General features: G+C 41.4%; 1 protein-coding gene across 1 annotated transcript; it reads left to right on the top strand.

The window, feature by feature from the left end:
* The first annotated feature begins 4,723 nt into the window (after positions 1-4,723).
* Positions 4,724-28,890, top strand: LOC110952119 (neurexophilin-1). The gene is made up of 2 exons (XM_022195501.2): positions 4,724-5,313; positions 23,525-28,890. Exons 1-2 carry the CDS (start codon positions 5,257-5,259, stop codon positions 24,296-24,298), a joined length of 831 nt encoding a protein of 276 aa, XP_022051193.1. The 5' UTR covers positions 4,724-5,256; the 3' UTR covers positions 24,299-28,890.
* Positions 28,891-72,089: the final 43,199 nt, after the last annotated feature.

Below are 72,089 nucleotides of genomic sequence, written 5' to 3' on the forward strand. Positions count from 1 at the left end.
TACTGGGGCTAAAAATTAAATCACATAACATTAAATTTGTCATATTTATACGTCATTTGGAGCTTCATTTTTATTTATAAAAGTAAAATGTGTCACAAAATATGTTTTTGCATCTTATTCTTTCCTAACTTTTAGTCTTAAACCGAGTTGTGAAACATTTTATTTTTCTGCATTTTCTACATGAAAAGTCTCTAGTGTGCTACTTAATTTTCTTTTTTGTTCATCATCGACTTCAGTTTCACACAGAGAAAATAAAGAAGACAAAGAGGAAAAGGCAGGCCAAATTCAATTTTCTCGCTTCCTTGCCTTTTTTTCCATAGCAAAGTGAATAAATCTAAGCAGTTTTTTCATACAGATCTCAGCTGCATATGTGATCTTAGATAGGAATCATATCTGATCACTAGTAATGAGCTGGAACAGTCAGAGTGGAATTCAGGTGGTGTTTGGTAAAGACTCATCCAGTAAAAATTCATTTTTTAATACCTTGTTTACAAGTCAATACGATATTTTTATACGCAGGAAGACACATGAGGAGTCTAATAAACAGCTCACACCTTGGCTGAGTATTTCCATCTCAACCTGTAGAGCACTGATAAAAGTCTAAAAAGCACAAATTTAGACTTCTAGAGTTGGATACGTAAAAAAAAAATTAGGAACCAATCCTTTCAACTTGCATGTCTGAACTTTGTGCATCGTCATCCTTCTTCAGAATCATTTTCCAGATTACATATTCACAGCTAAATTCCAGCAATATTACAGCTTACAAATGTGTAGTGCAGAGTAGATTTTACAGTGTTAAAGCAGAGTTGGAGGTGAGCTGGTGTGCTGAGCTGTAGTGAGTGTACAGTCCCATTTAGGCCACTTTAAAGCAGGAAGGGTTTATTTTCATGTTGAAGAAAACTTTTAAATGTGTAACTGATACATAGCAATGAGTTTTCAGAGGTTAAATCAACGACCAGAGACAAACTTTAATGTCTCACTTTGCCTGTTGGCATCATTCAGAGTTGGCACTCTACAGGAAAAATAAACATGGACAAGAGCAACAAACAGCAGCAGCAGAGGTCGACGGAGGCATGAGGATGTTTCCACTTTGTTGTAAAGTAACACTATTATAGAACTAGATTTCAGTGTTGTACAAATCCCATTATTGCTGTTCCTAATGTACACATTTGGCTCAATTCTCTGTTAAATGTGTGCATCTATGGCAGCTCAGCAGTGTTGATGGATACACGACACTTACAAAATTGAATGTTACATGAGCATGAATCAATAAAAGCTCAGATCTGACTGAAAGCATTAAGGCTTATAACACTCTAAACTGTCTGTCACATCACTTTGACAGAAACATTTCTATAGTCAGCAAAGTTTGGAGCCAATATTTCATACTATAGGTACATGAGAGATGTCCAGTGGAAAATTAGGTTTAAAGTTCCTCTTTGGTTATTTATTAAATATCTAAAAGATCGTCTCCAAGTATCCATTTTAAAGTGTTCTGCATGAATATAATTTGTTCAAGCCTGAAAATGACTTTGTTTTAAGTCTACACTGCTGCTTCCTCAAGAATATGCAGATCTTCAGGTGGATTTCCATTGTAGAAATTGCAGGCAGGTACAAAGAGCTGCAAACATTGACAGAACAAATCTGTCATCAGCTTTTTGAGCGGGCAAGATCCGACAACTTCAGCTATGACTTTTACTCCGAGTGCACCTCAGCACCAGCAAATGGTAGCTACTGGATATAACTCCAGTTCTGAGAGCAGGAAACAGAAACATTTAGGTTTGTCTAAAGAGGGAATTTTACATTAGGGAAGACTGACTCCACATTGAAAGGTCAGAGAAATCTTTTTCTTCCTCAAAAAGCTTCTACTGGGACGGAGTCACACAAAGGTTCAGGTCACTGAAACAATCTGCTCAGGATCGGTGTTCTAGCATATAAAAACCACCACATGGATATGCTAACAAGGTGAAACACTTCATTTTCACTGGAGGGGGTCTTTAAGATTTCACACAAAAACACACTGCTGCCACCTTGTGATCATGTTAAATCCATTTCCTTCCTGATGAAACTAATGCAAAGTGGATTTAAGTGATTGGTTTAAAACATGCATTGTCTACATTAATGTGCACTAACTTGAAATCATCATTTTCTTGCTGTAATATCAATCTTTTCTTCTCATGGAAGAATCTGTGCAATATCAATGTTTCTCTAGATATAGAATAATGCTGTGGAATATCAATGTTTCCCAGATTCAGAGTAACCTTTGCAATATCTGAATTTCTACATATAGAAAAATCTGTACAATACCAGCAGTTCTTTTATACATTTCTGGTCTATTTTTCTGCTGTAATACTGCAAAAGGCTGACCTTTTTTTTTTATCCTAATGGTATATTGATTGAGAGGTGAAACATCTTCAAGAACCAGAAAAGAGGAGTCATTTATACAGACAGAGAAGAGACTAACACGATCTGAATAACTGAAAGTCAGACATGATGCACATCACAGGTGAAAGTCTATCAATACTCAAGGGTCAACGGTGATATCTTCTCTTTTAGTTTAACATGTGTAAAACACATAACATTTAGATTAACTTTTACATAGAAATATTGTGTTATTCTAAACTTTGACTAACATTTCCATTTTTAATGTAAATTATATCAGTTCTGAACATCACTTACAGGCCTCAGGTCGTGGTTAGTGCCTTGCATGGCAGCTTCTGCCATCAGTGTGTGAATGGTTGAATGTGATGTATCGCAAAAGTGCTTTGGATAAAAGCGCTATATAAATACAACCATTTAACTGGTGAAAAGCCTTATTGTTGGGCCACTTGAATTAACAAAATTGGACCTCACTCATGAAAAAACTGCTCCAAAGCACAACTAAGGGTCAAAAAGCCCACAAGAGATCTTCATCAGACAAACAGTGCTTCTTTGAAATGTCATCATACCATTAAAGACAAACCTAAAGCCCAAAATGTCTGCAAACCACCAGAAACAAGTGAGAAAACAGTTCAGTGTGACATTTGGAGGAAGCGACCCTTCGACTGACACCCACAGACTGAATCTCTGCCTCAGTGCTCAGGCTGCAGAGGTGATCACAGACACTAGGAGGCAGCCGATGCTCAACTATGAAGCCTGCAGTCTGGGTCTGTGACATCTCACCAGGCAGTCTGTTGCCTGCAGCTCCACATTCAAACTGAATTATACTGTGAAATAGGATTACGTGTCAAGCAATGCAATGATTGAGCACAATTGTTGGAGTTTGGCAGGAGAGCAGAATAAAAAGGAAATACACAAACACGCATTCCTATTTGTCATGCTGATGTGAGTCGTCTGTGAAACAACATTAAGATAAGTCGATCCTGGGTGTCAAATGATCGGTATCTTAGCATCCACAATGCTTTCCTTCTCTTTCTTTTTTTTTTCAAGTGAGTAAAAAATAGCAGCCGCTTGTCTGGCTTCTCCCCAGAGAGTATACAGACTGAGTTATGGCCCTATAATTATGTGCAGAAGTGAAAGTCTGTGTATAAATGAACGTGCTCCGTTTTAGAAGGAGTTTTATTATGGTTGCTGTTTCTTCAGATTGTGGGCCGGGGAGCAGATCTCCCTTTATAGGCTGCTGTTTTTCTCTTCCCGGAGAGCTCCCCGGTACCCTGAAGAGGCCGGCTCGCATTATACAGAGGCACGTTTGGTCGTTTGAAATAATCTAATAAAAAAATAAATAAAAAGAGGGAGAGAGAGAGAGACAGGGAGCGATCAAGCAACCTCCTAAGTCGATGAGCTCATTCCCACCTTTCATCAGCATCTCCTGCATCATAATGAGCAGCAGATCTGGATGTGAGACTTTAAGAGTTTTTGTTCCCAAAACTCTTTGATGTCTGGCTGGATTGACAGGGCCTCCCTCTTCTCAGGTGAACCTCCTCCAGGCCCTGACCTCCCACCTCCAGGGGTCACATCCCTCGGAGCCAATTAACCCCCCGAACTGAGATCGATTAACCCTTTACAAGCATTATTAGCAGGTGCAGGAGAAACAGGAGACAAAACTATCCGAGACAAAACAACACAGATAGACAAGGCTGTGACCTGGAGAGTGAAAACACTCAGCAGGTCTACTTCTGTTGCTGCCTGTCAGATAGAGGTGAGCCAGCAAAGCTCATCTATGAGTCTAATTAAGCAGAATTGGAGCCGTTGGGTGTCAAGGGACTGGCATAGTGATATCCTGCATTTCAGTCCATTAACCTGCTCCTAATGAACTGCGTGTTATTGGGGAAAGTCTTTATTAATCACACCTCAGTGAGGGGGTGGTGGCCACTGGTTCAATCTACATGTCAATCCGCCTCTGGAGACTGTATGATGTGACCAGATTTTGACAGCTTCCTCATGTGACAGTTGTGCATTTTTGTTGTGACAAAGTGAAATCAGATCCACAATCAATGACTTCCATCCTCCCACGGTGATGGTTATAAGCAGTGACTGGAGATCACTGCCCACAAAAGTTGTCAAAAATATTGCTAAGCAGATGCAAAAGTGAGCAAACAGATGTTCATTGTTGAGTAGCTGCTGGTTATTTATTGTTAGTCTCTTATTTGATTGTATTGAGTGGATGGGATTAGAGGAAGTAGCTGAAATAAGGGAAAGAGGGAGATGCTGGATAGGTGGGGAGATACTGAGATAAGGGAGGGGGGTGAGAGAGGGAGGGAAAAAAAGGGGGGAAGAGAGGAAAGAGAGAGACACAAACACCCGCACAGAGAGGCAGAAAGAGAGAGAGGGGAGTGTTAAAACGTCTGCTCGCTTCCTTCCAGCCTCAGCATCGGCTCGGTTTGTGCAGGAGGCTGCAGCTCCATCCCTCCAGGATCTCCAGCGTCCAGACATGATCACTTCCCACTCCGCCCGCCTCACTCTCAGCTGGGATCTCTTCATTGGGCTCTGCATGGATGATACCAGCCTTCATGGATTTCCCACAGCACAACTAATTTGACTCAAACACGGGATTGGTGAAAAGAGAAAAGACAGAAAAGAAAAGAAAGGAGGCAACACCAGGTGGTTTCCAGCGGTTTTTTTTTTTTTTTAAGGTTTGTGGAAGCAGCTCAGTCTGCCTTGGACATGGGACCGTGCGTCAGCCGAGAGGGATCAGGAAGAGCCTCTTCTTGAAGGAGGAGAAGCCCGTGTTCGGGAGTTTTTTTTCTTTCCTTTTTTCAAATTCAAATTTATTTGCTCGTTCGACCGGGGAGGGGGGAGCTGTGGGTTTTACGCGCCGGAATGATGCGTCCCAACCGCGGCTTCATCCTGCTCCTCCTCAACGGAACCGCTTGTTTGGTAAGAAAAATTAAAGTGTGAATGTTGGGGGGAGGAATAAAGTCACATATCTTGCTCTGAATGACCTCATGTTCCATAGCACATGTGTGCGTCAGGCGCTGCGAAAACTTCCGAACTCGCAGATATGAGGTATGTGTGCACACAGATGAGAAATCAGCAGGTCGTTTCTGTGCAGAGATAATTCTGTGTCGCTGGGTTCTGTTCGCTGCTGCTATTTTTTGCACCTCACCTCTAAAGATTAACAGAATAACTTTCCCTCCGACCCCCCCTGTGCGGCTCCGGTGCTCTCTATTCCCAGGACGCACTCGTTGCTGGAGCGCACCGCGCCGTCGGTGTTCGTCCTCCAGTCTGTGGTACTCTGCGCGTAAATGGAGCCACTTCAGACTTCCTGCCTGTCATTCATTCCGCGTTATTGAATCGCTTCAAGTATATAAAGCAGCACATGAAAGTGATAATTACTTCCTGACAGAATAAACAGAAGGTACACATGTTGCAGGAATCGATTTAACTGCAGGGAGGCGACAAAATAGGCAAAACAAACACTGCAAAAGCGATAGAAATAATTAGTTGTATATGGTTTCTTTCCTAAAGCGTGTGTTAGGATACTAAAGCACTCAAGAAACTGCATGAAAACTGAAGCAAGAAGCCAGTAGCTCACATGTCAGGCTGAAAAAAGAACTCAAGATGTTTTGTCACATTTTTACTGTGGCATTCATTGACTACAAACACTATTCGGGGCCTGTGTTGCATACTGTGGAGATAAATGCTTTTTCATGTCAAAAATCTACAGAATTATAAGATGAGTTTTTTTTTTTACTATGATGACTCTCAACATACCGCTAAATGTGGTAAAAGATAGATTTTATACCATAAGTGAAGGAGTAACTGTGAAATAATCCCATTTTTGTTAACTAATTGTGCAAAGAAGCAAAACAGAAAACATCCAGTGCATAAATCTCCTAAATAAACCCCTACATGTTCCTTAGGATGCCCCTGACCTACAACACCACTATGTGCAAAACACTGAGCTGAATGTGTTGCCTTAATAAGTACTTCCAGCATTACATAACCTTACAATCAAATTTGGATCACCCACTCCCCTCTTTCATGTACGCTTGCAGATTTATTAAAAAGCAGCCTTTAATGAGAAGTCAGCTCTGGATCCACATGAGAAAACTTGAAAACATCCTTCTGTTCGGAAACCCTTGGGCTTGAATGGGGCTCAATCATTGCAGGGCCCAGGGAGTAAAATAAAAAGAAAAAAGAAACACAAGCGAGTGAAACATTCAAGCTGGATGCATCCGTTTGTGACGGCACCTCTTCAAGGATGACCTTGTGGTTTTGGTATTAAGGTATAATTCCGGCGCTCAGAGGAAAGTAATAGCCCTTTTGGTGATTTGAGGTCGAGCAGTTGTAGCCCACAGATATGCTTGGCTGAAACTGAGCTCTTTAAACAGATTCTAGGGCTCTCTGTGGAAGAGGAGAGACCACACGCTGTCTTAAAATATGGGGGGATGAGCGCCTTTTCAGCCGTTGTATAACTAGATACAAGAGTGGGGATAATAGGCTTAACACTCACTTGTTGTCTCGGTTCTGGGAGCTGCAGGGCTGCGGCCCATTGTAACCCACCAGGTCTGTGGCTAATGATAATGAAATTAATTGGAGCTTTTTCTTTCCTCCCTGCCTCACCAGACCGTGTATCTATGAAAAACGTACATGGCATCCCTCAGCAGGAGATCCTGGCTAATTCATTAGCCCTGTGACATTGATAAATTACAGCGCAATTAATAAATTAAGCAACTTTTTTATATGCAGCAGAGCAGTGATTAATACTCGCATGAGCCTACTGTGCATTAAAAATTTGATTTCTGTTGTAATAGCTACGCAATTCTTGGTGAAGGTTGAGTCTCGAGGGAGGCTTTTTTTCCTTCTTTTTTTGCAAATGGCTACTAATATAGACGACTATTAACTCCAGGTGCCACTCTGGTTGTTGTTGATGTGATGAATGACGTGTTTCAAATGTTAATTATTCCCTGCGTTTTGAATGTGGGCTTCGGAATAATATTAAACAATCTCAGCTGTATAATTGACTTGCTTGAGAAATTATGTTTATTTTTGGCAGCTGTTATTTTTCATCAGTGAAGCTTTGCATTCAGCTGGTGTGTGCGGATATCAGTCGAATAATCTGAGGAGGATTGAGGACGGTGGTGTGATTTTTTTTATGTCCTTTTGCTGTCCTTGAGATTAGCGGACAGCAACAATGACGACATGCAAATTATTCTGATTATTCGGCTCTTTTATTCACACAGATGAGAAAATAGTGTGATGTGCTCATCGGCATTTGCAGTTTGCCCTTTTGCATCCAGTTTACCATAATGTAAAGCAGCGAAATGTCACATTTAAGAAGGTGTAATCATCAAATGTTTGACATTTTGCATGAAAAATGAACAATCAAAGCTGGTTTTGAATCATTTCTGTAAGTCAACTTACTGATTAATGGACTCGGTTCAGATTTCATGTGAAAGTTGCAGCAAACAGCCCACTCTAGACAAGTACAGACAGATGTAAAGGCAAAGAGCAAACACAAAGTCCTAATTTGTCATCTTTTTTTGCAGAGAAAACATACAAGAAAGCATGTCAATCTGCGTCTAATCACAGCTGCAGCAACACAAGGTAGACAATCTGAATCCTACAGACTAGTCTGGTTAAATTTGGAAAGGGCGAGGTCAAGGAGATGAGCTCTTCTCTCTTTCAACAGTCTGAGTAACTACCAATAGATGGATGAAGAGCTCTCAAACTGCTCTGAACTCAGCTGCTCCACTGAACTGCGCACTTCCTCCCTCCTCCCCTGCAATTATGTCAAGACCACTTCCACCCAGAAATCCAATTTTACTCTACATTCCAGGTTAAAGTGTCATTTTAATTGGGAGAAAAATGCAAACACATCACAAATATAATATTGCTCACAAGGAGACAAACATCTCTGCACTTTATTCCAGCTGCAGAGCCACAAAAGAGCTTATTTCCTGAGCCTTTCTATGCTGTAACCTTCATGTAGTGAAGAGCGCCGGCGATGCAGGAGCTCGGCTCTTCATACAAGCTCACGCCGAGTTCACAGATGCTCTTTCTCACGAGATTTTTTTCTGCGAGGGCTCGCCTCAGGTAGCCTCTGTGCGGCCGTGAGAGACAGAACCGCTTTATACTCCGTCTGATTGCTTTCTGCACAGATGCAGACGCCGGCCATCACGCTTGATAACTGAATTTCACCTCTGTTGCCGAGCACAGAATGTCACTTTTTTCTGCAGATTGAATTTCTGTGGAGACATTCATACATATTCCAAGGCTCGTACGCCACGCTCCTCTCTGTGCAAAATAAAAAGAAAACATGACACTTTGGAGAATTCGCACCGAGAAATTAGGATCCGCCGAGTTCTGCCTCCTCTAAACTTCCACCATCACCCTCCATTTGACTTTGCCGCCAGCAAGGAGACACTTCTTTAACTACAGCACATCAATTAAAAACAAATTACGCTCTTAAAAGCTTCACAGAGAGAAAAATCCCTTTCACAACAAAGGGACTGTACACAACCGAGTGCACACTTGAATCATGGTATAACAGCACAACAATCTGAGACAACAAAAGGCATTAAATCCCAGCTTTCTGCCTGTGTAGTTTTCCTGGAACACCACAAGACAGCGAGACACACAAACCTGGAGATTTGTGTGCGAGGTTAAAAAGCAGAAGCTGTCTAATTCTAACCACATCTATTCGTTTTGACCCGTCACAAGCTCTTACATTCATGTTTCTCGGATACCTGTCCTCCTCGCAGGGTCGCCGACCTTGTCCAAGCAGATTCATCCCTGGTTGAACAGAAATACCACCTCAAACCTGGAAAAAACACAAATAAAACAGAGGCAGAAGAAGAAAAGAAGCTCAGTTTGATAGTGCATATATTGCATTCAGTCACAAATGTGAGACAGCAGCAGCAGCAGCAGACTGAATACTAATTCTTTTTTTTTTCCTCGGCTCTCTCATTCTCGTCCTCTTTTCCATCGCTGCTGCAATCTGCATGTCAGAGCTCATAAACTTCCCCTTTCCACCTCGCATCCCACGCAGATGCCGGAAACACTAAACTCATTCATAATTGTCAAATTTCTATCATAAGGGAGGGTGTGGAAATGTAAGCACAGTGGGAGCAGACTGAACAGTTTGCCGCGCTGACGACATCTGTCCTGTACTTTCCCCCGAGTGGAAGCATGAAACATCACAAGGGGCCGATTTGAGAGGGACGATTATCACAACGTCGCATCATCATCAGTGTGGCTCGATATGCAACTGCCTTTACGAGCCGTCAGTTTAACCCTCTCGACCACAAGCGGATCCCTGTGAGTTTGTTCCCATTCTCGTCTCATATCAGTTCTGCACACAACAACCTGCAGTTCAGCCGGAAAGTCTCAGAATTTTTGTAAGTTGACTGTTGGTTACAGCTGAGTCACTGACAGCTTTAAGCTTGCAGTGAGGATGGTAGAATATTTTGTTTTTCACAGAATTTGAAAATTTGGTGGATATTTTAAATAGGACCTGGCTGATGAAAATAGTTTGTTTTTTTCCCCAACACTGTCACAGATGAGCAGTTGATGGTCTGTCTCAGAGTCCAAAATCAACACTGTAATTCTGATCATCTTTTTTTTTTTAAAAATAGCATGCCTTTCAAACCTGTTGGTCGGTTTTAGGGTTCAGAGGGTTTAAGGAAGGTTAGAAATTACCACAGTCTTCCAGTAGCATTTTTGTTAAACAGGAAAAACATCAAACCTGACACTTGAATAATGAAGTCTTGACACATTTAAATCTCTTGAACTGAATGAACTTCCATACCGTATTAAAATGATGACCCATTTCATTTTGTTTGGGAAACCTGGACTCTCAATTGTTTGGTTAGATAATGTGATTTAAAATTGAACCACTTCAGTGTAATTCTCAGGAGTAATAAAGAGCAGATAAGAAGTTCAACTGGAAACCGCATATTAATCAGATTTCTTTTGAACCAACAAAAAAGCGTACAGATGTTTAAAGAAGAAACAGAAGATACATGCTGAATAGCTTCAATGGCGTATTACTGTTATGAGCACACAGCATTCAACTACAAAAACCTAATTGGTTACAGAAGTAGTTTCTTTTAATTTGAACTACACAGTCATTTTTCAGGTAAAAGTGTGTCATAACCCAGCTTAGTGAGCCAGACTAAACTGAAAGAAGCAGACAAGCCTAACAAAGTAGAGGCCAGTGGACAGACAGATTGGCCGGCTGCCACAGCTGTACATGGAGCATCCAGACCAGGTGATGAGTCCTCAGCGGCCCGACTGACCAGCAGCCTCCTGCAGGGAACAAACTGCCCACAGGGCTGTAAATCTGCCAAAACATTCGCTGCTTCCAGCTTCTCAAACATGAGAATCTGCAGTTATTCTCTATTTTATGTTACAACATGGCTGTACGATGTCAGAAAAAAAGTCATATTGTGAGATTTTATTTTTATGCACTGTAAAAACAAAAAACGATTTCTTGAATTTTTTTTTTAGATTTTTCCTGTTTTGTTAAGCTCTGTATATTAACTAGTAAAATCACAGAAGAAAATAATAATTTGAATATTAACTTAAAAAAACAGGCCTAAACAGTATAGTATGTCCACATAAAAATCTCTATTATTAATGGGAATTTGTTTTTGTACAAATGTGTAAAATGAAAGTAGTTTTTACTGTATTTCAATCAGTAAAAAATATAATTATTTTAGAAACATGTTATTTGAAAGAAAAATCTGGACATTAAGGATTTAAAAATTGTAAATATATATATATATATATATATATATATATATATATAAATTAACTGGTATTGTACAGATTTTCTATATTCGCTCCTTGATTGTAAAAAAGAATAAAAAAAATAGAACAGGCCAAAACTGCATAATGTCAGCATCAAAAATATGTTTTTACAAACAAGATGTGATTTAAAAATTCCACAATTTCAGGATATTCACTAAAAGATGACTTTTTTTTTCTTTTTTTTTTTCCAGATATTGTCTCTTATCTATACTGTTTTTAATGTTACAGTATTTTACTGTTTTTACCATATTCTTTTTGGCACCCTTATTACCAGATTTATTTAAATAATAATAATTTATATAGTTTTTACACTGTATGATATCTATTACAAAGTAGACATTTGCACCAGAATTTCTTTATTGAAACAATGAATGATTCTGGATTCATGTGGCTGATTGTTAATGAATGTACCTGCCGAGAAAATTTGGAAAATTTATATTTTTTTTTGAAAAAAAAAAAAAAAAAGCTTTTGTGAACCTTTCTCATACTGCAGAACACTGCAAACACTATTCAGAATAGTTTTGGATACTTGTCATGCAGAGCTTTGTGGTTCTGATTTAAATCACTAAACAAACCACTTCCTCCTGTGGTGGCAACAACAGCAAACACTGCTGACAGAGTCCCTGTTTTCAGATATTCTTTCTGTCGCTGAAATATTTCCACACAACGGATTTCTTTTTGCAATCAAATCTTCCTTTTCAGTGTTTTCTCTCCTGTTCCAACAAACTGTGTCTCATAAATAAAGTTTAAAAAACTCCAGAACCCCTAAATGGGAGTAAATAATGTTCTGGCAGACAGAGTTTTCATGCAGAGAAATTGCAAACTGCGGCATGATTACGTTAATATTACTTATCATATATTGCACACATTCTGATGCTGTATGTCATGATGTTGACGCTAAAACAATATACTGTGCAGCCTTCTGCTACAATAACACCGATATCTTCAGGTACTGGACACTGCATGGGACAGAATTCTGAAATTAATCAATTGCAAAAAACTGTTTTTGTAAATTTTAGTAACTGTTTTGACGTTTCACTAAAACCAAATTGCTCAGTTGTCATTTTACCATCAGTCAGCTTCTGTTTATTTTCATTAATCTCTGGATCTGCCTCCAATTTTCCATTATTTTTCCAGAGCATTTTAAATAAAACATGTTAAGTAATTCGTCATTGCTGATTGCTGGTGCCCTTGTATTGAGAATGCATTCAGAAAAGCAGCTGCACAGATCATTTTAAGACAGTTGCTGCTTAAATGTGGCCTTAAATTTGAAGGGAAGCCACCAGCACATCATTTAATCATTACGTCCTATTTCTGCTTCATTCAAACAAAACACCCAACAAATAGCAGTCGCAAAAGGCATGAGGAGGCAGAGGCTGGACAACCTGCCTGTGGAGGTGAAACTGTTTGAACAACCACAGCTGGAAATGACCCCAGAGGTGCAGCTCTTGACCACCCAGTGAGGCTCCCAGCATCCCCCACAGACGGAGGGAGAGTCTGCAGCGCTGCCTGACACACTGACAGCCCTTCACAGTGAAGCGCCGAGCTGTCCTGAGACACAATCCGCTGTCTGCCTCAAAACCAGCTCAATTTATTGTGGCATTGCTCTCTGGGAGACAGAGCAGCAGCCCCTGGAAGAAGAAGAAAAATCTGCAGGTTTGTCTGGCGGTTTCGGGTAGTGAAGGGTGGATTACAGTGCACAGCTTAAAGAAAAATGACTCGCAGCCTCGGGTAGAACGAGTGGGTGTAACTCCCGAGGGATCCAGATAAAGATGCGCTTGACTTTCACACAGAGGAATAACTAAGGATGGGAAAATCCATAACAGACGTTTTAATTTCACAGAGCGTCTGCTGCAGCTGACGGTAGTAAGAGTTGGTTTAATGTATTGTGAGGATGCAAAGTGTCAAGACAGAATGGAGCCTCGTTGTTTCGAGATCTGTAGACGTGTCAACAATATTAGAGGAGGTGAGGTGGGAGCAGGAGACGGGATTTTATTTGAACAGGGAGCTGTCAGTGTAGTTTAATGGCAAAGGAAACCAATGCTCTGAGGTTCATACTGACCTCATGGTGGTGTGACTGGACGCAGACCCGGCAAGCAAAGGCTCCATTTATATTCTCAATTCAGGTCTGTAAACAGCCTGTTCTGCATGGATGAACATGTAGCGTGCAGCTCACCGGCCTCCTGCCCGGCACCGGTACACTGGTTTTCAGGGTCAGAGCGGTGCACATGTCCAGACGAGGCCTGCTGAGGGTCTTTACGGGGGTTTCCAATTAAAGCGGTGCACAGCCACAGGGATGAGGGATTTTTTTCCCCTTTTTTTGGCTGAGTACAATAAAATGGATAATGGGGAAGTTTTTTTGCAGAGCACATTGATTTCTGGAGTGAACTCAGAGTGCATTGCTGTAGAATATAGGACAGTAATTATTTTAACCTTTGTTGCTCCAGGAAACATCAATTTGAGCTGCCATGCACTTATAAAAGCCCCACTTCACTGTGACCCTGTGAAGAAGTGTGGTGGTTTTTTTTTCCTATTTAGCAAAGATTCGCAGCCCTATAGCACAAATGTTTCAACAATGACACATACCAGAACTTTTGCTCCAGGTTTAAACAACTATAGCTGCTAAGATGAAGGAAAGAATGCAGTCACAGGTAAAAAAAAAAGTTAGACAGTGGGCAATGTCAAAGGTCTTTTTGTTTTGAACTTTTTTGTCGTTGCAGCACACATTAGTCCTCGCTTGCTGTTGCAATTTATAACTCTGAACTCCAAAATGATCTTTTCTTTTTATAAAATTGCACCATTTATCGGAGCTACAAACAGCAGAAACAGAGAAATCAGTGGATTTTCAACTTTGAAAAAGTATTTGAACTACCTTTCTGTGATGTGCTGTTCCATTAGAAAACTCATCCAAATCTAGCTTTAATTGAGCTTTTTGATCGATTTAATATGTTCTAAATGTTTCATTTAAAAAACGGCTCAAAAATAAACTGTTTGCAATGACTAGATTGTGAAAACCTAAAAATTCTGTACTTTTTAGTACAACCATGAAGCCATTAGTGACTCAGCTGCAGTTGAGTCACATGATAAAAATAAATTGACTTTTTGGCTGAACTGGTTTGAACCACAAGCAGTGCTGATATGAAACAAATATGGAAAAACAATTAAAATACAAGTAGTAAAATATATATAGAATGTAGTCATTATTCCCACAAAATTTTTTCTTGAAACAATTTAAGCTACACATAAACTATTAAAATCACACAAAAAGGTAATAATTTACATAATAACTTTAAAAAAAACTGTCTAACTAGCACATTATGTCCACATCAAAAGTCTATATTATTATAAATGGGAATTTGTCTTTTTATAATCTGTAAAACTACACTAATATTACTGCACTTAAATCGGCAAAAATATAATTATTTTATAAATATTTAATGTTATTTGAAAGAAAACTTAAGTATATTAAGGATTTAAAATTAACTTACTAACAGGTTTTCTGTGTTTTGTTAAATTTCAGATATCTATAAAATCACAGAAAAAAAAGTTATTTACATGTTAAAAAATAAATAAAACAGGCAAAAACTGTGCATAATGTCAGCATCAATAATCGGTTTTTACAAACACGATGTGACTGAAAAAAACTATTTTATTATATTTAAATCAGCTAAAAACTTTCTTATTTTACAGATAATTTCTGCTGTCTATACAGTTTTGTTTTGTTTTTTACCATTTTTTGGCACCTTTATTACTAGACCCCCCCCCCCCCCCCCCCCCCTTTTTTAACAGTTTTTACACTGTATGATATCTATTACAATATGAAAAATAGACATGCACCAGGTAATTTCCTTTTCTTTCTTTTTTTGTTGGCACTTGTTCATACAGATTTCTTTCTTATATTTTCTGAAACAGATAAAGAAATCTACTTAATTTTTCTTTTTCTAATATAACTTACGGCATTATGTCTGTTATCATACTGCATAAAACACATGTTTGCGATCTTTCCTTCATGGTTATGCTGCTTCCATTGAGGTGCAGGACTTTGTTTTGCAGTGGAACATGAGCTCACAGTGAGTAAAACTGTGACCGATGCAAAAAAAAAAAGAAAAAAAGATCACTCCTTAGGGTTAGCAAAGTCCTTTGAACAAAAGTTCTTATTAGCCTGAATTCCTGGAGGTCATGTGCAACTTAAAACAGGAGTCTGAACAACTGTTTTGTTTCTCGGGGGACATTTCTAGATCGTGTCTGATCCAGCTGAGATGAACTGCAGTCTAAAACCTGTTGTCAGGTTGAGTGTCAAATGTCTCACCAGCAAGCGTTTGTGGTCGGATTTCACTTTCCTGCTCACACTTGGTTTTAAAACGCACACAAAAAGTCCAAATTCAGCTAGAAGTGCGCTGAGGCAGTTGGAACTTCAGACTTCTGAGTGTCTGAGCTGTTTTTCACATGTTAATGAAGTGTGTTAGGAAGGTATGTACTTCTATATGCAGCCTGCAATGCCAGACAAAGCAACCAGCAGTGTATTTGTGTTCACTGAGGACATATTTAGCTCTTCCTCTACATGGTAGTGAAGTGACAGTGTCCCTTCAGCTGCCCACTAATGAGAGAATCCCAGGATTCAATACCTTTTAGAGCTTCTCTGAGTGTAAACGAAGTGCATTCACACAGTTACACACATTCCCAGCTGGGAGCTGCTCAGCTCAACCACTGTCTGATTTAACACCAATTCAACTGTCTTGCTCAAGAGCATATTAATTGTTGTTAAGCAATGACAGAAGCATTTTTATTGGCTTTTTTCTTGTTCTTGGGGAGTCAAACTTGCAGTTGTGCAGGTATTTGGGTGCAGAATTGAATTAAAATTGGTAGTTTATGTGAGAAAACAGCTATTGATGAGAAGGCGTTTAACTGCAGGTTTTTATACCTGAACCTGCAGGAGACGACTATTTTTTTTAAGCAGACAGGTGTGAACACTGTAGCTTGAATCAGCTGCGTCCCATCAGCCCACGCTTTGCTCCCGACTCCCTGGAGGGAAGAACCAGGGAGAAACCGTCCCCTGCCGCCGCTCTCCATCCTCCTCGCGCTGCCGACTTGTCGATATCTTATAATGTAAAAATCTGATAGCCAATTCAGAGCCCAGCTTCACTCTGAGCATACAAAATGAGCCCGAGTCCACCGGGACGGCACAATTGAACCTGTCCAAAATGAGCAGGGAGAAAAGGGTGAAGGATGCAGAAAGAGTTGAAAATACAAAGATTCAGTGTAGTGAGTTAGTACTGCAGATCTGAGCTCCGGTGACCTCTGAGTAGCTGGAGTAAATTATTCATTAAGAGTCAAATGGCTTGTTTCTTGTGAAATTACCTTTCTCTCCCTCACCTCTTCTTGGATCTACACTAGGCAGAAGAATAATTAGTTATAAGGGCACAGCCATTTTCAGACTTTAATCATGTAACAGAGAAATCTCCTGCAGTGAGCATATTACATCTGGAGAAAGAGAGCGGAGAAAAAAGAATGAAGCCTTGACGGACACTTAAGAAATCTGAGCTGCCTGGGTCTTTAATTAAAAATTGATGTCATATTAGAGATGAAGATTTCAGCTCAACAGCCAGAGGAAAGTGAAGTGCTTATTGAACCTGTCAGCTCCCCAGGACAAGCAGTGCTTTAAGCCCTGTTGGGCGGCTCAGTGGGCAGAGCCTCTGTATCAATCAATCAATTTACATTATTCCAGATCATGCATTCATGTGAGGAGTAACAATCAGTTGTATGGACGCTACATGTTAGAAAATAGTCATATTACAGCTAAATTTAGCTCAGGTGTCCCCATAGGGATTGTTTAGACGTGCAGTGACAGATTTATGACCACATGGGGCCAGCAAAAAGAAGCTGTGAACACAACATCTTCATATTATCACTTTCTTGTAAATGTTATATAGTGGGCAATTGTTGAATCAACACACAATAGATACAGAACAACATGTGAATGTGTTTGTGTTCAGCTGATGAAGTCAAATATTCTGTTTTCATCTCTGGATCTGAGTGCACTACACTGTAAAAAAAAAAAAAAAAATTAAAAAAAAGAAAAAAGTAAATTTGTATAATTTTTTAGTTTACAATTTTTTTCCAGATTTTTTTTTAAATACAGGAAAATATTAATAAATTACACAAAATTAGAAAATGAATTTAAAGAATTCAGATGTCTAATGTAAAATAATGTTCAGCAACTAATCAATTATTAAATTAACACTTTTTTCCATTGTTTTACAATGCAAATGTATAATTTCACAAATATTTTTTTAATTTACAGGTGATACTGTTAAATTCAAGTATAATACTGCAAATACATTTCTATACAATGCAGTTTCTATGATATAAAACAAGCAACGTAATTTCACATAGATTTAGAATATCTTGTATATTTCCAGAGATTTTCACAACAAATATGTTGCATAGAAGTCTTTTCATCAGTGTTTAACATCTAAAAATATTTGTCATTGTTCCACATTTTTTCTCATTATGTATACAGTTAAGAAGTTTAAAAAAAAAAACAATCTAGGAAAATATGACGCTCAAATACAGTTTAAAAAAAAAAAAGAAAATAATTGTAGTAATTAAATACTAGTCACGGCACATATTTGCAATATGTTTTTTTTTTCAAATTACTAATTGAAAAAATACATATTCTTCATGTAAACATGTAAATTAATATTTTTTCTGTGATTTTATTAAATATTGTCTGTGCATTAGCGTAACAGGGAAAGTCTGTGTATTAACTGTAAATTGTTTTAAAAACAGTCAAAAACGGAGAAAATATATCTTAAGTATGGAAAAGTATTACATTTTTTAAGATGTTCATTTCTATCAGTATATACAAGTTTTTTTTTGTTTCTTTTTTTTTTTTAGTGTGTACTTACTCTGAAAAATGTCAGAAAATTGTGAAAAATGTAAATCAAGGCCCAAGATCACATCATCTAATGTCATGTTTTGTCCACAATGCAGAACATTTTCAGTTTACCGTCATAGAGGAGGAAAGAAATCAGAAAATACTCAGATTTAAGAAGCCAGAATCAGAGAATTTAGACCTTTTTCTTTTTGTTCAAACTGAACAAATCAATTATCCAAGCAGTTTCTCATTAAGAGTTGAATCAATCAATTGTTGCAGCTCTACTGTAAAGATGAAGACAGAAGCGCAGATAGTCAAGAATTCTGTGGTTTTGTCAGGACAAGTGTTCCTTTTTGGTTTTACATAGTTATTTGATGTATTGTTATAAAGCCATTGTTGCAGCAGCTACTTTAAAATTACTTTTTCTTCTATAAAATATCTGAACATGTCACTGTCACCAAAGAGCTGACGAAAGATTTTCACTTTTTTTTGGATCTGACCAACGGTTGAAAACCCAGAGATATTCAATTTCCTGTTCAACTTCACACTGCAGAAGCCGGAACTCAGAAAGAATGTTTGGAAAGGAGTGAAATAATCAATAATCAGAGTAGCTGTTGAACTGACAAGTGCATTACTTGTTTTATTTCTACTATTCTGCATCTCTAAAGTACATCATGTTGCACATGTGAAACACGTGGACTCAGTATTCTTTTCCACGCTGGTCTGTCTCCAGTCCTCTTGAGTTATGGTTCAGATTTTAGCTAAGTGGACCCTCCACCTCGGGCCTCTGTGCTGTATTACGGCCACAGAGTGCTGCTGTCACCGGGGGGAAGGGGTTAAAGCGTGGTACCTGTCACAGTAACAGGCCGATTATTGGCTGGTGAGGAAGCCTCCCCTCCCCTCCCCTCCCCTCGGCTCCCTGCTGGGAGAGAGGCCCAGGGCTGCTGCTCACTGAGGCCGAATGACTCACAATTACCACAGTGACAGAGCCTGCAGCCACCTCCCATCCTCTCCAGCCGTTTCACTGACTCACTTAGCGCACATGACAAATGACAGAATCACCTCGAACCTCCGCCCCCTCGCTCAGACCTGATTGCCCGTCGCCCACACTTTGCCTACAGTACTTAAAGCCGGGATACATCTTGCCAAGCTTCATGAAACAAAGCAAACTTGCAGAGAGAAACTTGCTCCGAGCCTTTCGCAGCAAGATGACGCCGTTTTACACCATGCGGCTGCTTCCAGGTGGATATTTTACACCTAGTTCCAGAAAAGCTTGGACACTAAAGCTGCAGTTTTCTAACTCTTTTAAACACATCTAACAATTTGAACTCCAAGCAGTTTGTGGACGTTTTTTTGCTCCTGTCACGTTTTCCTTCACTGTGAGCTCATTTTTCATCTCTACGGAAACAGCACAACCATGATAATACAGAAAATTTGACAGATAATTAGTTTTAACATTCCCCATTTCAGTAAAGATTCAGGTAGTTACACTGCAAGAGTCTCAGCAAGTTGTTAATTTGTTTAAAAATTGTTGTTTTTTAATTTTGACATTTAAAGTATGCTTAAGCCACAATCCTGGATTTCAAGGTTTGTTACTAATGTTAACAGAGGAGAGACTTAAGAAATGTCTTTCTTGCAGTGTGACAAATTTATAATGCCATAAATAACACTTAGAAAAGTAGAACTACGTCTTATTTATTTTACAAAAACTGGCAAAACCTGGACATGCCGATCATTTTTCTAAGTGCCCATAAGTGTTGGCTCCACATACTATGTATATATATATATGCATTCCATTGTTAATATTTTGTAATTAATTTCCGTGCCTGTCTCATATCTGTTCAGTGCAAACATAACCTGCAGTTCAGGAAAAATAAATTCAGTTTTTGTCACAGTGGAATCAGTCGTGAATTTTAGGTTGTGCTGAGGAGCACAAAATATTTAGCTTTTTACACAATTTGGTGAGACAAATGCTTTATTTTGGCTCATTTTTAAAAGGAGACAGAATACTGTAAACGTAATGAAAAACAGGATTTTCAGCTGTGATTTAGCCAAGTTTTCGAGCAGAACTGTACTTCACCAAAAAGTGGTTCAACAAGCAAACTATTTTTTTCTGTTTTTACATTTTCTGGCTCTGGAAAATGATGTCATTTTGTTTTTTTAACGACAGTAAATGCCCACACATTTCACCAATACTGGGCAAAAAATGGGTGTTCGACACGTTATAGATATTTAACAACTTTTGTTTTTAATTAGTTTATATCTATCTGCTCTGTACACACAACCTGCAGTCCACAAACCCTTAAATTTTAGTCACAGGATTGTTGGTAGCAGAGGAATCAGTCCTGGGTTTTCCTTTTTTCATTTTTCTCATTTTTACAGTTTCTGGCATTGATAAACGGTGTGATTGGGTGATTTTTCTAAAACAAAACATGCTTTTATAAATCTGCCAGTGGGTTTTGGGGTTCAGAGAGTTAATTTTGCAACACTGTTGACCAAGAAGGATTAAATTATTTGAATTACATCACTACAGGATGATTTCCTGGGCTCTGTTTTATATGCGAAAGCAAATGAGTGATACAAATACCCCAAGCAGACAACATTAATACTTGACTTTTCGGGTATGAGAGCTAAAATGTAAAAAAACATCACACTGAAGTGAAGCACTTTATTAATCTTTTGCCACTGCGAAAAACAACACTGAACTTTGAGGTTATTTTACTACGTTTCAATTTGCTTACAATGCATAAGTCAAAGTTGGAAGTGTGCTGATAGTTGGATCTTACACCTCATATACTTTGCTCGTTAAACGCAGAGTGGCGAGAGAGTTGTAGCAGTGTGCACTTTTTCAGAGTGAAAGTGGGAAAGTGGCGCTTGTTATTTAATGAGGAAAAATGTGTTGTGTGCGGCTGTATAACGTGTGACTTCAGCGACCTGAGAGATGCATCATTCACCAGATAAACACATTTCCCTGCAGACACACAGCTGCACTTAAAGGCATGGTGGCTTGGACGGCTGTACCGAATCTGTTCTGTTACTGTAGCAGTCACTCCCGCTGTATTAAGCTCATTCCAACATTTGTCTTTGACAATGATGCTGTGCTCTGAATCCGACACTTCCAGTGGCGCCAGACACTTAAATCTTCTGCTCAACAATAGCACAACACTCAGTTCATCTTTTCTCCTGCAGCCCAGCGTCTGTGGCTCTCTAATGAAGACAGGGAAGCGGGGAAGGGAGGGATTTTTAATGTCTGAGCTACAACAAAGCATATTGCAATATGTTTTTGCTCAGATACGAGTGTTGGCACCATCTGAGAATCGCTGGCGAAATGATCAGCATCTTAAAAACCAAGCTGCAGTTTCAGTAGGAATCAAGTGTGACATATTTTTTCGAGAACCCTAAAGGGAGTGTTTGTAGGACACCACAGGGGCTCTTAAGTGCTATCTGGGGAGGCAGGCAGAGCACTACCCTCTGAGCCCAGCAGCCAGCAGCTCATTGAAGAAGAGAAATCAAACAAACTAGTCCTTCAATAGGAGCCGTGGGGAACGGTGTGTCATCAAAGTCGCCCTGTCTGGCCCCGATTCCCCCCTCAACTCTGAGAAAAAAAAAACAAAGACAGGTTTGAAAAGATTAAAATCAATACGTCTTTCAGTTTTTTGTTCATTATTAATGAGTTCGGGATTCTCAAAGAAGCCATCAGAACTATCTGATTCAGGAGGAAGGAGTCCTTGTCAAGGCGGTTATCGGCCCTGTGGGGAGGCTGCAGGGTGTGAGCAGCAGTGTAGCGGAGCAGCAGACAGGTAACTCGAGCAGGAGGCGTCCGGCCTGTAACACACCCGCGGGGGTAGAGGCAGATTAAGGCAAATCGAGGGGGGGAGGGGGTCCTCTCATCTGAGTCCAGACACCAGACCACATCCACATCAGCGGGAATCCTTCGGAGGCAGTTGAGATGCGATAGACGTCGTTATGAAAGGAAATGCATGTTTTTGGAGCGACAGAAAATCAATATCGCTGACTGACTGCAGTGCGAGTGAACAAATCTGAGCGAGCTTGAAAAACCTGCATAAAATGGAATAAAAATGAGTCAGACTTAATAATCCTGACTAAGCCTGTATAAGAAAGCCCTGGCAGTCAAGACAGTAGATGGATCAGAGCGCAGACAGGGATGCATGCATTATGCATCATTGTAAAATCTCTCCGGGTTGAGCGCACACACGCATACACAAACTCAACACAGCATTTGCATCACTTATTGTTTGCATTTACCACAATTCAAAATTCACAAACGACGATGTTTGTACGTGTGTGTGTGTTCTCTGTCGACGAATCCAAAGGACACGATGGTGCAGGAGACATCCATGGCACATTAGACAGAAGCTACCTGTTAATAGATCATTACCATTGAATAATTACCCATTACTTTGCACTCACATTCACACACTCTTCACAAAGCTCCTGCTGAGCACAGCAACACCATCTTATCTCCTCCCTCCTCTTCCCCTCCCCACCGTTGATGTTAACATCTGACAGCTTTGTGCGTGTGTGCCGATACAATTTTTTTTCTTTAATTAAAACACTGGAAGTCTTAATTGGACATTACACTTTATTCTCGAGCCCTCCCGCCTGCCCACCTCCCTTTCCTCAAACACTTTGATCCTCCGACCAAATGTTTGGAGGCAATAATAGTTTCCCCTGCACTCACACCACAGTGCTTAAGAAGCAAAAAGCTCACTTTAAAACAAGAAACACAGCTTACGTCTACTCTTCTCTTTGACTTTGTTCCTTTAAGGGATTTTTTTTTTTCATATAAGAACAACTTCTTTCCAGTTGGATGATCCTCTTATTTAGTTCCAGTGAAAATGAGATCGTTTGAGTGAGAACTCGGACAAAGTTGGCAACGAAGAAATATCTTTCAACCGCATAAATCAACCTCCAACTTGAGACTTGAGAAAGCATTTCTTAATGACACAGCTTTATTGTTTTACAGCCTTTGTAGAAAATTGTCCAGCCTTCACAAATATTGATTAAACTGCTCGAGAACACTTCATGTGAATTCGGTTTTCGGTGTGGATTTTCTGTTTGAATCTGTTCTTTGATCCCTGTGGCCTCACCAGTAGCTCAAAGGAGGCATATGAGCCCATTACATGTGAGCTTAGGGAATTACATCGGCTCTGTGGAAACTAGACATAAAGGGAGTATTTTCTCTCGCAACCATGGTAAACAAAAGAATGTAATAATAGCAATACCTGTAAAAATTTCAAGCATTTATTTATATATATAACATTGATAGAATGTCACGGTTAACACCACTAGAGGTATGAACGGTAAATTAAGTATCGATTAAATCTTTAATTTGGTTTCTGCCCACGTTTCTTTCTAGCCCACTAATAACTGCCTACTTTCTTTCTCCATTTTCTCCTTCGATCCTCCTCCTCCTCCTATGACTCTCTCCAGGTGGCACTGGGTCAAGAAGACGACTCCTCTGGGCCCAAGAGCTCCTCGGACGACTCCTCCAAGACGGTAGGCCTCCTGAGCGGCCAGGCTCCCATCTCGCCACTCAGCCGCTGGATGCTGCACAGTAAAAGTCGAGCGGCCAACGCCACCTCCCTGGAGCTGCCCTACCGCTCCCCGGTCCCCTTCTCCAAGCAGGAGTTTTCTAAACAGGAGTTCTGGGAGATGCTGGGCAGTGATCTGCTCAAACCCGACGCCTCCAGCTCCAGGGTGAAACGCCGGCCGATTGTTAAGACCGGCAAGTTCAAGAAGATGTTCGGCTGGGGTGACTTCTACTCCAACATCAAGACGGTGAGGCTGAACCTGCTCATCACTGGCAAGATTGTGGATCACGGTAACGGCACATTCAGCGTCTACTTCCGGCACAACTCCACTGGCCAGGGCAACATTTCTGTCAGCCTGGTGCCACCTGTCAAGGCGGTAGAGTTCGACCTGGAGCGCCAGAGTGTTGTCTACCCCAAGGACTCGAAGATCTTCAACTGCCGCGTGGACTATGAGAAAGTGGATCGCAGCAAGCGCACCTCGTTGTGCAACTACGACCCATCCAAGACCTGCTTCCAGGAGCAGATCCAGAGCCATGTGTCCTGGATTTGCTCTAAGCCTTTCAAGGTCATCTGTATCTACATTTCCTTCTACAGCACAGACTACCGCCTGGTGCAGAAGGTCTGCCCGGACTACAACTACCACAACGAGATGCCCTACCTGCCCTCGGGCTAGAAGACTGTTCAGAAGAGGGGAGGGAGGAGAGGCGGGAGGAGAGAGGAAAAGGGGGATGAGTGGGAGTGACTGCTGGGCTGTGAATCGTCCTTAATGCCACAGTGGCAGCAAGACACCTTAAAAAAAACCCTCTTTGTAGCCTGATTATTGTAAGATGTAAAAACATATATGCAAAACAAAAACTACAGTATGCAGATAATGAGGCATTTGAAATGCTTAACTGCAGCATTCATTAACTGGACTGGTAGTGAAAGTCAAACGCCGCCAACATGCACATTCTTACCTCAATCCAGTTTATAAATGCCAACTTCTCGCCAGCTATTTCTCTCTTCCATTAAGCCATTTGTGAATGTTGTCTGAATGTCCTTTTAATCACCCTTTACAGTATTGCTCTTTTCTTTTGCAAAAGGCAGTAATTTAGGTGAAAGGGTGCATTTAAATGCTCCTTTGTGATCCACTGGAGAGTCGCATACGAATTCAGGCTTGATTATGAACTTCATCTCCCACTGTAAAGGCAAACAACGTACCACGGGGAACATGAAACATTGTTTTTCCTCACAAAGAGCAGATGAATGTAAAGCGTAACCACCCGGAGGATCATGCAGGTTACGCTCGCAGTCTTTTCAAAGGGCATATTTTCTACGTGAACTAAAAATCCATCCCAGAACAATGCTGAAAGCTTCTCCTCCTACTCAGTTTCTCTTCTATGACATAAGTGCCCCCCCCCTTCTCCTGTGTCCTTGTCAATATTCAGTGTTTACAGTCCAAAACTAATCACAATATATCCTTCAGTTACGTTTCAACAAAAGAATAAAAATATAGAGATGGGGAAGGATGGGGGGGAAAAAATAATACGATTTACAAAGAAAGAGAAATTGCTCAACAGAGATTCAGGGGCAGGGGTTTAAGACAAGTTCAGTGTGAGGGGAAATAACTAGATTCAGCATGGAGATAGATTTGGCCCTCCACACTTAAGAGAGAGGGAGCAAGGTGGGGGAGAGAGAGACTCAGTGAGCTCGTTTAATTAAAGTGGAGAAGGAGAGTATGCAGCGCCTTCTATTGTCCCCTCTGTATGAAAAAGATTACATTTTGTTGCCGTCAGGATTCCTGATTTCACGCCTTGATAACTTTGACTGTGTGAGGGAGATTGCTCTCTCCCGACAAATACTGTGTTCACTAAAGTCAGCCCCGTTATCTTGAATAAATGAAAATATTATCATAATAATTACATATAATTTAATCTCCTTTAGAACTAATTAAGGTTTCAACGAGAGGGCAAAATGTATTCCTAAAAATCAAGTCAGCGGGTAGGAGGATAAGAGGACGTTTGCGGGGATTGTTGTGTTTTTGTGCCGAGCCACAAGCCCAGAGTTAACTGCTCTCATTAAGATAAATGGCCACTGGCTGGCCCGTCTCATGTTGCGTTCACAAACAATATCAGTGGAGAGCAGCGCCACAATGGAGCTGTGAATTAGTTGGCCTGACATTCTGTACGCGCAGAGGTTACAACTGTCCTGTTTATGAGGACACGATGACTTCTTGGTTCATTAACAGTCACGAGACAGGTGTGAAGAGTCATTAAACAGCGAGATCAGATCACCGTGTTGACGCTGATGTATTGTGACATCGCTGAGATTCGTGCACGCTCGGCTGAAGCTGCACGCTGGAGTCCCAGGTGGACTCGGTCACCACAAAGCCGTCGCCCCTGTGGGGAGAAGAGACATAAATGCATCGCTTTGGCTGCTCTGTGTGAGCTGGGAGAGCAGGAGTAGGAGGGAGAATGCAGTCGCAGGGCTAAAGATAGCAACAAAGACCTGTAAATCTGCACATCAAAGCTTTTAGTTTTTAATTTGCTGTTAAAGAGGAGGGGAAGCGCCGCTCTGTATGAAGCAACTTGTGACCCAGAGCGAAGAGCAGCAGCAGTGCATCAGCATGTCTGCAGGGGACAGACAGCTGCAGCACCTGCAGTCGCTGGAAATGCTGCTCATCTGTCTCTGTCTGGTCTGACTCTCTGGCTGCAGGTGTGAGCTGCTATTAGCCACTCATTTCAGACAGTAGTCTCCTCCCTTTCTGCTTTCTGCATGGGCGCAATTCCCCTCAACAGTAACAATCTGAGCAGCAACCTGCACTGGAAATGAAAAGTTGAGGAGTACAGGGTGTCCTCCATATGTAAGTTGAATCAGTCATCTTCTTACATATCTGGACAACACAGCTTTGCTTGCCAGGCAACTGGTCAGAAATATTACAGAACAACCCTCTGTATATCTGGTCATGAACCTTTATTAAATCATCAATGGCAGGACTATATGAGTCTTAAATTCAGTTTATCTATCGAATCTGATTTTAATACAGTTTCAGGACCTAAATCCCAGATTCTGTCTCACAGGACTCCGATGTTGATCCGTTCGGTTTGACTGATCTTTTAACTCTTGAGGCAGCAGTCACCAATGCACTGATCCATTTCACCTATAGAAACTGAATAAAGTTCTGCTCCAGCCAGGCTAGAGCCACATTCCACAATCAAATCCTACAAAGAGCTAAACTATAGACAAGCTTCAACTGCTGGGCACCAAATATCAAACTACTGGGAAAAGCCTAATCACAAATTGTTTTTTATGGCATTTTCTCTTTTAAGATAAACTTGACTGATCTCTCAGTTGATGAATTTATGAAAAAAATAACCAGCAAAAGACATTTCGGTAGTCACACCTCCATAACTGCACAAGTATGTCTGAGATTAGTGTAGAAAAGAACACAACAAACAATATAAAGGCATTAGAAACACAAAAAGAAAGCTGAGGCTGCTGTAACTTGCTGCCGAGAGTGCACAGAGAAGATAAGTTCATTCCAGCTCTACAGACTGCGATGGTCAAAGTTTAGGATGCAATGTTATGACAAAGCACTATGTCTCAACTGTATGAGTACTTCAAGAACTGGCAGCTGTAGTGCACAGTTAGACTATAAAATGTGTGATTTGCACAGAGCTACAGTCAGAGCATCCATGGTTTAACAATACCCAAAATGTTTCAAGCAAACAAAACACCGTTATAGCAGATTGATAGTGAGGTGCAACCAGCCAGACCAGTCAAACCTCCATCTCCTTTTGCATTTTTATCTCAGCTCATATTTCATATATGCTTGGATGCCCTTCTTATTGACAACACAACAATGTGAGTTTTTCCACAATCAAGAATCCTTTCCCTATGAATCAGAAAGCTATAAGAAACTGTGCAGTGACTGATCTGATTCCAGTTACAGTTTGTACAGTATTTATTTGAAAGTCCCAGTGGAACATACAGTATAGGTTTGGCAGCAGCTCCAACTATGCGCCTGACTCTTGTACTTTTGCTCTATTGCTGGAGGAAATATAATGTGCTTAAAATGCATCAACCAGCATGAATGAACCACTGCCTTCTGCTCTGTTCATCCATTTCCTCATCCTCCAGTTCTCTCTGTCCCTTCCCTTCTCCAGATGTCCATGTTACTCAGCCATCCCCCCGCTGTCGTCCTCTCCCCCTGTGTGACCCGGCTGACTGGCCTCAGCCTCCATACCGGCTCTACCTCCCTTACCCCGGAGTTGAACCCTGCTGAGGGTAGTTCCTCATAGCTGCCCCGCCCGCCCTCCAGCATGCAGTGCTGAGCTGAGCTGGCTAATCTCTGCAAGCTTAACATCGAGCCAAGCGAACATCAGCAGTGATAACTCCCCTCTCTCCTTCTCTATTTCTCTCTGTATCTATATCCCATCAAACAAATGCGAGTGCACACGCAGTCTTAGGATGTGCCGGTTTTTAGGTATCTTTCTCTCTCCTGTTCAAAGCATCTTACGTAAGCCCCTGGATTGTGAGGACGTGAAATCTCCTCGAGAGCATGCCAATGGAGTGCCCAACACAGATACGCCCCAGTAACCTCAATACTCCTCCCCACACTACACCCAGCACCCCCGTCCTGCAGGACGTCTGGAGAGAAGCTGGATGCTCGACACGTGATGGAATCAAAGCCGGGCAACATGAGCCCACAGCACTGTACCCATGTAGAAAAATCAAGGACACATGTTGGGCTGCCCACTGAGAAGAAGCTCCGCTCTCTGCTCCTTACTGATCCTCTCAGATTTACAGCAATACTCTCACCAAGACTCCACCCTCTCCGCCTCTCTGGGGCGACTTAAACAAAGGCTGCTGGACTAAGTTCAAGAGACAGTTGTGTTGCTGAGGAATGGGCAGTGCTGTTACAGCAGCAGCCTTACCATTGACCCCATCGTGGGCCAACAGACATGTGGATATTTGGCCTTAGAGACTGCAAGACAGCACTGGTCCATGTTTGCAAAGAATAGTAACAAAATCAGGCTGTCTGAAAGAAATATATATATAAAAGTATATATATATATTAAAGCTAAGAGTCCTCAGATCTGAATAAAGTTGTATTTAAATGTGGGTCATGCAGTGAAGGTTGTCTGTTTTACCTTTTTTTTTATTTGTTCCTCATGGTTTTCTTTCTGTCATGTGGATGATATACTGTATGGATGATATGATGGCATTAACTGTGGTTTTCAACATTCTAAAAATCAATAAAGTACACAGAAGTACTTGAAGCCACTTCAATTGTAGAGAACCAGGCTCGGGTCTTATATCTGGTTGTACTTGGTGTGTAGGAAGAGTGTGTCAACAATGCTGAAGTCTCTGTTTTCTTGTATTTGCATACCCATACTGTGTGCCAACGGCAAAGAAAAGATGTGAAAAAAATCCCTTTGCTGCGGGCTCTTGCAGATATACATGCAGAGAAATAGAAAGGAGGGGAAAAGGAAGCAGGGAGGAAAATGGGGTTGAGAGAGAGAAGGGAAATGTTTCAACTGGAGTGATGCACAATTTCATCCCCTAATTAGCCTCCTCTTTCTTGATCCCCCTCCCCTAACTCTGTCACTCTCAGTTTCTTTGTTGTGCATCTTCATGCTCCTTGTTCATGTTAAAATGCAAACTGACACCAAATTCATTCTAGTTCTTAATTAAATCCCAGACAACTGTTAACGAGGGGATGGGTTCAAACATTCAGCTCACGACATCCCCCTTAAACACCATCGATTAAGGCATGGTTAGCGGCAAAGCTAGACCCCTCCGCCACATCCCCTCCACGCTCCCTTGTTCCCCGCAAAAAGTGCTGCCTGCCTCGGGATAACCTTGCCGGAGATGATGAAAGGGAAGCAAATAAGTCAACGTGGAGAGGGAAGAATAGAAATCTTATTTGGGAGGAAAAAGGCAGAATTGAGGTTAATGTGAAAACTGTAAGAGCAGCATTCTGGGTCAAACATGTGCAAGGATACGCAGACTGCACAGAGTGGGAAAAATGAAGGCAGCAATCACGGATGATGGACATGAGAGAGCCTTGTGGTGGTCCGCAAAACAAATCAGAGAACGCTCGCTTCTCAAAGAGGAAAGGGCATTTCGGCATGAGTAATGGGAAACTGGACCATGGTCAATTGAGAAAATAACTAGTCACAGCACAAGGAGGCGGGAGAATAAGTTTAAAATGATAAATAGACATTCAGAAAATAACCTTGAGTTACAAAAATGTGTGAGTGGAGGAAAAAACTGGACAAAACATACAGCAAGAGAAGAGGGGAATGAGTGCAGGCACAAGGGGATGAAGCTGGCTCCTTGTTAGCACTTTGTTTTGAATAACAAGGCCATCAGGTTTACAATTTTATCCTGCAGAGTAATAATTATGAGTCATTTTCCTCCATGACATGTTACACCACAAAGTGTAGTATTGCTCTGCCAGGAGATATTGCACCCTGCAACATCATCCCCTTGCTAACACTGTTGACAAAGTCAACGCTCAACCAGGACGCTCGCATTTCTTCACACTTTGAAATCATCAGCAGGGATTAGACTGGGATACCAGTTTGTTGATACACAAAAACCAGAGACAGACTGAGGGGTTTTTTTCTATTCAAAAATCTGATTTCATCAGCCATCTGTTACTAATATGATGCAGGTTTCTCCTTGACAACGCTCACTCGAAATCAGACTGTAAACGGTGGAATGAGGATAATCTTCTTGGCATCGTTTTGTTATTTTAATCTATTTTTTGTAAGTGATTTCTTAATTTAAAGGAGTTAGGTATTCTCAAATCTCTCCTTACATTGAATGTGTGTGTGGGGTCAGCCTGCTAATCCATTTGGAAATTTCATTAGTCTGGGGTTTAAGAAATTTTGGTGTCTCATTATGTTGTAAATGCAGTTTCAGAGGCTTTTTCACCCTGAGAAAATGAAAATCTCCAGAATATGAAATACATATTTGCAAGAGATGTACGTATGCTTAATTTAAAAAAGAAAAAAACACTCTCTTTTATATTTTGCACAACAAACCTAGTCCACCATTTCTGTAATCTGTTTCCACATCATGTTGGACGCCAGGACTGCAGATCATATAGAAACTGATTAGGGCTTTTGTTACCTGGATACCGTTTCCATCTAGATGCAATTTATTATCATACTTTACCTCACTGCACTCGCTGAATTCAAATACACTTGATGTTCTTTGATATTCTAGGTTGTGTGTTGGGGCAGTCACGCTTTTACTACGGGCACAAATGTAAATGTACGACATGCACTCGCTGCCCACACACGTGTCTACCTAAAGCAGGTTTCATGCTGCAGCATCTTAATAGTCTCAGTTCCCCGCCACGCCAATCACAAGCCCCGAGTCGAGTGGACAAGCAGGTGGGCCGCGTCTGAGCATCATGGGAGACGGGCTACATCAGACAAGGACAAATAACAAGATCAGCCTCCCCCCTAGATCCTTTCATGAGGGAGGCACTACAACCCCTATCTGCACTGCACTGGATTTCTGCTCGCACAATGCAGGACACATGCTCGACAGAGGCCGGGAACAGAGTGGGGGGGAGGCTGGAAAATGATAGTGCAGCGAAAGGGGTTGAGGAAACAGTGGGGAGGTAGTGGAGGATGTGAGAGCTCGCTGCAAAAGAAAGCACAGATGGCCCAGGGCTACAACATGGTGGGAAGAAGAAAGCATAACTGAATAAACTAATTAGAAGGGCAGAAATTTCACACACACCTCCATCGAGTCAACACTCCCTACCTCCGCTTGAAAAATGTGCATTATCTATAATCATTCGTATGTGGTGAAAACAAGGCTTTAAGATGGAAATACTACAATCAGAGCTCAGAGCTGCATCTTCTAACACAATAACACAGCTTCACACGTTCACTCCGAAGTGGAAATTCAAGCTCCCTGTCACACAATGTGGCAGTATTAGCTGGAGGACATGATGAAGACATTAGAGGCCGTGATCTCTGTATTAGCCTGAAAAGAGGACATTTCCACTTAACTAAAGGAAGTCACGGAGAGGAGGGGTGATTTAAATTCAGTGACAAGGCTTTAAATACCAGCCAGGGATCACAGTTGTGCCCTTTGGCAAAGTAATTATTCACTCCCCTCCGTCTACGATCAGGTGTGGCCGTGCATCTGTCTGTGCTGGAGCGAGGAAAGGTGTGAAATGCTACAGTTTCTCCTCTTTTCATGTAATGGAGAAGTGTTTATGTCAAAGTCTTCAGAGGAAAGAAAGGGAGTTTGACTGAGGGCTTGTATCTGGCGATAAACACCAAGAGGTAGAAAGAGGAAGACATAAAACAAGAGTTGGTAAAGGTTAGCTCTCCACCTCTCAATCACTGTCTCGTACCAGCTTGTTGTCTCCTCCCGTCCATTTTATTTTTCCCCATAACCTTCAACCGGAGGCGGTGGGCTCTCAGGAGGGAGGAGCTCTCTCCTGCCGAGGCGAGACAGAGGCCCGGCCCAGGGGTTGACTGGATGAGCCTCTCATTGGAAAACTGTCCTTCACAAACTGTAGCCTGATGGATTTTTTTTTTGGCCTCTATCTTTCCGAACACATCCTCTCTGCCTCCCTCCTGGCAATCCTCCATCTCCCTGGAGCTCCCTCTATTGCCCCTGAGCTACCAAATAGCCCCGACATGCACACGTTTCTGCTGACAGTCCAGTCCTGAGTACTGCAGGGTTGTAGCCTGATAAGTTGGTTGGTGCGGGGGGGGCTCGATGCTTCTTGTTATCTTTGGGGCTATTCAAAAGAAACTACTCCACACATACACAAACAATCCCCGTCCTCGGCCTTGTCATGGGAGCGTGTTACGCTCACATCATTATCGGTTCTCCTGCACGAGTTCATCACAAACCCAACGATGTGCAGACTCAGCTGCAGACAAGCCACAACACCTTAATCAGTCTTCATTTGCCTCTTTCTCTGTGTAATATATTACCACTTGCCTTCTCATTTGGCAAGAAAACAGAGAGATCTCTCAAATCAGAATTTATTCGCTCCTTATTTTTTTAAGTTATATTGTGAAACATGTTCTAGACCCGAGTCCTGCCGGGAGGTTTGCCGAAAACCTGGACTGAGCCGCAGGCAGTGGAATAACAGCTAGCTAGCAACAGCACATCCCCCTGCAGAGGCTCACTGCAATTGGCACATGCACACACATGCTGCAGAAAGTAAAGCTCCACCACAACTCTAAAATGCAGTCGATGGACAAACAGTGTGTTCACCTCAGGAGCTTTCCTCGAAAGATAAGGCAACAAATGAGAGCTTTTTCATATGAAATGGAAAAGTTTGGTCGTGATCCCTCCATAAAATGTCTGTATAAACTTCTTGCTCCATTTTATTGCCCTGAATGAAGTGGAATTGGCGGCTGGGCTTCCCCGTTTATTACTCAGTAAAAAGAGAGAGCTGCGATGGAGAGCGGGATCATTGCAGGGAGGTAATTGGAAGACTAGACTTTAATGTGACCTCTCAATGACAAAGGACGGTCAAGCAGTAAGTCACAGTCTGACATTTTAGCAAATTATAAGGGGATCAAAGCCTGCTGTTGATTAATCATTTCATATACGGTGCCGGAGTGTTTAAAATACTGGTTTAAAAAGGGCAACAGTTTAACAGCACCTGTGCAGCTCCTCCAGAGGGAATGAAGTGAAAATAGTGCTGATAAAATGATTCTTATTCTTTACTTAAACCTGCACACTGGAACTTTTGTCTTGTTCTTCTGGCAGTGACAGTAATTACATAAACCCTGCTGATGTGTGATTATGACGTAAGCCATTTTCAAACATGAAATGCTTAACATTGCTGCTTCATCAGTTTGTTAAACAGCGTTCAAGTCACTTTTCATGTTCTTTACAGCTTCATTTGGACAAACCTACCAAAGTGAAAAAGAAAAACATGAAACATTTGACATTCATGTGTGATTGGACAGCAAATCAAATGATGTTTAATGCATATTAGTACCCTAGTGAATAAAAGAGTAAATCTAACCTAATATCAAGCTTACTGAGCTGTCCAAATAACTTACATTCTGGCTTATTTATAATTTCCTAAATGCTAAAAATTCTGTCCATGTGTTATAATAATCTCGCCGCTACTTCACCAGCAGTAAAATAAAAATATTTCAACAGCTACAATGGAGCTCAAGACTCAACCCAAGGATGGATGCTTCATAAAAAAATAAAAATAAGAAGTGATAAACTGTGACACTGTGTGAAAGCTCCCTTGTCTGATGTGAAGAAAAGTCCAGTGTGAGCTGCTGTTAGATCCTAACTCAGTCAGTCTCCATATCTGGGATAATTTCTAACTATAAGTATTTAATGAAGAGAATCATAAGGGTCCTGCTGCTGTCTGATGCTGCTGATATTCAATAAACTCATGGGAAATACTCCTACAAACAGCTGGAAGAAACAAACAAACTTCAGTTCCGATCAAAGTTTGTCAAATCCTGCATTATACTGAAATTATACAATGTCTGACCTCGTAAGATTGATCATGAAGTTAACAGAGTGCTCATTCAGATAAGGTAACATTTTCAGATTTTAAAAAAGCAATGAAGGTCCAGGGCTGATAGGGTTAATCAAAATGTGTGCACTCATTTGTCTCTGATGTAACAGCTGTTCATGTATATCTAAAGATCCTGCACTATGGCTTTAAGAAAGAGCAGCAAAAAAACAAGTATTCAATAAGAACCCTGTGTTCCAAGTCTTATTTAAAACTGCATTAATAGATCTTTGGCCACTTAGTGCTGTTGCAATAAGCCCTAAACACAACCATGACAAATTATCACTTTCAGTTCATATTGCAGCAATATCAGCTAACAGTGGCTCACTTCAACCACAAGCAGCCGTAAGACAACAGCAGCATTTATTTTGAGCTGCTTTTGTACCCACGGGATGAATCTAAACCCAATATTCACAATTCTCTTAGTGTTATTTTGCTCTCCACCGGCTCCTGAAGGAAATATATGGCCCTTTAGTGGCTAAATACTCCAACTATGTTCACCAGCAAGCTCCTAACTTTGTTTATCTGACTTTTGGTGCTGCTGAGTATGAAGCATACAGTCTGTTTTAGGCTTTGAAAGCAACTGTCAAAACAGTGAGCTGAAATGCTCAGAAAAGCTTCATAAACCTAATAATAAATAATTGTGTTTTATATTGTTAATATAATACAATTTATTACAGTGGCTTCACGTAGAAGTACAAATTATTTTCAAACAAATCAAAACATTATCTTTTTGACAAGTTAATTGTGCAGTTTTATAATGATTTGTCTCTTTAGTCATCATTTGCAAAGTAAATAGCAGAGCAGCTCTCACATGCAGTAGATAAAATATACAAAAATGTACAATATTGTACATAACTTCTGTTAAAAGTAGTGAAATGAGAGCGTAAAATACAACAAAGTACAGGTGTAACATTCAAATCTGACCTGTGGTAAAGACACAGATATTCATAGGAAATAAAAGGTACACAAAGAAGTCATTTGGTTGGAGAGTAAACTGAATAATTGGAAGATGTCAATAATATTCTGGAGCCAAGCCCCTTAGAATTCATGTGTACATTCCACTTTAACTGGTAATAATTCAAGTATTTATAGCTGGAGAGAATTGCCATTGTTTCTATATTCAGGCTGTTCTGTGTAATGTGCTGACACACTCATTTCAGTGATAGATATCTCCATTCAGCAAATATTTTCCTGCTCATTACCTGTAGAACAACGTCTGCTCTATCTCCTCTACCTTCTCAGGCCTCCGCTTAAAACTACATTACATCTTCAACTGAAATCAGCTCGTAAGTTATTAAATCTTCTCACCTACCATCACTAAACATGACATCATTCACTGTCCTGTCTTACTACAGAAGAAGCTTGGACCAAAATGCAGCCACGAGGGAATAACAGCACCCCAGGGAGCCAATGTCTCCAGCCTGACTTTCACCTTAAAGAGTTTAGTATACAACTAGAACTTCTATTTTGGCTTTTAAATGATTGGATTATTGAGGTTGCATGGGCCAAGGGATTCTAATTCATCGCTGGATGCCTCCTGCATTATGATGATTAATGGCTGAATCTGCAGAGTTCTCTTATTGGCTTCAGGTTGTCTTGTGAGCCACATACATACAATACTGTCTCAAATATATGGCACTGTACAGTTTAATATAAATGTATAGATATTTATGAGGCTGAGGAAGACACGAACCACCATGTATACACACACACAGTCGTAGTGTTCAAATTCAAATCCCAGCCAGGACGGCAGACGCTGAATGCTAAACAAGCCTTCCGCAGAACCTGAGCGAAGATACTGAACAAGATAAATCAAGATATTAGTGATTGATCGATATGTTTTTTCCCTGGCTGATACAGATAGTACTTATTAGAAATCAGAGGGATCGGCAACCAGTACTTGGAACAGATCTTGGTGTCTAAATTCCAAAAAACTCAAACTATAGCACTAAACTTCTGTGAAATGCCTTTGTTCATTTAAGCTTTCTATATTTAATTGAAACATTTTACTGATTTATCCCTCAGTGTTGAGAGCCAAAGAATGGCATTTTTGAATTCATTTATGTTTTTTAATCAGAAATTGGTTAAGAAAGCAAAAATAATTGGAAAGAATGTTTAATATTGGATCTGATAATTGGCTTATAATTGGACAACCCAGTCTCCACAAAATTATGTTTATATACAACCAAACTGCGTTCTCAATTAAGTTTTAAAGGACACATTTTCTGTCAGATTATGTGTGCTTGCAGCAAATCACAAATATATTTCTAATCAACTGCCGATTGTTTTATTACTCCACTGTCGCTTCTTTTCACCCGAAAAATTTTATTTTAGATTTGGGTGGGACTCGTCACCATGGTGACCCTGAAAATGGAGGAAAAACTTCAAAATTGTAATAAAAGTGTTGTAGCTTAACCAAAACCATAATACTTTTCCTAACCCTATGTAATTCTGCTGCATAACCGTGACCAAGCTTCTAACATATACAAGTGTCAACCGAAGCAGGATATTTTCTTAAACTTAGCCTCGTAGCTTTGGTGCCTGAACCTAACTAGAAAGTGAGTGAAAACCAAAAATTAACAACAGAAAATGAATGAATTTAGGGCAGATGGTTTTTGATCCAGCATAGGATGTGAACCCTGCTCTTCACATCTTAACACAGATTACGTGAATCTTTAAAATTGATCCCTTCCTTACAACTCCACAGGTGACAAATTACATAATATAAAGCATAATTCATTAAGATTACTTACATTACAATTAAGAACATTAAATTGATGGACTATGTTATATATACACTGCTCAAAAAAATTAAAGGAACACTTTAATCTAAGTATTGCATCAAATCAGTGAAACATGTGGGATACTGATCTGGTCAAGTAAGTAACTGAGGGGCTTTTTAGTCAGTTTCAGCTGCTTTGGTGTTCATGAAATTAACAACAGGTGCACTAGAGGGGTAACAATGAGACAACCCCCAAAACAAGAATGAGTTTACAGGTGAAGGCCACTGACATTTTTTTCCTTCCTAATGTTTTCTGACTGTTTTTCACTAGTTTTGCATTTGGCTAGGGTCAGTGTCACTTCTGGTAGCATGAGGCGATACCTGGACCCTACAGAGGTTCCACAGACAGTCCAACTCCTCCAGGATGGCACATCAATGCGTGTCATTGCCAGAAAGTTTGCTGTGTCTCCCAGTACATTCTTAAGCGCATGGAGGAGATTCCAGGAGACAGGCAGTTAGTCTGGGAGAGCTTGACAGGGCTGTCGAAGGTCCTCAACCGATCAGCAGGACAGGTATCTGCTCCTTTGTGCAAGGAGGAACAGGATGAGCACTGCAATAGCTCTACAAAATGAGCTCCAGCAGACCACTGGTGTGAATGTCTCTGATCAAACAATCAGAAAGAGATGTAATGAGAGTGGTCTGAGGGCCCACCGTCCTCTAGTGCCCGCTGTGCTCGCTGACTGGCACCGTGGAGCTCGGTTGACATTTGCCATAGAACACAGGAATTTGCAAGTCCACCACTGGTGCCCTGTGCTTTTCACAGATGAGAGCAGGTTCACCCTGAGCGCATGTGACAGGCATGACAGGGTCTGGAGAAGCCATGGAGAATGTTATGCTGCCTGTAACATTGTTCAGCATGACCGGTTTGGTGGTGGGTCAGTGATGGTGTGGGGAGGCATATCCATGGAGGGACACACAGACCTCTACAGGCTGGACAACGGCATTCTGACTGCCATTAGGTATCAGGATGAAATCCTTGGATCCACTGTCAGACCCTACACTGGTGCAGTGGTCCTGGATTACTTCTGGTGCACGACAATGCCCAGTCCTATATGGTAAGAGAACTCATGCAGTTCCTGGAGGATGAAGGAACTGATACCATTAGCTGGCCCCCATGCTCACCTGACCAGAATCCAATAGAACACCTTTGGAACATTGTTTTGTTCCATCCGACACCATCACGTTGCTCCTCAGACTGTCCAGGAGCTCAGCGATGCCCTGGTCCAGTTCTGGGAGGAGATACCCCAGGACACCATCTGTCGTCTCATTCAGAGCTTGTCCCGGCATCGTCAGTCATGCATACAAGCACATGGAGGCCATACAAACTACTGAATACCATTTTGAGTTGCTGCGAAGGAATTTCAGCAAGATGGACTAGCCTGCCACATCGGTTTTTCAATTTGATTTTGGGGTGTCTTGAATTTAGCCCTCCTGGGGGGTTGATAATTTTCATTCCCATCAAACAATGTGGCACTTTTCATTCCTAACACATTATCCAGTCTATATCAATGCTAATATCCAGTTTGTTTTTTCCCGTATTGAAATATGATGTGTTTTCAAAGTGGTCCTTTCATTTTTTTGAGCAGTGTACATACACACAAATCAGCCACATGCCGAACACTGTGCAGATGTGCCTCAATTTGTCAAAACTGCTCTACCAGGTAATACAATTTTAATAGACATGGGACCATCTCATTAAACCTCAATCACTTTATAATCTAGGCCTTGAGCTCTCGATTATGTTCCTCGAGCCATTCCTGAGCAATTTTTTCAATGTGGCAGGACACATTGTGCTGCTGTGGGAAGTTGGCACTCTTTGTAAAGGCCCTTGCAATGAGGGAGTGTTTCTTCTGCAATGATTTTTAGGTGGATTTTACATGTCAAAGCAACCAAAATCCCTCTAGAACAAGCCTCGCCACTCAACAGCCAACTCGAAAATGTTTGCAGGCAGCTATTTTCAGCTAATAAGACTAAGTTTCTATGTAAATAAATGTAGAGAGCTAGAACTATTATTGACCACCAGGGCATAAAAACTCAATGTATAGAATTACCAGTACAATCTGATGAATTCGGCTTGATTTTTCCTCTAAAATAAAGTTAGAAATGCGTTTTACGACCACCACAATGGTGTTATGTAGCAATAAAACTAACTGGACGCTTTTCCATTCTGGTGGCTTTTTGAGAGGAGTTTGGGAACAAGACATGTTTTCAAACAACCACTCTCTGTCATCGATAAAATCTGTCATAGATTTCTATTCTGGATTCTTTGAATGGTGAATCTCTACCTTACAAAATCCACATGAATAGCAGGACTCAAGGTTTCATAGAAGAACACTGCATTGTGTGGAGATAACTAACCTAATTAACTTCATCTGCCATTGCTTCATTCATAAATATATATTTATATAGCACACACACAGACAGTGGAGATGTAAGGTAGCGGAAAGCAATTCTTTTCACACTGAGGGATTTCTCTGTGAATCAAACAAGTCAGCCGATTGGAATTATGACCGGGGTCAGTGCTCCAGATGAAACGGCGAGCCTCTCCTCTCTCTAAATTCACTTTCCAACCTTCCTCGCCTTGCCACTGTCCTTGACTCCTCTTGATCCTTCCACCTTGGCAGATATTGAGTTATTCATTGGTACAGCTATCACCCTGCAGCTATAACTTTAAAAGCTGACCTTAACACCTCTTGCAAACATGGTAGCCAGAGCGCGGGCTTATTGATGGAGGCTCTTTAACATGGTTCCTTTGTCTCCACCCGAGGCATGAGGAAATAAATCAACTTTACCAGTGCCTTCTTAATCCTCTCCCTACATCTCAGCAACCCAGTCAGAGCTGACGGTTAGCGGGGGTCAGGGGCAAAGGGCCTCCTCGGTCATTGTGTATACACGCGGTGACATGTCGCTGTCGGAAGCTGCCATACAGTCTGATATACGGCTCACGGGGACGCCTGATTGGGGTGGAAGGTGGTCTGCTCTCCCGTGACTCCATCCATCACTATTATCACGCTACAGGAGGGACGCATCAGGTCGCATGTGATGCAGGGGAACAGACAAATTCCTTTACATCTCAGCATACAGGTATGTCAGAAAGAGCTGCAGAGACACTTGCAGGAGGCTGGTAAGGCAGCAGCGGTGTGTAGGTGGAGATTTACGGAGGAAGGGGATGGTGATTGTGGGAGTGAGGTGTGTGGGTGATGTGGGGGAGGGCGGCACAGGACGAGGGCGGGGAAGTGGATGTTTTATGAGGCCCTTAACATTTACTTCCCCGGCGTTTCAATCCGCCGTGTCTATTAAGGACGGCTGCTCCTCCTACGTGTTCCCCATCCATCAAAGAGCGAAAGACACGAGGCCCCACGCTGACGGACAGCTCGCTATGATGGAAGGAGAGAAAGTCGGTATCAGGCAGCGGAGGGAGAGAAAAAGTGGAAAATGCTCGGAAATGAAGAAGGAAGAGGGAGAAAGGAGGTCGCAAAAAAGTGGAATGCAGCTGAAAATGCAGTCACAGCCACAAGAACGGAGAAAATGCTTTCAAACAAAATGGTCGAAGATGAGCTCGACGCGAAGAGCTGAAGCAGCATTTTGTATCTGAATATGCTGGGGTTTTTTTCTTCTTTCAAGGTGGGCTGCTGTCCCCTACACAGGAATTTCTGTGATTCTGCATAATAAACCAAACGCACGCTGCCTGCCGAACAACATTTCTCAAGGAAGCAGTGAAGTCAAACCAGTCATAAATAAAAAGAGACCCCAGGAAAATAGATGAGCTCTCCATTCGCAGTGACAGAGTGTGTGAAGTGTGTGTGGGTCAGGGAGGTGTCTGCCGTGCTCAGGCTTTAGTAATACGTATAGCCTCTGTGGGTCACTGCTATTAATTACAAACTTAGCCAGCTACCCTCCATTAATCTAAATTTAGAGTCTAGACTAAACTCTCGCTTGATGTTGCCACTGCAGAGCGCCATGCCAACCAACCAATCACGTAATAGATTTTCTGCCCTCTGGTCGACCGAAGACAAGGTCCACTATCTGCAAACTAATCATAGCCACAGTCTGACACTTTCAACCTGCTGGCAGCCAAGGTCAGCCGACCGCCGAGCACCGCAGCTCAAACCTGAGCCGAGAATCTTCGTAGGTCGCAGCGGGGAGAGCCGGCGCGAGGCTGAGCATCCTGACCACCTGAAATGCGTAAAAAAAATGGGCTTGTTAATGAATACACGGACTTAATGATCATTGCAGTGATGAACAGCTGGTTTGTGCTGCCGTTCGTCTGCCTTCGGCCTTTTATCTTAATTAACGGCACACATATGTGCAACGATGTTCCCACTCTGAGGCGGCCCTGGCCAGGCGCTCTCTCCGGCAACATGCGTAGGTCAGACAAGGAAAACGCGGGGAATTTGTTTTACAGCACCTAAACAAGGAGAGAGGGGAGACTGAGGGTAAATGAGACAGAGATTTAGAGGAGGAGAAAAGAGGGAAGTTGCCGAGACTGAAAGGCAGAGAGGGAAGAGGATGAGGTGGAGGGGTGGTTACACCATCCTGTAACCTTGTGTTCCCCGGGCCATACTGCCCCTGGGCTGCTGTACCCCCCTCCAGCAATTAATCATCTGATACTGAGCTTACTCAACCGACAACCAGCTCCCCTACATCCTAATTAAGCCAGGAGAGGAGAGAGGAGAGGAAAGGAGAGGAGAGGACAATACATGAAGGGAAAGGATGGTCAGTGATAACGCAGAAAAACACAAGAGCAGTTACAGTACAGCCGAGTAAAAGGGATGCCAGTAGTAAATGTGAAAGAGGTGGAAAGGGAAGAAATCCAAAAGTTGAGGCCAGGTCCTATGGAATGGTGCTGAACATAATGAAAAGCCTGTGCCAGCCTGTGTCGAGGACCATCTATCTACCAGACTGGCGTAGCAGGAACCACGCTGGTGCCAAGGTTATTCTGCAAAGCTCAAAGACTGTGTGCTGGTGTGTGTGTGCGTGTGTGTGCTAAAGAAATGAAGCTAGGGAGAGTGTGTCAGGAGCAAAATGCTGCAAGATGTGTGTATATATATATATGCACATGTAAGAGGGTGTTGCAGTTTGCGTGTAATTGGTAGCGGCGAGTGCGTGCAATGTGGTTGTGCGTGCATGACTTATTTTCATTCCTGCAGAAGCCGTTTCATCTCTGGTCTAGGATACCGGGAGACTTGATGTCCTCGCTCTTCTTCTTCCTGGCTGAGACACACTTGCGTTGTCCCGGCCACCTGCCAGCCAATTAGCTGAGCGGGCAGAAGCAGCTGCCCAGTAGCAGGTGGACGTCCATCCCAACATCCCCACCACCTGCTAATGCTAATGGCTGTGATCTCTGGGACCACTGGACTGGACCGCCAGGGGAGGCAGGTCAACTGTGGACAGAAATCATTGCGGGCCCATCTCAAGCCTCACAGAGGTGTTTCCATCGAGTGGGTAGCAGCCCAGCGTGCACTGCAAGAATAATCCAACTGTCTAGTATGACTCCAGCTGTTCCACTGGGCGGGCACACGTGTGAAGTTTAGTAAGTGTTGCCATAAAAGCAGAGCTGTACTTATCTGGGTTAACCCTCTGAACTGGCACCTTATCTTTAACCAAAAGAAATCACAGAAATTACTCAGTTTATCAGAGTTAGAAACTGTAAAAACAGAAAGAATTGTCGAATTTGCAACTTCTGAACAATTCTTGAACAACTCATATGTGACATATTCTTTCGGAAAACCTGATTTTGTCATCAAAATGATTTCATTCAACATGCGATTTAAAAAAAACATACAAAAATAAAACATTTAACCATATTCTTAGCATTAACAAAAAAGTTGTGCTCCTTAGCCCGACTAAGAACCCACGATTCATTTTTCAGTGAACATTGTTAAACTGCAGGCAGTGCTCACAAAGAGCAGATTTTCTACTTTCCATGTGCCGCTCTATCACAAAACCTAAACAAATATCAGCTTAAAATTGTTCTATTTATTTAAAAACACTTTATTCTACATGTCTCATCTAAAAATTCTCGAGAAAATAAATCATTTGCATTAACCAGATTCTGTAAAACGAAACAAAAAAAAACAAAAAATCTGCACTCCTTGGGGCAACCATGAAGCCATTAGTGAGTCAGGATGTGTTTACACTGAGCAGATGGGAGACAAGTATGGAAACCAATTAAAAACACAAGCACTAAAATATCTGTAGTATGTAAAGCCTGTTTTTTTTCAATGTTGGTATGTGTAATACACATGTTTACAGGGCTGAGATGTAATATTAACATAGCATTGCATAGATATTGTCCCAAAAGTACTGAATGCATAGCCATTTAAAAGTAACTTAAACTTGTCCTAAATTCAAACTGATTTTTTTTCCTCATCAACACTTTGCCACGAATGGAAACAATTAGCTTTTTTTTTTCTCCAAGTCTTACAGTCTTACTGTTTGTACCACACCTTGTTGCAAGAGTAATTCACCAGGCAAGATAGGATGTAAATTTGGACTATTCTAAAAATATCAATTTTTGATGAGAGCTTTGGATTGTTTTGGCCGAATTTTACAGTTGACATGAACTGATTAAAGAGATTCAACTAGTTATCTTTGATTTTACAATAATTTAATTGTTTTTCAGTTCATAATACACATAATTTTTCTTTCAAATAATGGTAAATCTGCCAAATAATTATTTTTTTTTTGCAAATTTAAAATACAGTTAAAGAAAAACTTGTATAATTTAATGGTCAAATGGGCATACCATAAAAGGACTTTTTTTTCTTCAGATTTTTAATGCAGCCATGATTTACAGTTTTGGGCTGTGATTTATTTGTTTTTATAGTTGGCACAAATGAATACATCTTTCTCTGATCCTGCTCATTATAAATTGTAATTTAAAAAAATAGTTGAATTCTGTAAAATAGTGATGAAACATGTCTGTTAAAAAAAACCCATTTTTTAAAAAATACATAGCCAAGCCACTATTCTTTGCAAAAACCTGACATCAAATGTATGACCGAACATGAAACCTTCCATGAACTGACAGTGTAAGTTGTTACATCAGTAAGAAAAGACAGAAGCAAAATGTATATTTCTTCATGCAAAAAAACTTAAGCATTTTCTGCAGACTTGCAAATATTTCAAGAATTTATGGGCCATTTTTTAATATCATCAAGTCGCTAATGCAGATTAAAAACAGCCACATTGTCCCCGGAGTCTGACCATCTACAGCTCAGCCTCTCCATCGATTCCTTTCTGCTCTCCATCACTCTGCTGAATAATTAGCTCGGTCCACAGGTGGGGGCAGTGATGCGGCGGCTCTTTGCGATCCGACCCGAAATAGGCCCTGCTCCTCTCCTCCTCGTAAAACGCCTCGACCCTTTTTCACTTTTATAGATGGGGGAGTAATATATGGCTTTATTTACGAGGACAGGCCGTGACAGATTTAATATTTTAATTCAGTTTTATGACCTGAACATAGGGCCGCACAGGACTCTTTTATGAGCCATCGGCATGGACGGACGGACCACCGAGTGGAGACGGGAGGGCAGCAAGTGACAGATGCAGCCATCCCTCATGCATCTCTGCTTAAACACTGCGCATATCTCTCACCTTCGCACCCCTAACTCCTCCCCCACATGTCTCTATCATCCGTCTACTGTCCCCTCCTCCCATCCTCACCCATCCTCCCATAACTCCAACCGGAAGACGTGGCCATGGAGCAGACAGTGCAAGTCTAATAGAGCAGAGATTGATGGTTGGAACGATTCAGGGCTGCTACTAAGAGGAGATTCATGCTCGAGACAACTCAGAGCTATTGGTTTAGAGACTGATGAATCAGAAGATACAGCTCGAAACTTTCCACGGCTTTGGCAACACGCGTGCCAATACTTTGCGAGTTCAGGGTTCAACAGCTGATATTGGATCCAGGCACATGAGGGTTGATTGATGAATGCAATGATTCGAACGCTTCTGTGCAGATTGGTGGTCATTTTAAAAGCAGAAGTCAAATACTTTTTCACAATAGAAGAAAAAAATCCCCACACCCATCTTGTAGTATGAAAAGTTTGATTACTTTTAATGGAAATCAATACAGCTTCAGCACTCACGCTCCCAGAGAATTTTTTTAATCAAGAGAAATTCATTATTTCACTGTACTGTGCTCTCACACCGCTATCATCTTTCTTAAAAAACTGAGTCAAGAATAAGAATAATAACCAAGACACCCACTAACACGGCCACCAATTTTTTGTTCTAATTTTACCGCCATTTAAGGGTTCGAGCTATCATTTGGCACAAAATTAACCGCCGCAATGGTTGATTTAGCAAAACTTCCAAAACAGAAACTTTAAGAAAAAAAAATCAAGCTGGTTTTCGACGCGACACATCCACTGGGATTCAGAGTAGTTCCCATGGGAACGGCCAAATGAGCGTCTACCCAGCCTCACCCTGCAGCACAGTGCCAGGAGAACACAGTGATTATCGATCTGTCTGAGGGGCGAACAGCTCAACCAATCAATGGCTCTTTGAGTCCCTGAGGATTGTGGGATAGAAGAGGACCAGTGTGTGTGTGTGTGCGCGGACAGAAGTGGCAGTGCCAGAGTGACTTCTGTCCAACACAAATCACCAGCTTAATTGACGGGCTTGAAATTGGTTTAAATGGCCTGGTGCCCCCCCGACACCTCCTCCCCAGGCTGGCATCAAGGCAGAGTGCCTTTTACAGGTATTAGTGTCATTATCCCCCCCAGGGATGGAGGTGAGGAGTCGGTCAGAGGCTGAGCAGAATGGGACAGCAGCAATCAAAACACTTCACAGCCTGCTGTGCTACAGTTCATATGTTTCACCTCCACTCACTGGTTTCCTGCATCCTGCATGAAAAGGCTAAATATCACTGCTAAACGTGGAAGCAAGGGTTTTTTTCCCCAAACAGAAAAAGCTGTAATTTGTATTCTATATAAGTCGTAGGGTAACAGTCAAGGTAGGTTGTGGGCATGTAACCACGGGATTTTTGGGTAAAGCAACAAATTCTAGTAAAAACTAGTTAACCATTTCATTTTTCAGTGCTTAAAGGTCAAATAGGTTAAAAATCTTGCTAATTCTAAAATGTTTCAACCATAGGAAAAGCTAACCAAATGTTCTGCTGTTAGAGTGAACACAAGAGTCCTCATGCACTCCCAGCATCTGAAGAACGACAATTCCAGTGGATTACTTCTATTGTCAAGAAAATCCTTCATCTTAGTGTGTTGTGCGGTATGTGGCTAACATTAGCATTAGCTTTGATTGTATGGCTAAAAGTCTCAGTCTCTGGACATTCAAAGACAGTGGAAAATCTAACACTGATTTTCAAACCAATAAACGAGAACTAGGTGGGTTGCTGTGTTTTAATGTTGGCTCTTGTACTTTGGTGCAACCTAAACTCAGCTGCTGCTTCTCTCCTGCTCTCTGTGCTCACATAGATTACATATATTTTAATACAGCTGAATTACAAATAAAGCTGCTCTCATTCAGTCATTCTCAGTCAGTCAATGCAACAAGCATGAAATAGCGACATAAATGTTGCTCATTGAGACTATATAGCTTCAACCATCTTTGTGGCATTTTGAGCTCGAAATGGTACACAAGACATAAGACACATTATGGGGACAGGTGAGACTTGTTCATTTCCTGGAAAGACACACAATATGGGGCCTTTAACTGAGGGCTGTTGATGCCTCAATGTAAACATTAAAGTTTTGCTGTAGTCGCTATAGTGGTTACTGAAGTAACATCATGTATTTCTACTTCAACAAATGCTATACAAGTACCTCCACACACACACACACACACACACACACACACACACACACACACACACACACACACACACACACACACACACACACACACACACACACACACACACACACACACACACACACACACACACACACACACACACACACACACACACACACACACACACACACACACACACAGCAGCGGACAGAGCCAAAGACTGAACACCCAACCTCACAATGAGTAGATGAGCTGCACTTCCTTCTCAGACACGGTCTCATATTATATTGCCAAAGCAGATAACATTGGGAAATAAATATCTTGTCTGTGATCATTTTCTGTAAATATGTACTGTAAATATTATGTAATGAATTCTGCTACTTGCCAAAAGCATTTGTCCAAAACATTTTTCAGTGTACTAATAAAAAACATCATTCCTGTGGCATGATATTTCTCTGAAATGCTTTGTAAATGACTAATTTTGAAAGATATTCCCAAGGAGAAAAAGCAATCTGCCCCAAATTATTGCTAAAAAGGAGTCTGCCTGGCCAGTATTCATAAAACAAACAATAATTCATAACTCTTTGGCTTTTAAACAAGGCCAATACCCTCAAGCTTAAGGGACAGCAATGGTGAGCAGGAGTTACTTAGAAGAAATTAAAATAATATTACTGTCTGCAGACTGAATTATAGCTGACAAAGATTTATTACAGAACAAGCAGGCTTTTCTACCTCACCAGATCTTCATCAGATAAATATTAAGTGTTGCAAAAAGACAAGAACTAATCAGCCACAACAATAAAACCATGGACTAGTGAGGTGAAAATCACTCATCATAATTTGTGGTAAAGATTGACAGGATCAAAATATTATGAAGTCGACACTATTTTTTTCTCCACTCTGTTTCTTGTCTTGCACCTGAGTTAAATATAGTTCAAAAATGAAGATTACAGGAGAATAAATGCCCAAAATGTCAGTGTAAAGTTGGTCCATCGCAGCTTTATGCCTCAACTTCGACCCAACACACTTTGTAGTTTTGTTTAATTTTGTATTTTTGTGGCCACGCTCCCAGATTGGAGCGGCTACTTTTCTGAGTGCAATGTTAGAATAACCGAGAGAAATGATGGCCAAAACTTCAGCAAAGCAGAATTATGTGTTAATTAGTCTAAAAAATAAATGACGGACTAAAGCAATCATTAGAGGCAGCAGTATAGACTTTGAAATAAATTACATTGCACATGTTCAGCCTGTGGAGAGCGTAGGCTTAGTGAAAAACGGATGTATCGCTGTGGGCTCTTTTTTTTTGTTTTTTTACATTCTACACAAGTCACAAACTGATCAAACTGAGGGCCGAGGATGGGGCAGACTAAATAATTAACAGGCCTTTAATTACACCTATAAGCGAGCGAATGACCCCGAGCCCCCGGAGAGTAGAAAGCGGAGGGGAAGGGGGGAGCGGAGGTGTGCGTGTGGGCTGGAGATATCAGATTATAGCAACAAACAAGGAGGAGAAAGTGGCCTGATGAGCACATACGCTAGCACAGCCTGGCCAGCTCATTTACTGTGACATTTGAGCAGAGCGATCGCCACAGGAAGTAACTGTAAGGAGGCAGATACTGAAGGCGTCTGACTCACAGGACGGACTGACACTCGGAGGTGCATCCATCTGAGCCCAGGTGAATGAGAGGAGAGAGGCTGATCAATAAGGCAATGGTTTGATAGAGTGTTTGTGAGTGGCTGTATTTCCAGCTATCGAGTTTTCTGCGTTTCTAATAAGGGGGAAGATTTATAATGGCAGCTAACTAATGACTGAGCACTTGAATGGTATTCTGACACTCAGACTGTGATAACCGGCGCAGTGAAGCTCACACTGGAACAATGAGGATCTCAAAAGGCAGCGACCATACTCCAAACAGAAAACAAAAACCTAATCACAAGACTGGAATTCTGATTTCATTTTTCTTCTCATGGCAAGTGTTTCAAGGCACTGATTAAGGCAGTTATGAATGCAGATATATCTTGAAAAATAGATAAATTAAAGAATTATTAGACAGAAATGACACTATTTGTCAGAGCAAGAAGCCGTAAAAACAGAAAGAATTGTCTGGTTTTGCAACTTTGTAGTAGTCCTTGAACTTATCCAGTGTTATGTTGGGAAAATTAACCAAATCTAAGCATAAAATGGTGAAAATCGCCCCATGTTTGCAGCTGAGGATGTCCTGGAAATCTAATTCACTGCTTTGTAAATGCTAGGCAAGGAAATACATTTGTAAAGTTTCGATTAGTGGGGTCATAAACACAGAGCTCTGCTTCTCTTTCAAAAGAATTTAACCCCTCGAAACCCTGAAAGATGTGAAATTTTTTAGGAATATAAAAACATTGCCAAAATGACTCCACTTACCAGAGCCAGAAACTGTGAAAACAGCGAGAATCAATACGAATTCCTTTATTTTGCAAAACTGAAAATCCGGGAATCAACACATACAACATTTTTCCAAGTGTCTACAGATGTAACTCTAATGCTGCAGATATTTTACTGCACAACTTTTAATCATCTCCACAAATTCAGTGTTTTTCATTGTCTGCATGTCAACTCCAGCAAGATATTTCTCCATGCTGAATGCATTTCTCTGCAACTTGCTCCTCTGTATACTGCTTTGGAGGTGCATTTATTTCATTGTTCAGCTATGTTTTATCTTGCTGTCAATGTCTCAAATCTATCTCCTATCAGTTCAAATGAAAAATCACTAAATTTATAACCGGTGGTTGCAGCTGACTCAATCATGGCATGTTGGTTGCAATTAGGAGTGCAGAATCTTTTGTTTCATACAGTATCTGGTGGGTATATTTATGATTTTTAAAAATGAGACGTAGAATAAAATGATTTTGATGAAATACCATGGTTTAAAGCTTCAATTTGGCTACCTTTTTCAATAGAACAGCACATCAGGTGAGTGAAAATCCAAAGATTATTTTAGTTTTTTCAGTTTCTGGCTCTAACAAATGGTGTAATTGTGACAATTTTTTACGATATCAAGCCTTTTCAAACCTGCCGGCGGGTTTAGGGTTTCAGAATTAATAATTTTGCTTTCTTATGGTGTTGTCTTCAGTTTCGCATTATAGTGAAATACACACCATCATGTTGTTGTATGCAGTGACCGGTGCAGTGATGGACTGGAAGATTTACTCGTCTTTTAAAATAAACTGCTCGGAGAAACCCTCCTATATTGTCCAATTAGTTCTCCATTTCCTACATTTCCAATTAGGATCGCAGCAATGTCAGACTTCTGCGCTCAAACTCCACCACATATTGCGAGACACGGAGCATAACATCTGAAAACACCATCATTTTCATCAGCCTAATATTGCAGAAATGGGAGTAAGATCATCTTTCTCATTGGTTACAGTGACAGCACTCTCATTTAATCAAATTAAATCTTCAGAAGCGTGTCACGCCGCACACCCCCAACATACTTCTTTCACACATATCGAAGTCTCCTCGTAAGCCTGCACACGCTTTGGTTCTTTCTTTTTCATCTCAGTGGCACAAGTCCTCAGAGATCCAATCAATCACAGCTTTGCTCAGACACAAGCACACCGGGCCAAAGGTGGCTGCATGGACCTGCTCTAAGTTCACTACCTGACCAATGATATCCATTGTTTTACCCATCAGCCGTGCACAGCGATGCGAGTGAAGAATGCAGCCAGAACAGATCACCCACTTTCTCTCCATTAAAGCAACTGCCGACCCTTATGCTTGTGTCTTTTTTTCCTTTTTCTTTTTTAAATGGAGGTAAAGAGGAAATTAATCTCTCCCTGGGCTGCCGTGGCAGGATATTAATCTAGCGGCTTCACTCATCTTCTCATCTGTTCTCTCGTTCGCCGATAATCCCCTCCTCATCAACAGCATATGCAAACCACAGGTGGACGGAGAGTAATTGATTAGGATGTGAAACTTCCCTCACACCTCTCCTCTGCTCGGCTCTTTTCCCTTTTGTCAATCCCTCTGCCTATTGTCGGAGGTGTCGATCCTTAATCAGTTACAGCGAGCTACTGAAGTGACTTTTCATGTTATTGTCAAAGGGAGGCTGTGAGAGTAAAATCAGTTGCACCTAGGGATGTCTTGATTCAGTCTCGGAGATGGCCGATCGATGCATTTTATAACTGATCAGTATCAGTTACAACCAAAGCCTGATCATTTATGTCAACCGCTGTCACACAGGTGTCGTAAAGGGAGAGTGCAATTTGTGGTAGGATACTAGGGGTGCAAATTTTCAATAATCTTCTCAATCAGCAGCAAAAATGTATTAGTTGATAGCACAAATGGAGCACAGGGGGCATTTATCCTGTGCTGATATTGGTGTTTTTAACAACAGATGTGATATGGGTTGGAAATCAACATAATTACATATGATAGTTTGTCCAAAACACACAAGCTCTGGCCGGAGATCATTATACATCACAGAAGTCTTCATCATGGTGTCCATTACTAGCTAATACCCAACAATACTCACTGCTTACCAACATGGAACTGTCTGTAAATCAAGTGATAGTGCGAGTCTGATTCACCAAATGTGGGATGCATGGGACAGGTGCGCAACAGCTACTAATTTAACGTCATCTGCTTGTTACCATATTCAAAATCCGCTTCACTACAGGAAAAAAACAACAACAACAGCCTCAGAGCAACAACCTGAACACTGAACATTTACAAGTTTGGAGATGATTTGGAGCATGCAGTGAGGTAGCCCTGCTAGATTCAATGGCAGACTGTTGCAGCGGTCACCATTTTGACTGAACACCTTAGCTGCATCCTTCAATTAGCTTTGCCCACAATGACTGTGATCGATCAACAGAAATGCAAACAAGCCTGAACTTTTTTCCCCCAGATAGCAAAATGATACCGAGGTGCAGCCAGACCATTCAGTACTACAGGATGTTGTAGCTAAGCAAGACGACTGCCACTTCAGTATGACACTCCACCTGGTGGCACAATCGGGTACTACAGATAATCAACATTAAACAGTTCTGACATGCATGTTGAGAATACAAGTTTTCACAACCGTTTGGAGCTTGTGGAGCCATTGTACACTCTGCCCTCTGTACACTATATTTTAGACACTGCGGTCTATTGCGGTTATTAAATTGGTTTTAATAATGTGGGATGTCTCTGTTACACAACTATGATCCTAATAAGGAATGTGATGCCTCCTTTTGGATGGAGTTTCAGCCTAAAGAGGCTCCCTGCTCATTTTATGGAATATATTCTAAGCTTTGTGCAATGACGTCTCTAGGAAGCTGTTTTATCTAAGAAATGTGGGATTTTTATATACGATCAAGAAGAATCTGTAAGTTTGCGCTCACAGACACAATTTACAGCAACTTTTCTGTTCACTGTCATGTTACGAATAAGCTGTCATTTTTGTTTTTCTCAGGGAGAGAAAGAAGCTGGAAAAACTTTGTCTCTCCTCGCTGCAATGGAATAAATTTACCAACCGCCCAGCAGTGTTTGTTTTATTATTTGAAATAATGAGAGCCACGGCATCATTTCCACGACTGGAATCAGTTTAGAACCGACTGCAGTTGAGTTTCAAGTTTCAGTTTAGCATCATTTGCTCACAAAACCTCATACATCCTTAATTAACTAGAATGTTCAAACCTTTTATTGCTGCCCTCTACGTGTTGGTGATCATTACAGGCATCTAAAACAACTACAAGATGAAAATAAACCCGTTTCCTGAGAATGAGGCCGTCTCCCTGTGGGACTGTCAGAAACAAATGCGTCACCTTGTTCTGATTTGTAATTACAGCTCCCCTCCTGAGACTGATCAATAACATTTAAAAAAAAATGCACTTACAAGTGGGAAAATGTAGCAGTGAGTCAGACATTACAAAACCTAAAAAATAAAGGAGACAGTATGTAGAATTACTGATTTTGCAGTATTGTTAACACCTGTGGACACTTGAGTGTTTTTCCTTCATTTTGTAGACCACTTAACCAAATAAATTCAACTCTCATGTATTGCTAAAGGTTAAATCACAGATTAAATTCAATTAATTAGAGTATAATTCATGGTCATAGTATCTAAAATCGATAGTGAAAATTTAACCCTCTAAAGCCCAAGTTGTTTCTGGGTTTTTCTTTGCTCATGTCACATTTTTACCCACTGTGGGCTCATTTTTCACTACAATATAAAGCCCTGCACATTTATGGAAACAGCACAACCATGGCTATAAGGCAAAGGAACTCAAACATCTTCTGTGCTGCATAGTACAGTAGTAAGTAGGCTCAACAACTCTGCACATCAGCTCTAGAAAGCTATTTCACCATGCAAAATGTATCCAACAACTTGCTGAACAATTTCTCCTCTGTATGCTGCTTTTGAGCCAAACTGCATTCATTTTAAAGATCAATTATATTTGATTTGCTCTCAAGGTCTCCGATTGTCTCTTGTTTGCCTACTATTGAAACAGAAAGTCCCTGAATTTTTACCACATGACTGCTGGTCAAAGCTGTGTAATGATGGCTTCTTAGTTGCGCTGAGCGGTGCCTACTTTTTACATTTAATGGTATATTTTTGACATGAGACATGTAGAAATCAGCAATTTTGCTGAAATACTCTGATTTTAAGCTTGGATGAGGTTACTTTTCATCAAAGAATTGCAGATATTTAATCCAGGGACTAATCTATAAAGTGGGAAAATGTGGCGAAGAGTCGGACATCTAAAAAACCTGAAAAAATAAACAAGAAAATCACAAAATAATTGATGCGGCGGTCAGATGCATCCTTTTTCTGCCTTCCAGCGAGGGCACTTTGACATATCACATGTAACAAACGAATGGGTGTAATTGCAAGAGACAAAATTATCGCTTTATGAATAGAGTTCCCATCATTCCTGAGAGCATCCTCACACAGTATCTGCCCCTCTGGGTAAATTAATAGCTGTTTCTTCTCGAGCAGCTCTCAGGTGAGAAGCCTCCAGTGAGAGCCGATAAAGCTCCGTGATTCTTATCTGAGCATTAACCCTGGTAATGCTCCCGGAGTTTACACTTGCTCAGCGTATCAGGGCTAGGCTGCCATGCCTACCCTCGGGGAGACAAATGTGGCTGATAAAGCTAAGTTCATTATCTACGACTGACACATTGGTCAGGGGTCAGGCCTAATCTGAGCCCAGAGGAGCGCAGCCCTGCTTGGCCACGATGCGACCTGGCTCCGCTACAGCCCTTAATCGGATCCGAGGTTAATGTGTTGCCTCTCTACGACAAAAGCAGCGCAGGAGGGGAGGAAGCATCTCAGAGAAGCAGGCACCCTCCCTGCTTTCCCCCCAGAGATCCAACACTTAGCCCACACAACTGAGCCGTGACTCAGAAGAAAAGAGCATGCTGCAAAATAAATATCATTAACCCACAATTAAAATCCTGTTCTCTGTCCTGACATCCTTTATTGTTCTCATATCTCTGTCCAATTACAACATGCTGGAGTAATTACGGCAGCATTAAAAAGTAATGAAGTTATATGAGCGGGGCCGTTTCCACAGGGCAATCTGACAGAAGGTAGAGAGACGAGGCTGAAGCTGCTGGAGGAGCTGCTCATCGCTGCCCATGAGGTGAAATGTCAACTAGATGGCTCTGTAACACCCAGGAACATCCGCAAATCAGCCGCTTCTCCCTCGTGGCAAACCACAATCAATCACTGCCACCTGGGTAGCCATTATTTTTTAGCTTTTTAACTGGTCAACATGATCTCGTAGCCATGGAGACAGGGTCCTGTCCAGAGGGCACCAGATATAAATGGCTGTCTGGTCGCTGTAATGTGTGTTAACAGAGTCGAGCCACCTGTGCAGTGGTCGGGCGGGGATGAACGACACATTTATATGTCGTTTTAATGTCTCAAAAGTCTATTTGTGCACATTTATGCCTGTTGAAGTGTAAACACACATGCTTTCGAGCACTGGATTGCCCAGGCGAGGCTGTTAAGCGAGGGTCAGAGATGAGAGCGAGGCAATTTGAGGTTGGAAATGAGTGATGTCCTTTCTCATTTGAGTGCCACTGAGGCCTCAGCCCTCTCAGACGCCGCCTCCTCTCATGTGTCAACACGGCCATTGTGTTTTCAGCTTCTCTCTGTTGTGTTTTTGTGTCTCAGTACATTCAAGACAAAGATTGAGAGGAAAAGCAGAGAGGTAAAACAACTGCGAACACATTTGGAAATGAAATATCAGTCCCAGAGAGAGGGAGAGAGGAGGAGGAAAATAAACAGAGGATGTGGTTGCTGGGATAGATTGCGCTTGTGTCTGAGCTGCTCCACACATGAGTGGAGATTTGACACTGACACAGCGCCGGTCATCCTGGTCTGAGAGATGCACAAAGAGCCGTGGCTCCCTGGGAAACTCTCGTACTGCCTGGGATGGACGGAGGATTGAGGCGGGACAGATTTCTGGAAGAAGAAATCAGAAAATGATTGCCAAAGCAGGAAGACAGAAAAAAAGATGCGACAAAATGTGTTCTGTTTGGCTTATTGGAGTAAATGCAGAGTGGAAGGACAGATTAAAAAAAAAAGTTCATGGAGTATAATAAAGGTCACAGTTCAAATGGACTGGACTAATAAACAAATTTCCTCATTTAAAAAGCCCCAAGGAGTTTTTACCACTAAAGTTTGACCTCCACAGACTTTAATTCATTTACACAAAATACTGCTCCTGACAAAGAGCCTCATATGTAACACACTCAAAGTCATTGAAGGGCTTTTGTTGAAATGACATTTTTGATGTTTCATTCACAAATTATTGATATCAAGGTCAAATACAAAGAAACAGCTGGTTTGCATATTTCCAACATGTCATTAAGACAGAGAATAAAGAGGATGAGCCATTTAATGTCCCTGTTCCAATTAAACACCAAACATGTCACTTCTACAAGAACAGATGTTTTAACTGCCGTTTTTTCATGGTCAGAAACTAAAATGAACTTTGACATAGAAACTGCAGTGTGAAGAATAAACTTTGTCATTTTATTTGATCAAATAAATGTACTATTTAAAAAAATCTAAAAGAAAAAATTTGGTAGCAAGGGTGCTAGACAAAAAAACGTGTACGACTAAACAGTGGAATACTGTAGGCGTTTAACTATTAAACTGTGAAAATAATGGCAAATATGTGTAAAATAATTTGAATTTTTCTTTTTTTTAACATTAAACATGCACATTAATACCGTTTCTGTGATATTCCTAGATTTATATCTATAATTTAACAAAACAAAAACAGTGAAACGACTGTGGTAAAAAAAAATATTTATCCTTTCTTAAAATCTATAATATACATGATTTTCCTTTCAAATTATGGCAAGACATTTTATTTTTTGTTTAAAAAAAGACTATATAGTTGATTCTTGATCTTTTCCATTATGTGTAACATCATGAGGACAAAAGAAAAATCTGTCAACAACATTAAAGAGTGTAAAAACATTCATTTTTTATAGTGTATATTTACACTAGATATGTTCTAACAATCAATCGACTATTTTAACAGATTAGTTAACAGCAATTAACTGTCCCGCATTAAAAAAAGCAAAGCTAATTGACCTTTTCATTTGAGTTCAAAGTGTTTTTGAGCTTTCTGAGTGTATTAGGAGCTACAAGGACAATTGATATCAAAAAGCTCTTCCCACTAATAAGAGTGACCAGACAACACTTAAAGTGCCTCTGCCAATTTCTCAGAATAGCAGCTGCGTGTTTGTTCTTCAAGTTCGCTTGCACTGGATTGATGCTGCTGTGGTCTGCCATCTAAACTTCGTAGAATCGCAGCGTATAAACCACAAGTTTGTTCTGTGATAATTTGAAGTACTCACACACTTTTAAAGTCTTTGTGAAGTTTTGCACTGAACTGGGTTGAACTTATTTTCTAAAAGTGTGTGAGTGGAGCCTGAAACAACGGACATCACCATGCAACAACTATACATTTGTACTACAAAAATCTCTTACAAAAGAATTGATGTCATTGTATTTCAGCATTAATTCAATCGACTATGGTGACTAATCAGCTCCACTTTATACAGAGCTGCGCTGTCAGTACATCACAGTGAGAGAGTCTGTGGCTAGCAAAGAAACAGCAATTTCAAGACTGGAAAAACAACATCAGGTGAGAAGCATGCTCATTGTTTTGTACAACAATCACATGCTTGTGTAACGTGAATTTCCCAATTTCTCCCATGGTCTGACTGGCAGAGTTCTACTCTAACATCCTGAGGTGTCTGATGGAAAAAAATTTGGCACAAATGTGACCGCACACTGATTCTTGGCTGCAACAACACAATTGTCACTCTCCACCCAGCTTTATCCCAACATTCGACTCCCTGTGACTTCTTCCCGATTCCCAAAATGAAACGTAACTTTAAATGACACCAATCTGACACAGTTTAGGAGAATCAGTGCTGACTGCAGGTAGTGTTTGACATGTTTGCCTAACTGGTGAATATGTCAAGTGTTGAAGGAGCTGTCTACCTCTGCACAAGGAGACTACTAAGATGGGAATGGCAGCCAAATTCAGAGCAAGTATGGAGTATTTCTTTTTTCCTAACGCTTTGACCACACCGTGTATACAAAATTCCTATAGCAAAACTCCATGAATCAAAAAACTCACTATCAAATATACTAAAAAGTTTCTGAATATTTCATTTTTTAAGTCAAACTGTTCAGACATACTCTCAGAATAGCAGAATGCAGTTTTATCCTAGTATCCCACTATGGCAGAGAATACAAAAGCCTTTGTTTAATTTGCTTTGGGGCATTGCTTGAAATTACAAAGTGACTGCAGATAGAGGAAGAATCAAAGCAGTGCATTTTTAAATTAATTTATTTCATCAGGAATTGGTTAAAAATAATGAGACTACTAATAGGAAAGATGCACAAATATTGGATCAGCCAGTCCAATAAACTATCAACCTGTGAGTCTAGCGGATACACAAATGTGTGCTAATAGTGCTACACGTGCAACTGTCTAGTCATGAAATGATCATGGTTATTTCATGTCCTCCTCTAATTTATTTCCAGTGAAAAATCAACATGAAAGTCTCATTGCTGCCAGCTTGAAACTTTTGTTGCTGCCATTTCAAGTTAACTCTGGGGCTGTTATTGTGTGTTTTAAATGAGCCCATTACATTTCACATTTTTCTGCACTGAACAGCTCCAACTTTTATGTGAAATTATTGATCTCAAAATCTCATTTTTGGGTGTTCTTTGCAAGCTATTACAAGAAATGTTTGGGGTTTTTGGGGGGATTCTGATGTTTTATAAAACAGGCCATTCTCTGTGGCTTCTGTAGAGTTTCTGGCTGCATGGTCCATCACAGAAGGTTTGAAACTGCATTACTGAGTTATAAATGAGGGAATGTCAGCCCAGCCTGTCATGGTTGTCTGGCACACCGGGCACCATCTTTTATTATTGAAGATTGTTTGGGATGGAGCAGGAACAATACCTGGCTAGCAACACTCCAATGCAATACACGGAGAGACTTGCAATAACGGCGGCGCAGATGACGACCGCGAATGGCAACACAGGTCAACAACAATGGATTCTTTGGTAAGCATCAATCAAAGTGCCGGCCCTCTCGGGGCTTTGATCGAGTGGTTGTGTGTTGTTGAGAGGCTGGCTGGGGATGGAGGTTGGTGGGGGAACTGATAATGGGCTCCAGTGAATCACAAGAGATGAACCCCCGTTGAGAGATGGAAGAGGATGGAGGGGAGGCAGCAGCGGGGCAAAAGGAGGGGAAGGAGGGAAGGATGGAGGCGGTTGGATGAGGAAGAGAAGCTTAGCTTGGCTCACCCTGCCTGCCTGCATCCTCCACCCATTTTCCCCTCAATCCCCTGCTGGATGACCAACACGCAGACATCCAGGCACCATGACGGACATTCCCCTCCTCTAATGAGTCCCAGTCACAGCTGAACACACCGCTGTGCTTTACAGCTCCAACTGAAGGGCCTGCCACCGTGAAAAAGCGAGTGTCTGTTACAATCGCAAACACCACAATAAACACAGATACAAATGAAGTCCTCCTGCAGTAAATCTTCGATATAATTAAGTTTGTTTGTGTCTTTGAAGGTGTGTGCGGACTGTTTCAATCTCCAACAAGCGACCGGGACAGTTGCGGCATGTTCACTCTGCCTTGCCGTCGCCTCTTTGCCACCTGTTCCGACTTCTTCCTGAGTGGATCCAGCCAAGTGCTTACACCAGATAGCAGCATATCACATAGGCATTGGTGCCAGGGAGGGAAGAAAAAAAAAAAAAGCTTCATGCAGCGCTCACTCACATTTCACATTCACTAAATCCATTCAGTAATCTCCTTATGCGTGTGACATGGCAGTATCAGAGGAGGTTGTTGAGGTAACTGTCAGGGAATTTGATGCGAGTTCCCTTGTCACAGTCACTTTGGCTCGCTCCCGTCACTCAGCCCGCTGTGCCCCGAGGGCCCGCTGACAAGAACGGTATCGGCAGGCAGACGAATGGCGGCGAATCTGTCCTGGAGGGCACATATTGTACATGCAGGAGCCGGGGCGCCAAACCTGCCATTTCACGTTGGAAAAGGCATCGGTGCACATTCCGCTCCGGCTTGTGGAAACATTCTTTGATCAAATAAGCGGCATTGATTTTGTGGAGCCGAGTCTTTGTTGGTGTATGTATATCGATTTCGTCCATCTTTGACATGTCAGACAGGGGGTGAGCTGTAATGTGAAAAATTACCAGCCTCTCTGCCAGACAGCCAATGAGGCGAGGCCAGGATCCAGCGGGGAGCTCTGCCATTAAAGCAGTGCCCTCTGCCCGGACACATTACACTCTATTATTTTTAAAACTGGTGTCTCTTGATGCGGTTGGCGCTTGCAAAAAAAAGCAACTCCCATTTTTCTCGACACCCTTTATAGCTCGGGCCCAAAAACACACCAACACCATCTGAGAGTATGAGTGTAATCTAGTCCTCGCCCTGATTCTCCTGTGGGTGTCTGTGGTTTGCTGTGCCAGTGAAATGAAAGCAGGCCTCTCTAATAACAGCGAATTTAATACCAGCACTAGTCCCTTAATGAGAGTGCCCTGTGTTTGCTCTAGGCTCATATCCGCAGCACCAGTGGGAGAGGAGGCGAGGAAGGGAGGAAGGAGGGAAATGTAGTTAAAATCTCCCATTAGCATCACCTCCAGGGCGAGCTAACACGCTCCCCAGGTGGCGGCGGCGGGCGGCGTGTCGAGCGTTGGCGCAGAGGGGGCCCGCAAGATGCCCGTCCTCGCCTCGGCACAGCTGGAGCTCCCCCGGATGGCAGCTCGTGCCACCATTAATAACATACAGAAAATTACTGTGGCGCTTATTAGAAAACAGCACGACACTGGAGATCGGATGAGAAACAATCTGCCGTAAAGAAAAGCAGCCCTCAGAATGATAAATGATGTAAAACGCAGAAATAGCAGATAAATTCGACGCTCCTCCGTAGCATCTGATGGCGGGTGAGGACCTAAGAATAAAAGATCAAAGGAGGCCGTGGGAGTGTGAAATCATTTTGAGAGTGCGTGTGTTTGATGTTACACTACATGCAAACATGGGAGAGGAGGGAAAAAAAAACAAGAAGAGGAGGAGTTGATAAAACTTGCAGGAACATCCAGTCAGGTGACGGGAAGGCTTCCATTACGGTCAGACAATTAACTAGCAATCCTTTAGCAATTAGCATGTCGGCCATATCAAGGAACAAAACTAAACAAAAACAAACCATTGCAATCATCTCTGCTTTAATAGTCTTGGTGAGGTCCCCTGAGTGTTTACTAAACAGAGTGATTGCGGTGGAGATTTGAATATTTAATAACAGGAAGAGATTGGAGAGGAGCAGCGTCTGGGGAGAACAACAATCCGTTTGGATTCACTGGGCAAATGAGGGAAACTAGGCTGAGCTCATTGAGTTTGTCCCTGTGGTATTAATGAATTTTAAATGAATTTTAGGGAATAGCCATAAATACACTTCGAAAACAGTGAGCGGGGAGTGTCTATCTGCTTGGAAGACAGAATATCCGTCTCTTTGCAATGAAGGTGCCCCGACAATACAGCTCTGGGTATTAGGGAGCAGACAGACAGATGTAAGACTTAGTAGGATTGGAAAAACTCTCTGAGGTAGATTTGATAGAGACATTTATTCTCCACCAGCTACAGTAGAAAAGCCCTTTTCCTCTGGGGCACATGTATTTTCAACTCAATATATTTCACCATCTGACACATCTATCAAATTGTGCACTTAAAGGGATCAAACTCACCTACACATGTAAATTGAGTTATTTTTTTTTCTCAGAAAGAAAACTGCCCCAAAACAAAGTATGGAGTTGTGCAAGTTTTTTTTTAGCTCTTTTTGAACTTCTATCTGGCCAGCGACAGACTCGATGCACCTATTAAAACATCAAAAACACCGCCAGCGTGCAACTTCAGCGATTGGAGGCGCTCCGTGTATCTTTAACCTCCGTCTAGGGACGAGCATGTTACCATAGAAACAGTTTAGATACGTTTTAATTACATGCGAATGCAATCCGACACACACGGAACAAAGTCCAAACAGCATCGTATTAAATTAAAAGTTTTAATAAGTCACTTTTGGCTGTGACTGAAAATTCGCAACACACATAGACAGCAATTAGCCACCTGCCTGATACAGTGTACATCACCCTTGTACTAAAAAAAAAACAGGTTTGACTGATCTACTCCTGGACTTCACAGGACTGAAAGTGTCAAAGACGTTAGCAGCAGATCCTTTCAACTGTGGATTGGACTTGTATCATCACTGATGTTTGTTCAGATTGAGATCTGGGGAAGGTGGAGGCCGAATCAACACCTTATACTCTGTTATGTTCCTCAGATCACTCCTGAGCAATGTTTGCAGTGTAGCAGGAAGCATTATCCTCTTGAAAGAGAATACTGAATGGGTGTACATGGTCTACAGCAACCTTTAGGTCAATGGAACATGTCAAAGTAGCACATATATGAATGTGTAATCCAAGGTTTCCCAGCAGGACATATCTTTTTTCCACTAGTCCATCCAGCTGCCATATCCTCCCCAGGAACAGTGATGGAAAATAAAATGTGAACAATAAGACGTTCTTTAGTTGCTACATGATCCAGCTTTGACACTCAAAACTGGACCTTTCTATCATTAATGTTTTCAGCAGTATGGTAGCTCTTCTGCTGCATTATCCTTCAAGACTCTGTTTCCAAGTAATTGGTTGCCCTTCCTTGAACCACTTTTGGCATTTTGAATACCATAAAAATCCTACACCACCAGTTATTGTAGAAATGTTCTGATCTAGTTGTCTAGTCACCACAATTTGGTCCTTCTCAACGTCTTTCAGACACTGCTCATTTTTCCTGATTCCAACACATCAGCTTCACCTGCTGCCTAAAATATCCCACCCACTGACAGGTGCTACTAAAACAAGATGATCAATCTCATTCACTTCGGCTGTCAGTGGTTTTAATGTTGTGGGTGATCAGTGTCTCAGCAACGTCGAACATTTGTAAACTTTCTGTTCAGTCAAAATTTCCCAATGTTTGTCTTTTAAAAAACAGTGTCTCATGTTTGATTTGGATGTATTGAGAAGTGATGCAAACACTCACAGTTAAACAAAGCTCAATGATATATAATCCTATCTGTTTTGATCATGCCAGTTTTTAGGCTGGTGTTATTGAGAATACCATTATCCATTAGCGTTTGTTATGTAACATCTGCATTTGCTAATAGATTTCAGAGATATCAGACCATTAGAAAATAACCCGATGGGCTGTTTGTGCAACCAGATCCATAACTACATTTTACTGTTAAGCAATTTCTAGCTGTGAGACAGTCATTTCAGCAAATGTCCCAAAATGATATGCGTTTGTGTTAAAGTGACAGAAACATCACTTGGTTGTCATAATTATATGCTGCTCATAGGAAAATGTCATTCTTGGTATATTCTTTGTTTGATATATCATTTACATCTAAATATTGTTTCACGATAGATAGTTAATTGTTTTAATGCATAAAAATAGATTTCATTAAGTATTAAAAAAAAGCCAAAAAAGTGTGATTTCCCACAAAAAATGAGGCTAGAATGTGCCGTTTATTACAGAAAAATGACTATTGTTATGATTGCTACTTTACAGTCATTTTAGCTGTCAAGATATTACAGTGTTTGTAAGTGTAAAAAATCATAAAAAAGTGTACAACAATTTTCTATTTGTCCTTCACACACCACTGGCTGTGGTGCAATGGAGAAGCTTCAGATCCAATGTCTTACGCTGAAGTACTTTGGTATGTGGCTCAGAGATTGAAGTGCAACCTGACGATTAGTGGACAACCTGCTCCCCCATCGAACCACAGCTGTACATGCTTCTTCTTGTAAACATGATGGCAAAACTTGACAAAGTACTTATTTAACCAGCTCAAACCAAGTTGGTTTCTGACTCACCAAACTATTGTCACATATCTCCTGCTGCCAGCCTGCAGCTATCAGACAGCAGAGACACACCAGGCTTTAAAAAAACACATTTTCCAATAACACAACAGCAAAACACTACGCTGAACCCATGAAAAACACACATTCCCATATGCACACACACAGGGAGTGAGACGATTTCTTGCAAACCCTGTCCAGGTCTATTAGGCAGGCATCAGGCATTCGCTGTGGGCCAGGTCTGGCCAGGCTCCCAGGTTAGAGGACGTCTCCTCCTGGCCCTCTCTTACCATCTGCTCTGTCCAGAAGGCCTGCACCACTGGGGGGAGGCGGGGGGAGCTGACCCACCAGACACAGCCCAGAGGAGAGACGAGGGAGAGAGGGAGGGAGGGGAGGACGACACTGAGGAGCAGGGAGGCGTTGGAGGGCGGAGCGAGGGGCAGAAAGGGCCAGCAGAGGGGCTGGAGGCGAGTCAGGCTGGGGGGCGCAGAGGAGGGAGAGGCGGGGCAGGGCTCAGGTGTCCTGGGGGGAGCTACAGGGTCGTCTGTTACCTGTCCACCTCTGACCAGAGCCATCTGCTGCAGGGAGGCAGAGGGGAGGCGGCAGGGCAAGGAGCAGTCACCTGGTAGAAAAAAAAACAACAAAAACTGGTAGAAAGGTGAAAAAACGACACAGACGTGAAATCTAAATTTGTGTTCTGCATTTAGAGTTTAATTAGTATTTCATATTATACTCCGGCTTGTCTGTTTTTCTAACTCGGCAGGGTAATTGAGTAAGAGAAAGGTAATTGAGAATGGGAGGAAATAATACTAATGATGGATCGAGTGGGCGAAGGACTGGGGGAAGGAAAGAGGAAGATATTATTCTTCCTGTATGAATATGAGAGTTTAATTGGACGCTGCTTTCGACTGGGCAGATGTAGGTGCTGCTGCTGACGCAGGGAGTTTTGGAAAAATTGAGTTTGAAACAAGAGGGAAATTTCTTCGCTGAAATGAAAGATTGAGCGATACAGGGGAGCTAACGCAGGACAAAGAAGCAGGTCATGCGCTTCGGCTGAACATTACTTTCTCCCCCTCTGCCAAATCCCATTCCAAATGAAATACACCACAGAGCTGGCAACAGAAGTTCATCACAGCGATGCATGCAGCCGTCTGATCTCTCATCCACTGGCTTTATAATTGACACTTGAGGAAAATGCAGTGAGGATGTAGAGAATGTACATCCCTGCTTCTGGGTCGCAGCTATGTCGTCCTTTTCCTGCTCAGCTGTGGTTCCAACCGAGTCAAAGACGAGGTAATGGACTAAAAAGACCAATGAAGGTGGAAGGAAAAGATTCAGCAAGTGAGGTGCTGCTGAGACTAAAGGATGGAGGGAGCTTAACAGTGGATTTACATAGAGATCAACTCTCCATTGAACTCTGAAGGAATTGACAAACTGGGGTTGTTCTCGGTACCATTAGTCCGCGGTTCACATTCTCCTGTCAGTATTTATTAATATAAAAATGATTTATCAACTGGCAACACAAAAAATGTCTGTGGTAACAGCAGACACCTTAAACACATCTACAGCAGAAGGAAGAACACCCCACTGCAATATGACTTATATACCAAATGATTTAAAACTGCATCATCTTACAATTACTGAATTTGAAGTTAAACAGAATATTAACTAACTTAAAAATTCAAATAAAAATCAACAAAAGTCATCACTCAGTTTCACATCTTGTGTCAATATTTCCAGCCTCTATCTTTTTTTTTATGATGACAAACTCAATCTTCCTCAGCACGGATGATTCCAAATTCTTTGAGAGATGCTCCATCATTCTTCAAACACTGTTTTTCAGTTGCTCCTTGGTGGAGGGGTTGTGTTGCTTTGATTTTGTCTTTAAAATACTCCAAAGATGTTTTATTGGATTAATGTCAGATGACGTACTTGGCCAGGACATAGGTTTTACTTTTGTCATCTGCAGAAACGTCTGTGTAATTTTGGCAATCTGCGTTAGATGGTTATCATTCTGGAAAATTCCTCTGCACTCATGCAGCTCCATATCATCACACTTTCATCTTCGTGCTTCACTGTCAGGACTATGCATTTACTGTGGTAGTCCTGATGAGGTTCATGCCAAACATGCTGGATCCCATAGAGATGAACTTATTTATCATGCTCTAAACTGACCAAATTTGTGCTTCCAATATTTATTAGGCATCTTTTTGCTTCTCTTTCATTTTTAGCAAAGTTCCATCTTGCAGTTTTATGCCCAACAGCAAGTAACGGTTTACTCCTTGCACACAGTCCATAGAGGGTGATGCAATGTAATGCCTGGGTTGTCATAGGACCTCAGATTCTGAAAGTCTGAAGCACTTCTGTCATCTCTTTTAAGCTATAAATTGTGCAAGTACATCACTGCCCATGGTGTCATTTTAAAGACGACCACCGCAGCTCTGACTAGTGGTACTACGGCTTTTTTCATTACCTCCTGATCACTGCTGCAACTGTAATTTCACAGATTTTTCATTCATCTTATTGTATCCTTTTCCATCCTTGTAAAAGTGTCACTATCAGATTCTTTACAGTTCCTCTGGTAATTATTTTCCATGAAGCCTTGATGCAGACATGTGCAGGTCCCAAACTGAGCAAGTTCTGGCATTAACAACTTATTTTATAACCATGTTTTATAACTTGTGCGTCAGTGATCCCAGGTTGATTGCATTGATTTTCTATTTTGGAGCCTGTATATTCAATAGAGTCCTTCTAAAGTATTTATTTTTGATTGTTCAGTTCAACTCGTCAACTTAGACATGCAATTCAGTTAACGGGTGATATAATTGAGTCATATAACCCTTAAGTGGAATGTGTTCACTTCTGTTGTAAAAGACTGATGCTTAACAACTTCATAATACCAAGGTGATCTGAATTACTTTCATGTTCAGTAAATCAAAGTGCAAGCCTAGCAGTTGTCTACAATCTATCACATCACGGCTGCAGACATCATCAAAAATTTGTCGGGGAGTTGGAAGCTGTCGGGGTTTGTGTTCGCTGCACCTCCGGCCATGACAGACTGGAGGATGACAGGACTTTCAGTCACCGAGCACATCACCACAGGCACCACTTCCACCGATTCCTCTGAAAAATGAACACGTATTGATGGCACCCTTTGAAATGAGCACCAAGGAATGTCATTTATAATGTTCATCATTTTGGAACAACTGCGGACAGAAAGCTCAAAATACATTAATCTGCAGACTTTTTAGCTTTTTCATACAAATTGTCATTTTACGCCTCTTTGGTGTTGTCTGAAACACAACACTGATTCAAACGGAGGCCACAAGTGTCCCTGTTTTAAACACTCAGCAGCTGTTTCCTGGAAATACTGATTTGTTTATGCTCCCTGACAGCAGCATCAGTGATTTGTTTGAAACGCACGAGAAACCCTTGAATTACCTGCTTTAAGGGACTGTAAACTAAGTCTAATGTGACATGTTTGTCGCACAAAATTACTTTCAGAGTTGTACCGCTTTAAAGAGCCAAAGAGGCTTATGGATCGACTCAAACTATTTGGCATTTTAAGCTGCTCAGAGACAGAAAACAGCACTGTACAGTTGAGCTACAGCGGCTCATTTTCATATTAAAAAAACTGTAATAATTGGATTTTGCTTCAGGGTATTTGCAGTCTTATGTCTTCATTAGATCTTTTTTTTCTGTGCTACTCTCTGATATAAAAGTGAGAATTTGTTTTTTGCATCAAATTACAAGGGGTGAGGGTGGAGGTCATGTCGTGAAGTGTGTGGGAGGAGGTCTGTTCGGTTCACGCTGCAATCCCTGATGGTCACCGACAGAGGTCTGTACAAGGCATTCATCATTAAATGCCCCAGTAAAGGAAAATCCATCAAATGGAATTATTTTAGAATACTGCACAGATCAGAGCAGTATTTAGTCACTTCAATTTAAATGAAACTGCATGAATTTAGTACTGTAGATCTATAAAGTTTGGGAAACAATTCCCATAATGCAGCTCAGTCTTTCATTAGTCTCCTTCATCTCATAAATGCCTACTTCTGTCACACAACATTCATCCAGTTTGTAATTCAGGCGTTTGTTCATCATTTTAGGAAGAAAAGCCAACATGGGATGATCTTTATAGCGTCACTAGATGAGTGGTGCAGTCAACAAAAGAAAATACTGACTGAAATCTTACCTACTCTGCAATCAATCAATGATAGGAAATAAGAACTGCATGTTTTCAAGAGATACTATATGCTCCACAGTAAACTGTACCTGCTTTAAGACTATATGAATTATATATATATATATATATATATATATATATATAAGCTAGGATTTGTGACACATTAAAGATAAAGCAGAATTTTCTTTTACAGTCAAATGTAAATTAAGACCTTTTTTCTGTGTTTTGTGAGTTCTGTAATTCAACAAAATCAAGATTAAACTCCCATTTTTTTTATCTGAAATATACATTTTCCTTTTAAATAATGGTAAATTAGTGTAAAATACAGAAATATTTTTTGCTGATTTAATTAGAGTACAAATTGTAATTTAAAGTTAAAATGTTGTTAAAGAGTGAATTACCATATCTAAAAATACTGAGTGTTGATGTTCTTACATGTATCGTGCACAGTTGTGGCCTGTTTTTCTATTGTTAACATGTAGATCCATATTTTTTCTGAGTTATCTGCATTTTAGAAAATCTGAAAAATCTAATTTACCATTACCACCAGCAAAGTGTTTTACTCAAATACCAGCAAATATTTGTAAAATAATTGATTTTTTGCTGATTTGAATACAGTAAAAAGTGTACAATGTAATTTACAGTCAATCTATAAAAGAGTAATTACCATATGTAAAAATACTGATTTTTAGAGTGAATATTGTTTACAGTTTGCTTGTTTTGTTTCGCTTCAATGGTCCATATGTAAAAAATCTTTTACTTTTTTTCTGTTTGTGATTTAGCTATTGTCTGTATTTTACCAAAACAGGTAGTTCTTTTGATTTCACAGTTATTAATATACACATTTTTTATTTTAAAAAAAATGCATTTAAGCTAATCTAAATATAGTAGAAAAAATGTGTGCTTTTAGGGTCAAATGCTGTAAAAGTCTGAAAGTACAATAAAAAAAAATACAGATTTTGGATGTGGAAATTATGTAGTTTTGGCCTATTTGTTTTATCAAGGTGTCTTTAATAGAATGGAGAGAAAATATAAAATAAAATATACTTGTTAAAAATATACACTGAAAAACATCCATCCTCTATACACCGCTTTATCCTCATTAGGGTCGCGGGGGGTGCTGGAGCCTATCCCAGCTGACTCGGGCGAAGGCAGGGGACACCCAGGACAGGTCGCCAGTCTGTCACAGGGCTACATACACAGACGAACAATCACACTCGCATTCACACCTACGGACAATTTAGAGTACTCAATCAACCTCAGCATGTTTTTGGACTGTGGGAGGAAGCCGGAGTACCCGGAGAAAACCCACGCATGCTCAGGGAGAACATGCAAACTCCATGCAGAAAGATCCCAGGCCCACCCCAGGATTCGAACCAGGGATCTTCTTGCTGCAAGGCGAAAGTGCTAACCACTACGCCACTGAGCAGCCCCACTGAAAAACAGTTCAGGTGAAAAAAAACTTGTACTTTTCAGAGAAAAGGTATGCAATTTGGAATGCAGCTAAGGGTAAATACACTGAGGTACCACGGAACAGATGGTGGGAGGGAAAAAAAGATGTGAAGTATAAACAACAAGACAAGCAAAAGCAACTCTGAATCCACAAATTCAAATCAGTATCAAGAAAAGCATGATGCTCTGATCTGCAGCTTATTGAGCAGGAAGATTCTTCTTGCAAAAAAATGACTGCAGAAGTCCAACTGTTTCAGTACGAATTGTCCCTTTAGCTGGGAAACTTGTGCAAACATTGTTTTTCAGGCTGCTTTGCCAAACACACAGAAGTTGAGTCAACTTCCTGATAGATGGAGCTGACAGATGAGGGGCCACCAGCCTCCCAGCCGGCGGGCAGTGGTGTTGCCAGGCATGGCTGCTGATATCCGGTTTTTAGCATCTCTCCCCCGCCGAGCCACAATTAGCAGTCATTAGCAGCTCTGGGGAACATGGGGGGGTGTGACGGGTTGGGGAGCACTGAGGCAGGGGACGGACTCCAGCAGCACGACCAGAGCTTACAGCGCTAATCAGGCCCGAGTTGCCGTCCCTGAACTCCACTCATTCACGCCCCCACAGCAAACACAGCCCCTTTGATGTGTGTGCGGTCACGGTTGCTCACTAAAAAATAACCAGCGACGCACACACACAGACACACACACACAGTCTGTCATGTAAAGACTGAGGCCGATGAGATGGAGTGCTTAACACAGTGCAGAAATCCCGCAGGATCAATACTTAGCCAGAGTTATTACTCCGTGTATTACATTTGTATCGGCACGGCAGCTTTGAAAAGCCACCCAAGATGAACCGCGTGAAATTGATGTCAAAGGTGACTGTGCAACCGAAAGAAGCATAAAAGATAATGTGGAAGCAAAAGCAAATAAGAGCCGAATGCAGGCGGTGGGTTAGCATCATCGGCAAACCGAGATGGCCGTTTCTAACAGATAAAGACGAGCTCAATGGCCACGCACTGCAAAGTGGCACCGCCGAAATGACATTGATGCATTGAAGGAAGCAGTACAAGATGAGTGACTTCTCTTCCTTTTTTTCTTTCATTTTTTTTTTTGACTGGCAGCTTGTCCTTCGCCGTGGCCCTCCCCAGCTCTCTGAGCGGCAGGACGGCACCATCTCACCTCTCCTGCTGTGATTTGTGCGTCCGAACACAGAGGCGGCCACTTTTACAGCTGCTATATTGTCAGGGCTAAGCGGGATGTGGCATGTGGAGCCGCTGCTGTGTGTATTTCCCGATGTGCGAGTGTGGTTGTGTAGCTATCTGTGAAAGGAAGACATTAATTTGCTGTATCATTTCATGCTGGGACAGTCACCCCCCCCCCCCCCCCCCACACACACACACACACACACTCCTTTCCCCCCCTTCTGCTCTGAAGCTATAGCTCTATAGCTGGCCTGTCTGCCATAATAAACAGCTCGTGTTGGAGAACTGAATTTAAACCAGGGCCATATTGCATATTTCTGTACAAGTGAGGAGGAGGCAGGTGGGGGGAGCTGAGAGAGAAACACATCAATAAAGATGACACCGTTTAAGAGGCAGACAACCTTTACAAAAGAGCGGCGGGTTTAATGGCCTGGCCGCGTGGCTCATAAACCACAGCCGCATCCGACTGCAACAGAGACCGAGAGCCAGCTTTACTCAAGGCTGCGGCAGAGAAATGTTACCGCTCTGGATGCAACGCCGCCAGTTTCTGCATGAGTCAGTCACTTAGGCACAACTTCGAGAAGTCAAGCAGTCCAGACCAAAGTGATGCAGAGACACGAGGCAGGCCGCACAGGCACCGCAGGAGTTCATTTGTGCTAAGCTAATAATCAGTAGAATACTGTAAAAGCCCAAGCGTTCATATTTTTTTCATGCAGTTTCTGTCGCCACAACCATGTTGTGTAATAGTAAGCAATCAGGAGAGAACTGGCAAAAGAAAGAAACTAGCAATCAAGCACTGCACGTTATTTGTGGGGAGATTTTTATTCTTACTCTGAAAGGTCACCATGTCAAAAAATGGTTTGTGAAATTCTGAGTTTGCAGCGACTGTTGGACAGTTTTATAAGAGGAACATTCAAAGTTTAACACTGAAATCTATTCATTTTCTTTGGGTGTCTATGCTGCGATAAACAACTATTTTCCAATCAATTCTATCAATCATTTATTGATTTTCCTGTAAAATGACAAACTGCATGTCATTGTATGAAGCAGCACAGCGCATCCATCCATTCTCTATACACCGCTTTATCCTCACTAGGGTCGCGGGGGGTTCTGGAGTCTATCCCAGCTGACTCGGGCGAAGGCAGGGGACACCCTGGACAGGTCACCAGTCTGTCGCAGGGCTACATATACAGACGAACAGTCACACTCACACCTACGGGCAATTTAGAGTAAACAATTAACCTCAGCATATTTTTGGACCGTGGGAGGAAGCCGGAGTACCTGGAGAAAACCCACGCATGCACAGGGAGAACATGTAAACTCCATGCAGAAAGATCCCAGGTCCAGGCTGGGATTTGAACCGGGGATCGCCTTGCTGCAAGGCAAAAGTGCTAACCACTACGCCACTGGAAGCAGCACAGTGCAAAACAGAAATGAGATTACACACTGTCCACCCAAAAAAAAAAAAGAAGTTACACACTAATATTTCATTGGACCACCTTTAGCTTTGAGAAAAGCACACGTTTGCCGTGGCATCATTTTGATAAGCTTCTGCAACGTCACAGCATTTATTTCTGTCCAGAGCTGCATTAATTTTCTACCAAGTTCTTATATTGATGGAGAGTTGGACCATTGTGCAAAGTCTTCTCCAGAACATCCCAAAGATTCTCAATGGGGCTGAGGTCTGGACTCTGTGGAGGTCAATCAGTGTGTGAAAATGATGTCTCATGCTCCATGATCCTCTCATTCTCAATGTGAGCCCCATGAATCCATCGTCATCTTGGAACATGCCCATCAGAGAAGAAACACTCCTTTGATGTAAAGACTTGATCATTCAGGGTATTCAAGTAGTTGGACGGTTCTTAACCTGATTTTAGTAGTTTCAGAAATCTCCTTAGTAGTTTTCTTTGCTTGATGCAGTCAAAGAATTTGACCCTTCTGAAACAGATTATGACCACAGGATATGTCTTCCAACATGGTTGCTCCTCACTACATCAGCTAAGTTGTTGCAGCTGAAACATATTCATCACTGCAGTAATTATCCAGTGGACGGCTCCTCTTTGTTTAGTTAAATCCAGGTGGTGACTTATTTATTGCCGATCAGTGTATATGAAAGTGCA

Source organism: Acanthochromis polyacanthus, chromosome 21 (genome assembly GCF_021347895.1).
Source record: "Acanthochromis polyacanthus isolate Apoly-LR-REF ecotype Palm Island chromosome 21, KAUST_Apoly_ChrSc, whole genome shotgun sequence".
NCBI classification, from domain to species: Eukaryota; Metazoa; Chordata; class Actinopteri; family Pomacentridae; genus Acanthochromis; species Acanthochromis polyacanthus.

Excerpts from the sequence above, each read along its gene's own strand:
- LOC110952119 (XM_022195501.2), top strand. The coding sequence starts at position 5,257 with ATGATGCGTCCCAACCGCGGCTTCATCCTGCTCCTCCTCAACGGAACC. Across the intron at positions 5,314-23,524 it reads TCAACGGAACCGCTTGTTTG|GTGGCACTGGGTCAAGAAGA; the intron begins GTAAGAAAAATT and ends GACTCTCTCCAG.